The following is a 71,157-nucleotide window of genomic DNA, read 5'->3' as shown; positions in this document are numbered from 1 at the left end:
CCAGAGTTGTATCAAGAGTGCAGATGATTCAAAGAATTACAAATTTGTCAGAGAAGCTTAAAACAAGTGTAAAGAAATGGGCTGATGATCGGGGGGTGGCGGCTCAGTCGTCTGTCTCCAAGGGCACGACCTTTCCATCAACAATGTGGTGAGTGGGATCGCAGCTGGAAATGTCAATCCCCGGATTCGTGCAGACTGCTTGAGCCAAAGCTTCTTGGAACCCCTCCTCGAAAGTACCCGCCATCTCCTGGATGAGGGCCTTTTTGTCCTTCTCTAGCTCCTCGATGGCGGCGTCCCCCGAGGCTACCTGCTTCTCCAAAGCCTCCTTTTCCACGAGAAGCCGACTGACCTCGGCCTGTAGTCTGTCGTAGTCAGCTTGGAGAAGGCCCATAGCCTTGGCTTGGGAGGCCATTTCCCCCTCCATCCGCTCTATCTTGTCAGCCTGCTCACAGCAACGGTCCTTCAGGTAATTTTGAACTTCTGCATCAGCTTTGACCAATTCCTGAAGGCTCGTTATCTGAACTTGGAGGGCGACTTCCCGAGTATAAAAGCCAGCCTGGAGCTCCAATGCCTTTGCCAGTTGCCTCTCAGTTTCTTCTTTGGACTCATGCGCCTGCTTCAGGTAGGTTTCATTCTGGCATCCCAGGGTTTTCTTCTCCTCCTCTAGAGCAGTCACCCTTGTTTCCAAGGCCTGGAGAGTTTGGGTTTGTAAGGCAGCGTTCCTGGCCTGGGCGCGCCATTCAAGGGCCACCGCCAAGAAGGCCCCCAAGTAGAAAGGCATGCCTTCCTTCCTGTCGGTGCCCTTTGGCAGAGTCCCGCCACTGAAGCCCCTCATTAGATGCATGATTGGAAGAGGGATGGCGATGAGATCGGGGGCGACAGCGGCAACGGCGGGAGCAGGGGAAGCAGAGACTTCCACTGGCGGCGGAGGCGGGGCAGATTCGGCACCTTCGCCCCTTTCCTCTTGGAGTGTCGTGGGGGGAAGTGAGGTCGCACATGGGGGGTTGTCCATGAAGGAGTTCCCTCCCTGGGGCGACGCCTCTACCTAAAGAGGAACCCGTGCAGATTTTCTCCTTTTGAAAGGCGCCACACCCTCTGAGTCCTCATCATCTGATAGAATCTCCAAGACCCGTTTCCCTTTGTCAAGGGGGGTTGGAGTCGGTGACGAAGCCGCGGCTAGAGGAACGGCGGCGATTGGCAGAGGAGAGCCAGGAGTCTGAAGTGCTGCAGGGCTATGTGGAGATGACGGAGATGAACTGAGGGGAGCTTCGGCGGTGATCAGAGGAGGCCGCGACAGAGTTGGCGGGGGAACCGGATCGGCGGCAGGGGTGGAGGAGGCGCCCGCCTTGGCGGCGCGAGCCTCCTTCATTGCTTTCGCCGACATCATTCTCTTCGAAGCGCCCATCACCGATCCTACATCAAAACAGACCAAACAGCAAAAATTAGGACCAAAGCAGCTATGCAAAGTAACATGGCACAATATAAAACGAGTAGAATAGTCTGGGGGAACAAACATCCGGTAGCAGGGTGTTCGCAACAAGAAGGATGAGGGGAGAGTCCCCACGATGAGCTTCCAGGTCCTGGAAGGAAGTCAGGCTACTACATTCGCTCAGGAGCTCGTCGGGGGCCCATGGGTAGAAGGCTTTGTAGTTGGACTTGGGGGTCTTGGGGGAGGAATCAGGCTCCGCGTTCGTGCGCGTCATGGTGTAAATAAATAGCTGGAGAAAGAAGAGAGGAAAAAGGGTTTAGCAAGTGTAGACATGGCAGGAAGGGGAGTGAACCCCAGGAAACATCACCCACGCGAGAAAACCCAGAGAAGGAAGGAGAAGCGGAAGAAAAGGGGTTTGAAGACGACGAACAGTGCAGAGACGCAGAGGGGATGAATGTAACAGTAGGGTGAGCGCGGGGTTTGGAGTAACTTAAACGTTACATTTCGTAACTCAAGAGGCGCTAACTAGGGGCCGTGAGATCGTACCACGTGTCAAAGGATCAATCGCCCCAGGGAAACGCAAGGGTCTCTAGAGGCTGGCCATGCGATGGGCCACGTGGCGCGCGATCAAGGGTAGCCCCAAAAGGTGTTATTATCACCATTTCAGAGGAGGTCCAATCAGTCAGAAAGAGCGCTCCTAGGGTTCAGAGAGCGTCACGTCAACAATTCGAGAATTGTTGAGTCAGCAGGGAATGACACGTCATCAGGATGGCACGTGGACGGCGTGGGCGAGGCTTTAGTCTTTGCGCTGAAGACAAGTCTTCGGCTTAAGACTGGGGGGCTTGTGTACCGTCCCGTATCCGGGCGTTGACTAAGTCAAGGTCAAAGTCAACGACTGGAGAGTCAAAGTCAACGCAAGGCGTCGCCTAGGTGGAGAGACGCCAAGTGCCAGCATCGCCAAGAGGAAGCGTCGCCAAGACAAGACGTCGCCTAGGTGAAGGCGTTGCCCAACCAGGGCGTCGCCAGATCAAACAGTGCTAAAACAAGGCAATCACAGTGTGGTTCCCCGATACCCATGGGTAGGAAAGACCATGGAGGGAGCGACGCCGTGGGAAGGCCTCAGGTCCCGATAGCTCGGGGGAGCGATAAAGAGAAGGAAAAGGTGGCTTCAAGGCCATAGTGATAGCATCAGTGTAGGGCAGCCTGACTCGTGAAGTACCCCTGCCGCCCAGAGACGCCTTCGGGACAGATACGACCTAAGAGGAAGGTCACGCCCAGGGTAACCGGGTGCAGGGTACGAGAGGAAGGCAGATACGCTCTCAGAGTAAGTGACTAGATGATTGGAGGCATGAGTTGGCACCCAAAAAGTCACCCCTAACGCAGTAGCACTCCCAAGCAGGAGGACTCACACGTAGAAACGTCCCCAGGTGGGCAGAAACGCCCCCAGATGGGGTCACGGCGTCGTGAGGCACTCCATGTGTACAACAAGCATGTCAGAATGGAAACACCCTTTAGTCAGGTGCCAGGTAATTAAAGTCATTCAATACAGTTTCCCTTTCGAGCATTCAAGTACTATAATGGCTCCCAAGCGTTTCAACGTCTTAAATGCGCTACGTTTTCTAAATTAAATACGCTGATTGAGTGCGTTACATTTGTAATTAAAGGCGCTTTAAGGCGCTTTAATGCTAGGGTAGTTTAAATAGCGCGGAGAATGTTGGAAACAGGGTTGGAACTTTTGGCAAATTTACGAGATCTCTCTAGTTGCTTGCTCGTGCTTCAAGGTTACGTACAAGTGACTGGGGAATATCTTTGCCTGAAGGAGAGAACACACACACAATACACAGTCCATTTTACCACCTTCAGAGTGCCATACGCGGTGCTCAGAGACGTAGGTGAACAGTTTTGGTGTTTCTTGCTGGCTGACTTGAGCGTCGGAGTGCAAACGGCCGCTAGGGCGCCTCTTTGTCCTCTTTTTTGCAGGAATCCACAGGTAACCAGTGGGAAGGAGACCCTAGCTGACGGTTGAGGTCGCGCACGAAGACGTCCCGGTCAACCGAACGGAACAGTAACGTTCCTGGCAGGGTTCTCCTGACCCCTTTCCAAAACTCATTCACTGGGTGGAAGGGCAGGTTCTTCAAGATCTGTTGCTCTGATCTCGTTCCCTCTGCCCTAGATGGTTTTCCACTATACTGGGTGAGGGAGACGAGGGCCCTCAAATCCAAACCCTTCAAGAAGCTAGCCCTCGAATGACCAGGTGGTTTGCCGGATTCTTGCTGAGGCGGGAGGTTTTGACTCCGCCACCTTGATCAGCTTGGAGTTCAACGCTGGAACCCTTGAGAAGTATATATGTATGAGTCACTGCCCTAGAAACTTCCACCTTTGTTGCTTTCTATCTGTGTGCATTTCGCTTCATGGTGTCTCTGACACGTTCATCTCCCTTGGTGCAGGTTCGAAGATAAACCAAGAGCGGAGGTCACGACTTACCCGGGCTCTGCGGACTGAGAGCGGGGCTTCGTCTTCCTCCCGTGCTGACTCCGACGGCCACTGAAGAATGGTTCATTTGTGTTTTTTGCATGGGCACAGGGCTTGTAATGTTTGCCCTATTCGCATTTCCGTAATGCCGCTTTACCTTTGCATACACCTCATATATTGTGCGTTTTTCCTCCGTCATGTTTCTTTGCGGCGCCTGTGCTTGGGCAACGCCTTCCACCCTGGCAACGCTTTCTTCTTGGCGAACGCCTTTCTTTTTTGGCGACGCCTTCTTTCATGGCGACGCCTTCTTTCTTGGCGACGCCTTCTTTCGTGGCGACGCCTTCTTCATTGACGACGCCTATCGCCGCTTCAAACGGGGAAAAGATAAAGACTGAAAACCAAGGCAAGGTTTTTCCTCAAACTTGTTTTTTCTTTTATTTGGGTGACCTCATTAAAAAACCCCGGGAGGGGAAAAAGAGCGTCCCCTTTAACAAGACTGTTACATCACTGTTTACATAAGTCAACTAAAATAAAGCTTCAGGTTGGCTGCATTCCAACTGCGAGGGATGGGACCCCCTTCCAAGGTCTCTAGGTTGTACGAACCGTTGCCCTGAGCCTCGGTAACTCTGAAGGGTCCGTTCCACTTGGGAGACAGCTTATTCTCCAGCTCGTACGGGTGGGCTTTCCTCATAACTAGGTCGCCAATCTGAAACTGTCGCGGCTTTACCTTAGAGCTATATTGCCGCTCTACTCTTCTCTTTACCGCTTGGGCTTTTATTCTGGCTTCCACCCTGGCTTCGTCGAGTAGATCCAGGTTTAGCCGCCTTTCTTCGTTGGATTCTTCAACCACAAAGTTTTGAAAGCGTGGCGAGCTTTCGTGTATTTCTACCGGGATCATCGCATCTGACCCATACACCAAACTGAAAGGCGTCTCCATGGTAGAAGATTGGGGCGTGGTGTGGTATGCCCATACGATCCTTGGTACTTCCTCTGCCCACGCCTCTTTTGCCTTCTCTAACCTCCTCTTTAGCCCCCTCAACAAAACTCTATTTGCTGACTCTACTTGCCCATTGGTCTGGGGGTGTTCGACTGATGCGAACACTTGCTTGATGCCTAACTCAGCGCACAGATTTCTCAACTGCTGACTGGCAAACTGGGTTCCATTATCGAATATTAGCCGCCTGGGTACGCCAAAGCGACACACAATGTTCTTCCACACAAAGTGTTGCACCTTGTGCGCAGTGATCTGTGCCACGGGCTCTGCCTCTATCCACTTGGTGAAGTACTCGATGGCAACGATCAAATACTTCATCTGCCTTATTGCCAGTGGGAACGGACCTAGGATGTCAATCCCCCAGGTATGAAAAGGCCACGGGCTGTATATGGATCGCAGCTCTTCTGGCGGCGCCTTGTGACAGTCGGCGTGCTTTTGACATTGCTTGCAGCGTTAGGCGTGTCGCGCGCAATCCTCTTTTACCGTTGGCCAGAAAAACCCTGCGCATATCACCTTGGAGGCTAATGACCTTCCCCCCACGTGGCTCCCGCAAATGCCCTCGTGGAGCTCCGCCATTATTCTGGTACACTCGTCCCCTTTACACTCGTTAAGATAGGGTGAGTGAAACCGTGCCTGAACAACACTTCGTCCACCAGGGTGTATTTTGCGGCATTTCTCTTAATCTTCTTACCGTCTTCAGGCTCCAATGGGAGAGCCCCATCCGCCAAGTACCGTTTGTATGGCGTCATCCAGGTGTCTCCCTCGGCTAGGGCACACACCTGCATTTGCCTTCCTTCTTCGGGCGTGTCCGCGTATGTGCTGATGCAGGGCGTCTTCAACGTATCTTGGGTCAAAGAGTGATGACTCCTTGGACTCCCTCTTGATGTACAGATCTGGAGGACATCTACCCTGTTATCTTCCACGAATTTACGTGGAGCTTTGAGCGTCTCTTAGATCATTGTCCTCTGTCTACCCCCCTTGCCTGAGCTGGCCAGCTTTGCGAGCAGGTCGGCTCGGGCATTCTGCTCCCTTGGGACATGTATCAGCTCAAGAGCGTTAAATGCTCCCTTCAATAGTTGAACGTATTTCAGATACGCCGCCATCTGCGGGTCTTTCGCCTGGAACTCACCCGTCACCTGCCCTGTAATCAACTGGGAATCGCTTTTCACCAGGAGGTTCTGCGCGCCCATTTCCTTGGCCAGGAGCATTCTTGCGATCAAAGCTTCGTATTCAGCCTGATTATTACTTGCCTTAAAGGCGAAGCGCAGAGCTTGCTAAATCAGCACGCCATTGCGTCCCTCCAAGACTATTCCCGCACCACTCCTTTGTTGGTTGGAAGAGCCATCAACCGAGAGCAACCACTGTGAGCCCACCTCCACCTCTTGTTCGCTTCCAGGCGAGAGTTCTGCTACAAAATCTGCATACACTTGCCCTTTGATGGATCCTCTAGGCTCATACTGGATGTCGAATTCTGACAGCTCCACCGCCCAGCACACCATTCTTCCCGCCACGTCAGGCTTCTCCAGCACCTTCTGTATAGGGAGGTTTGTCATTACTACCACCGTAAAGTTGTGGAAGTAATGACGGAGCCTCCTGGCTGAAAACACCACTGCTAACGCTGCCTTCTCCAATGCCTGGTATCTCGTCTCCGCGCCTTGTAATGCCTTGCTCACGAAATAGATGGGCTTTTGACTCTGGTCATGCTCATGGACCAGCACAGAGCTGATAGCCCGCTCCATTACCGTGAAGTACAGCCGGAGGGGCACGCCTGTTTCCGGTTTGCAGAGGACCGGTGGCGTCGCCAGGTATTCTTTCAACTTAATGAAAGCCGCTTCGCATTCGTCAGTCCATGCAAAGCGACTATTTCTCTTGAGGCACTGAAAATATAGGTGTCCCTTCTCTCCCCCAGCGGAAACAAACCTTGAGAGCGCCGCCATCCGCCCTGTCAGCTGCTGCACTTCCTTTACCGACGTCGGGCTTCGCATGGCAATGATCGCTGCGCATTTGTCGGGGTTCGCCTCTATCCCCCTCTCTGTGAGCATGAAACCCAAGAACTTACCGGCCTCTACCCCGAAGACACACTTCTCAGGGTTTAGTTTGAGGCGATACTTGGATATAGTGACGAACAACTCCTCCAGGTCCGCCATGTGCTATGCCCTATCCTGCGACGCCACTACCATGTCATCCACGTAGGCGTATACATTCCTTCCTAACATGGGCGCCAGGACCTTGTCCTTCAGCCTTTGGTAGGTGGCGCCCGCATTTTTCAGCCCAAAAGGCATCACCTTGTAACTGTAACTGCAAGTCTCTGTCATGAATGCAGTTTTGCTCTCATCTCTCGGGTGCATTTTGATCTGGTTGTATCCCGAGAATGCATCCAGGAAGCTTAGCACCTTGCAGCCGGATGCACTATCTACCAACGCGTCGATGCTGGGTAGTGGGTACGAGTCCTTCGGGCACGCCTTATTTAAGTCCGTGAAGTCCACGCACATCCTCCACTTCCCATTTGCCTTCTTCACCAAAACGACGTTGGCTAGCCACTCAGGGTATTGGATTTCCCTGATGTGGCCAGCCCTCAGCAGCTTCTGCATTTCTTCCCTTACCACCAGCTGCCTCTCTTTGTTAAACTTCCTCCTACTTTGGCGCACGGGACGGACCGTGGCGTCCATGCTGAGGTGATGACATAGGAAATCCGGGTCGATGCCGGGCATATCCGAGGCAGACCATGCGAAAGCATCCAAGTGGCGTGAAATCACCTCTGCCACCCCTTCCTGTTCTTCTTGTCTCAACAAAACGCCCTAACTTAAAAGTTTTCCCACCAATCTCCCTCTCCATGGCGTTAGCCGCCTGTTGGTCCCTACTATCATCCTGAACGGGCGCCACCTCTTCCACAGGCGCCGTATCGTCGGGTCCCTCCTCCATGTGTGTATCTACCTCGGGCGTCGCCCTCACGGGTGTGGCCTCGTCAGGCGTTGTCCCGGCGGGCGTCACCTCAGTTATCGATGTGTCAACACTGGGCGGACGCTCAAACACCATGAACACGCTGTTTTCATAACACTTCCGCGCCTCCTCCTGATCCGACTTGATAGCTATCACCTTACCGCTGAGGTCTGGCAACTTCATCTTCATATGGCGTGTGGAGGCTACTACGTTCAGCCTGTTCAACGCTGGTCTGCCCAACAAAATGTTGTAGGCGGAGTTGGCGTTCACGACCAAGTACCGGATGCTTTTGGTACGCGAGGCTTCTCCATCCATGAACGTAGCCCTCAACTCCAGGTAGCCTCGGACTTCCACCTGGTTATCCGCGAACCCATACAGGCACCCTGTGTAGGGTCTCAAAAGGTCGGGAGACAACCGTAACTTGTTGAATGTCGACCAGAACATGACGTCTGCTGAACTCCCCTGATCGACAAGAACTCTGTGCACCTTTCTTCCAGCTGTGTCGACCGAAATGACCACGGGGTCATTGTCATGCGGCACCATGTCACGAAGATTCCCTCTCGTGAACACGAGGAGCGATTCCCACGGCTCACCCGAGATCCTTTCTTCGATCGAGTTGACCCCCCTCGCGTATTTCTTTCGCTGGGAGGCGGTGGGTCCTCCGCCGGAAAAACCTCCAGCTATGGTATGGACTTCGCCGAGAACCGGCGTCTCGTATGCTTGTTCTTCCGCTGGCGGCGGCAGGGCGGCGGTCGTGGCGGGTTCTGCGACATAATCCTTCAAAAACCCGGTTCTCACCAGCTCATCTAGCTGGTAACCCAGCGACAGGCAGTTATCAATGTGGTGACCGAAAGCCTCATGGAACTCACACCAAGAGTCTTTCCGAGGCCCTAACACCTTATCAGACTTTGCTGGTCGCCTCAACCTCTCAGCTATATTAGGCACGGCGATCAGGTCCTTCAATTCCACCACAAAATTGTATCTCGCCGGCCTCGCCCTCTCTCTGGCCGGGCGATCGCCTCCTGTTGGACCCCGGGGCTGGGGCTTTCTGGCCTCGTAGGGGCGTCTCCCCTCTGGTTTCTTCCTTCCCGTCGTGGTCTCATTGACCCTGGCGGGCTGAGTTCGTGTCGGTCCTCTCGGGCGTGAGGGCACGATGCTGGTGTGCTTCTCACACACCTCTCCCTCAGAAGCGATATGTTCCACCGCCCGACGGCGTATTTCAGCGAAAGTCCTAGGGCGGTTACGAATGATGGATTCGCCAAAAGGGCCGGGGCATACACCTTTCACGAACGCGTACACGATCATCGGCCCTTCTGACGTACCAACCTTTACTACCTGGGCCCCGAAGCGGTTGATGTATTCCTTTAGGGTCTCCCCTTAATACTGTTTCACATCAAACAGATCGTAGGAAACCGGCGGCGGGGCCTTGTTTGCTAGGTATTGTTCCCTGAACAACCGCGACAATTGTCGGAAAGAGGTGATATGGCCGTCCGGGAGGCTGATGAACCAATCCATAGCCATCCCCGTCAGGGTGCTCATAAAGAGCTTACACTTGGCAGCGTCGGAGCCGCCTACCAGGACCATCTGTGCGTGAAATGCAGAGAGATGCGCCTCAGGATCCTCCATCCCGATGAAGATCACCTTGGGCCCTGCGAACGTGTTGGGGATCACTGCATCCAGAATCTCCTGCGAGAAGGGAGTGGAAAACTCCCTTGGCGGGGAGAGGTTCTCCATCTTATCATGTTCGCGTTGCCCCCGATTATTCCGCAAACCCCGCGCAACTCCTCATTTATACAATGGAGCTCTTCGTTCCTCACATGCGAGGCTTCGAGATCCGCTTTCATGCGTTCCTGTTCCAACTTCGACTCCGCCATATCATCTTGCAGCCCCCGCATTATCTCCAGGACCTGCTGCATTGACAGTTCTTCTGGCGCAGCGCGTGCGGTAGCTCGTTTAGTGGTGGCCATTCTTCACTGTTTTCTCGATCGTTATCGTGACCTGATAGATCCTTTCAAACATGCAATGGGACCAATGTTTTATTTCGGGCCCCACGGTGGGCGCCAAATGTTCCGTCCGGTTGAACTGGGACGTCTTCGTGCGCGACCTCAACCGTCAGCTAGGGACTCCTTCCCGCTGGTTACCTTTGAATTCCTGCAAAGAAGGACAAAAGGGCGCCCTAGCGGCCGTTTGCACTCCGACGCTCAAGTCAGCCAGCAAGAAACACCAAAAACTATGCACCTCCGTATCGGAGCACCGCGTATGGCATTCTGAAGGTGGTAAAAAGGAAACTATGTCTAGTGTATATTTTCTTGTTCTGGCAAAGATCTTTCCCAGTCCCTTGTCCATAACCTCAAGGCTCGAGCAAGCAACTAGAGAGTTTCTGGAAAATTTGCCAAAGGTTCGAACCCGTTTCCAACATTCAAAGCGCTATTTAAACTACCCTAACATTTAAAGCGCCTTAAAGCGCTTTTAATCATAAAACGTAGCGCATTGAATTAGCGCATTTAATTAGAAAACGTAGCGCATTTAAGACGTTGAAACGCTTGGGAGCCTTTATAATACCTTAAACGCTCGAAACAGAAACTGTATTAAATGACTTTAATTACCTGGTACCTCGCTAAATGGTGTTTCTATTCTGACCTGCCTGCTGTACACGTGGAGGGCCTCACAGCGCCATGACCCGATCTGGGGACGTTTCTTCATGTGAGTCCTCCTGCTTGGGAGTGCTACTGTGCAAGGGGTGACTTTTTGGGTGCCAACTGATGCCCCCAATTATGTAGTCACTCACTTTGAGAGCGTATCTGCCTTCCTCTCGTACCCTGCGCCTGGCTACCCTGGGCGTGACCCTCCTCTTGAGTCGTATCTGTCCCAAAGGCGTCTCTGGGGCGACAGGGGTACTTCACAAGTCAGGCTGCCCTACACTGGTGCTACCACTATGGCCTTGAAGCCACCTTTCTCTTCTCTTTATCACTACCCCGGATTTATCGGGACCTGAGGCCATCCCAAGGCGTCGCTCCCTCCATGGTCTTTCCTACCCATGGGTATCGGGGAAACACACTGTGATTGCCTTGCCTTAGTGATATTTGATCTTGGCGACGCCCTGGTTGGGCGACGCCTTCACCTAAGCGACGCCTTGCCTTGGCGACGCTTCCTCTTGGCGACGCTGGCACTTGACGTCTCTTCACCTAGGCGAGGCCTTATGTTGACTTTGAGTCCAGATGTTGACTTTGACCTTGACTTTGTCAACGCCCGGATACGGGACAGTACAACTTACAATCGAGTAGTTCACAAGACTACTAATGCTTCTGCTTTTGAAGTAGTATATGGTTTTGATCCGATCGGTCATCGGTAGTCGATGACGTCAGCAACAGAGAACCACGTGGACCACTCGCAGGGTGACACGTGGACCAGGTGGCAGAAAGGTCAGGGGAACGATCGCCAAGAGCGGTGATCGGTGGTCAGTAACCAAGTGACCACCGACAGATCAGGCGGCAGAGAGGTCGGGGGACAGATAATCCAGAATGGTGATCGGTGGTCAGTAGCCAAGTGGCCACCAACAGACCAGTTCTCAGACTAACGCCTGAAGGCAGAACGCGAGAAACAAATAAACACTGATCAGTCATCGGGTGTATTGTCATCGGGGTCTCGTGTTACACGCAGTTAAACTGGGAATGAGGTTCCCAGCGAGAGCGTTACGCATGGATCTCGCATGAGCACACCTTAGGGAATCATGCACGAGAGTGGCCTGAGGGAACTAGTAAACCAGTCAGTGATTGGTTATTCCCTCAACCCATTACGTGCGTGGCATCGTGAAGGGTAAGTCGCCTACTCATAGAGCAACGTTTGGTGAGTGTGCCTAGACCAGCCACACTTGACGTTCTCCCAGGAGTATGCGATCTGCCCAGATAAGAGAAACATCCTAAGTTACTCCGCAAGGGCGTAACTCAGGCACACAAAGAGAAGCACTAGAGCCCTTCCAGTAAATGACACGTGTGTGGTTAGATGTGAGTTGCAGGCCTCCACGTGTCACCATCTGAGAGGGGTGCGGTCCAGACAAAAGAGCACTCCGTACCATTAAGGGTACAGACAGGCGCAGCCCAGCGCAGAGACGCGCAGACATGCACAGACTCTCACGCTCCCACTACTGATTCTGCAGGTACGCTTTCTCTGAAAAGCATAACAGGGTTCTGACACATGCCAGAAAAGCATAACAGAATTCTGTTATGCCCAGAAGCAGGGGAAGAGAGATAAAAGAGAGAATCAGGGTGAGAGTGAGAAAAAGGAAAAAACAGAGAGAAGAGTTTTTCACACACACTACTAGTTTTCTATTCTTTGGTGGTTCTGTGGACTAACTTGATCGTCGGAGTGCAAACGGCCGCTAGAGGCGTCGTCTGTGTGTTTTGCAGGCCACGTTTGGAGAAGCAAGAGAAGGTTCTGAGGGTGATTCTGCAGAAGACGCAGTCGCGTAGACAGGGCAGAGAGTGCTACGAAGCGATTCCTCCACGTTCGAGTTGCGAGCAGGATCATTTGGCGCCCACCGTGGGGCACGAGTGAATCGTTGTCCCATATATACCACAGTTTTAAAGCTTACCAGAGTTTTATCAGTTTCGTTGATAGAGAAAGATGCCTCGAAACAGACAGCCATCGCCTGCGCCATCCTCTGACGAAGGAGTTGTGACAATGGCGCAGGTCCTGGAAATGGTGTGCACGCTGCAGGATAACGCCGCAGCGTCAAAGGTTGAACAAGAGAGGATGCAGACGGAGTTAGCTGCGTCGCAAAGCAGGAACGACGAGCTGAATCGCGTCAATGAGGAGTTGAGAAGGACGCTGCAGGCGCAGAGGGAACACACGGTTGACGAAAGGGTGTCTAGACAGCCCTCACCTCCAAGAGCGTTCCCCATGCCATTCTCCCCTGAGATCATGGGAACCATGGTGCCTCCCAGCCTGGTGGGGGTGAAGGCATCGTTCAAGGGGGTAGAAGACCCGGAGGCGCATCTGACGGCGTTCCACACCTAGATGATGTTGTCTGGGGGTTCAGACGCTGTCTACTGCAAAATGTTTATGAGTACGCTCAGCGGAATCGCCATGGAGTGGTTCGTGAGCCTACCAGAAGGACATATCACATCTTTCTCTCAGTTCTCGAAGCTCTTCACTGAACAATATATCGTCAACAAAGCACCTGCAGTGGTGTCATACGACTTGTTCGACGTGCGCCAGTACCAAGGTGAGTTGCTGAAAGACTACCTCAACCGCTTTGGAGCACAGGTGGTTAGACTGCCCAGCAAAGATGAAGATATACTGGTGCACGCGTTTAAGAAGGGAGTGTTGCCTGGCCCTTTCAGCGAGTCTCTCATCAGGAGCCATCCCAGCACCTTTGCAGAGATTCGACGACGTGCGGTGGCGCACATAGTGGCAGAAACGGAGGTTTCTGAGAAGAGGGGAAGTGCTGCACCACCCAGACCGCGTGGAGGGCAAGGAAAGCCACAGCAAGCAAGGGTGCATGAGGCCAAGGAGGGGAAGAAGGTGCGGGAAAAACCTCGTCCCTATGCACCAGGCAAAGACCAGAGCAGGGGGCGTGCAAGGGAGAATAACGCACCCCCGAGATACAACTTCATGGTGCAATTGGCAGATCTCATCGCCCTTCCTGCTGTAGCAGCAAGACTACGAGTACCAGAGAAGACAGATAAGGTACTTGGAAGGAAGAAGAATGAATGGTGTGAGTTTCATCAGGCTTTCGGCCATACACTTCATTCCTGTTTGGCGTTGGGACACCAACTGGCAGAGTTGGTGAAGTCTGGTTTCCTAGCAGATTACCTGCGTGAGCCGCAGGGTGATCGCGCGTCAGGATCCCAGACTGGAGAACAGCAGCATGAAGTCCCTCTGCATGGGGAAGTGCAGACGATCGCGGGAGGCTTCTCTGGTGGGGGATGCACAGCTTCACAGAGAAGGAGATACGCTCGATCGGTGATGGCGGTAGATGCAGTGAATGAGAGTCATTACCCTGAAGTGGACATTATCTTCAGGAAAGCTGACCTACGGGACGTTGTCCCGCACGACAACGACCCAGTGGTCATTTCTCTCATCACAGCAGGAAGACGAGTGCATAGAGTACTCGTAGATCAAGAATGCTCGGCGGACGTCATGTTCTGGCCAACATTCAACAAACTACAGTTGTCCCCTGATCAGCTAAGACCGTATACAGGGTGTCTCTACGGTTTTGCAGGAGATCAGGTAGAGGTGCGGGGATACATCGAGCTGAGGACAACGTTCACTGACGGGACGACAGCCCGCACTGAGAAGATAAAGTACCTGGTGGTAAACGCCCCTTCTGCGTACAATGTCTTGTTGGGGAGGCCAACACTCAATAGACTGGGCGCAATACCATCGACGAGGCATATGAAGTTGAAGCTGCCGTCGATGGAGGGGACCGTGATAACCATCAGGTCGGATCAGGCTGAGGCAAGACGCTGTTATGAGAACAGTTTGAAGCAAAAGAGAAGTGTGTGCCACGTCACCACAAAACCACCACCAGGCGTGCGCGAAGAGCGATCGGTGGTCAGAGAAACACAGGGCGCTCAGAGGATGGAGGATGCTGCGGTGGGGGGCTCCCAGGTAGCCCAAGTTGAAGAAGAAGAGGAAGGCGCGATCACTCCCCGCGAGTCAGGGATCGCGAGGGCGGTCATCGCCAGTGAGAGAAGGCCCCACCCAGCTGAAGGATGGGTCGAAATGGACATCGGGGGAAGAAGGTTCAAGTTAGGGGGATCCCTCGTTGAAGAAGAGCGAAGGCTGATCGTGGGTGTGATTGAGAAGCACATGAATGCCTTTCCATGGTCAGCATCCGACATGCCGGGAATCGACCCCGATTTCCTCTGCCATCGGCTGTCGATGGACCCTATGGTTCGACCTGTGCGACAGAGGTGAAGGAAATTCAACGAGGAGAAGAGGAAGGTGATCCACGACGAAGAGTAGAAGCTCCTTGCCGCGGGCCACATCAGAGAAATCCAGTACCCCGAGTGGCTAGCGAATGTGGTATTGGTTCAAAAGGCAAGCGACAAGTGGAGGATGTGCGTGGACTTCACTGACCTCAACAAGGCGTGCCCCAAGGATTCTTACCCCTTACCCAGTATAGATGCTCTAGTTGATAGCGCCTCGGGGGGAAAGCTACTCAGCTTCTTGGACGCTTTCTCGGGGTATAACCAGATCAGGATGCACCTAATGGATGAATGCAAGACTACGTTTATGACGGAACGGTCTTGCTATTGCTACAAGGTCATGCCATTTGGGTTAAAGAATGCGGGGGCTACCTACCAGCGGCTCATGGATAGGGTGCTCTCGCCCATGCTGGGAAGGAACGTACACGCCTATGTAGATGACATGGTGGTTACGTCCCAAGAGAAAAAGCATCATGCAGCTGATCTGGAAGAGCTATTCACCACCATTGCCAAGTACAGGCTGAAGCTCAACCCTGAGAAATGCATTTTTGGTGTAGAGGCTGGGAAGTTCTTAGGTTTCCTCTTAACAGAGCGGGGAATCGAAGCCAACCCAGAGAAGTGTGCGGCGATCGTGGCAATGAGGAGCCCAACGACGGTGAAGGAAGTGCAGCAGCTCACCGGTCGCTTGGCAGCCTTGTCCCGGTTTATGTCCGCTGGAGGGGAGAAAGGTCACCCATACTTCCAATGTCTCAAACGCAACAGCAGATTTCTCTGGACACAGGAGTGCGAGGAGGCCTTCATCAAGTTAAAGGGGTATCTGGCGAGCCCACCAGTCTTGCGAAAACCTCAGGTAGGCATCCCTCTTCGTCTATATTTTGCTGTGACAGAGAGAGCAGTCAGCTCAGTCCTGGTGCAAGAGCAGAACCAGGCCCAGAGGCCTATTTACTTCGTGAGTAAAGTGCTGCAAGGCCCTGAAATGAGGTACCAAGCCCTCGAGAAGGCTGCTCTGGCGGTGGTGTTTTCAGCCAGAAGACTCAGGCATTACTTCCACAGCTTCACGGTGGTGGTGATGACTGATCTGCCTATCCAGAACGTATTGAAGAAACCTGATGTAGCAGGCAGGATGGTCAAATGGGCAGTAGAATTGTCAGAATTTGATATTCAGTACGAGCCCCGAGGACCGATCAAGGGGCAGGTGCTCGCGGATTTTGTAGTCGAGCTGTCATCGATCGCGACACCTGCAGAAGGGCTAGATTTCCGATGGGTGTTATCGGTAGATGGCTCCTCTAATCAGCAGGGAAGCGGCGCCGGAGTCATCCTGAAAGGACCAAATGGGGTACTGATTGAGCAGTCCCTCCGCTTTTCCTTCAAAGCTAGCAACAATCAGGCGGAGTATGAAGCCCTGATCGCAGGAATGTTGCTAGCAAGAGAAATGGGAGCAAGAAATCTGCTAGCCAAGAGCGACTCTTTACTGGTCACCGGGCAGGTTACGGGGGAGTTCCAAGCAAAGGATCCCCAGATGGCAGCCTACTTGGAGTATGTGCAGCTCCTGAAGACGTCCTTCGCCGAGTTTGAGTTAGTGCACGTGCCAAGAGAGCAAAATGCCCGAGCAGACCTGCTTGCCAAGCTGGCCAGCTCAGGCAAGGGGGGAAGCAGAGGACCGTCATTCAGGAGACCCTGAAGGTGCGGCGCGCGTTCGTATCAGACAACCAGGTGCTTCATGTATACAAGTCAATGGAGCGTCTAACGATCGGTCATCGGTCGTTGACCCAAGAAACGCTAAGAGCACCGAGGGTGAGATCGCGACCGTCAAAGACCGATGAGTCGATGGAGATCCATGCAGAGAAGGAACCCGACACCTGGATGACGCCATACCAGCTATACTTAGAAGATGGTGTACTCCCACTCGATCTGGCAGAGGCAAAAAGAATAAAGAGGGGTTCAAGTAAGTTTACTCTTATAGATGGAAGCCTATTTAGATTTGGATTTTCTCACCCTGTGCAGATCTGTGTACACGGCGAGCAATGCACCAGACTCATGTCTGAGCTGCACGAGGGGGTGTGCGGAAGCCACGTAGGTGGTCGCGCTTTGGCAAGTAGAGTACTCCGCGCGGGGTACTACTGGCCAAAGCTGAAGGAAGATTGCATAAGGTTTGCTCAGCGATGCAAACAATGTCAACTGCATGCAGACTGGCACAAGGCACCCCCTGAGGAGTTGAGGTCCATCCATAGCCCGTGGCCATTCCATACATGGGGGATTGACATCCTAGGACCCTTTCCCCTGGCGACAAGGCAGATGAAGTTCCTCATTGTGGCCATCGAATATTTCACCAAATGGGTGGAGGCAGAGCCAGTTGCACACATCACCGCACAGAAAGTCAAACACTTCGTCTGGAAGAACATTGTCTGCCGCTTCGGAATACCCAAGAGGCTGGTTTCCGACAATGGCACCCAGTTCACAAGTCATCAGCTGAGGAAGATGTGTGAAGAGTTAAAGATACAACAGGTTTTCGCTTCAGTGGAGCACCCACAAACAAATGGGCAGGTGGAGTCAGCAAATCGAGTGCTGCTCAGGGGGCTGAAGCGAAGACTAGACAAGGCCAAAGGACGCTGGGCAGAGGAGGTCCCCAGAATTGTATGGTCTTATCACACCACCCCACAGTCCAGCACCCATGAGACACCCTTCAGCCTTGTCTATGGGACAGACGCCATGATTCCTGTGGAGATACAGGAGAGCTCCCCCAGATTCTTGAACTTCGTTGCTGAAGAGTCCAATGAAGAGCGTAAGGTGAATCTGGATCTGCTAGACGAAGTGCGTGAAGAGGCCAGAGTCAGTGCTCAAGCCGTGAAGAGAAGAGTAGAGTGGAGGCACAACTCTAAAGTGAGGCCCAGGCGTTTCCAGGAAGGTGATCTGGTGATGAGAAAGGCGCATCAGAATGACATGCAGAACAAGTTATCCCCAAAGTGGACAGGCCCGTACAGAGTGGTGGAGACATTGGAGAACGGAGCCTATCGCCTAGAGACTTGGAGGGAGGAGCAATCCCCAGAACGTGGAACGCCACCCATTTAAAATTTTATTTCAGTTAAAGTTGTACAGTAATGGCGTTCTCGCGCTAAAAGATACATGCTTTGTATGTGGTGGAAACAGTTGAACAGACAAGGGGGCACTCTTTTCCCTAAGGAGGGTTTTTAACGAGGCCACCCAATTAAAGAAAAAATTCCAGCATATAAAGCGTGCTCAAGTATTAAAGTTAAAATCCTCCTTGCCCCAGGTGCAAGTGCAGGTGATTGGTTAGGCCCTACTTGCCCTAGGCGCAAGTACTGGCACCGGTCTAAGTCTTCCTCACCCCAGGTGTGAGCGCAAGCAGTTAAAGGTTTGAAAAGCCAGGGGTGCTAGTAAGACCAAGGGAGGGAAAGGAAAGGTTTTGACAAAACGTCCTTACCCACTTGGCATACACCAATATTGGCCCAGTAAGACTCTTAGTCCGAAACCCTTCTCACCCCAGGAGTGAGGCAGGGAATGAGCGACTCAACCCGCCAAAGGGTGATGACCTTGGGGAAAGTAAGAGGGGTTAGCGAGAAACACTTTTCTTTCCCCAAGACGAGGCATCACCTTGAGCGATCGATGTCGAAGTCCTCTATGCACTTAGCGCTAGAGCGACAGAGAAGCTAAGTAAAGACTAAAGAACGATCACCGATGAGTCGTCAGTAATTGGCTAGTGGTGCAAAGCAGCGCACGAGGACTGTTAAACACTAAGCTGAGGGAATAGCCAGTCGTGATCAAGTAGAAGTGAAAGAATAAGGGAAGCAGATCACGCTAAGCCTAAGCTGGTTAACACTTAGTCGTGCGCAAAGTGAAAGACAAAGCTCAAGATCGCGCTAAGCCTAAGCTGGTTAACACTTAGTCGTGTGCGAAAGGAAAGGTAAAGCCCAAGATCGCGCTGAACCTAAGCTAGCTAACAGTTAGTCGCGCACATAAAGATAAGTGAAGCCCAAAGAAAATACAAGGGAAGAAACTTATGCAAGAAAAGAAGCATTGAGATATTATATTCACAGTCAAGTCTTATACAATTTTAAAGTACAAAGAAAAATTGTGAAGAAGATAAATAAACAGAGAAGAGAAAAGTTTAAGGGGCAGGAGGGATGAGCTTTCCATCCACCACTTCATGATAGATGCTGAACTGCGAGAGGTCCAGGTCTGGGAGAATGCATCTGATTTGCTCGAGTGCTAGCTCGAATCCGTCTGTAAGGGCATCAGCACCCACATTCACCAAATCAGCCTTCTCCACCTCCAGTTCTTGCTTTGAAGCCTCCGCAGCATCTCTCTCAATGGTGACGGCAGCAAGGGAGGAGGCAACTTCAGACAGTTTGCCCACCACCTCCTCAAGTCTTTTCTCCCCAGCAGCAGCTGCTTCTTTGGCGGACTCGAGCTCCCCCACTAGCTGAGTGTTCAGTTGGCGCAGGGAGGAAGTCTCGGCCCTAAGCTCCACCACCGCGCAGTCCAAAGAGCTCACCGCCTGCCCCATCAAGATCTCCGTCTTGATGGTCTCTTGGACCTGCGCTAGGTATTCCCTCCTAGCCTTCTCCACCATGCCTCGCATCAGTTCAACGGACCCTTGAGCGGCTTCGAAGTCACTTCGCAGTGACTCCTTGTCGTGCTCAAGCTCCTTCACCCTCTTCTCCAGGGCTATTTGCTTGCGATGCTGGGTGGAGAACTCCAGTGAGAGCACTACCTGCCTTGCCAGGTGCATGTCCACCTCATCACTATTCCACTCGACAAGCTCCCGGTTGCTTATGAGCTGTCGAACCAGGGTGATGACCCTGCTGAAATTCTCGTGGGTGGCCCAAGAAGCGCTTGGGCGCGAGCTAGACCCACCACATTCAGCAGTGGTGGTAGGGATTGGCAGCAGTGGTGGTGGTGCACCCCCAGTTTGGGCAGAAGCGCCCCCAGCAGGATGAGCGGATGGACCAGGTGATTAGCCTGCTGGGGGGGAAGATGGCAGTTTGGTAGTTGGAGGCAACTGCTGGCCTGGAGAAGGAAGGTTGGTGGGCTCTGGGGCCGTTTGAGCGCAGGGGGGAGGGGAAGACCCTTCCTCTACTTCCACCACCTCAATCTCTCCAGGCTGGAGAGATGAGGCCCCCTCAACCGCTGCTCTCTTCCTTTGGCGGTGAATAAGAGGAGAGCCTGAGCTCTCCTCTTCAGTTGAGGCAGCAGCAGCAGAAGAAGTGGAAGCCTTCACCAGCCTTTTCCTTTTCTTCCCTTGCTCGGGGCCTTCAGCTGGCGCGACCGAGAGTGGAGGGGCCGCAATGGGCTCAGTTGTAGAGAAGAGGAATCAGTGCCCTTGGCTCCCCTACGTTTGGCAAGCTCCAGCAAGGCCAGCTTCCTGTCTTTCCCCGTCATTGAGTCTACATAGACGAGAAAAGGAGGGGTTAGTTGACCAAGGTACGCAAGTAAGTTAAAAAACACATAAAAGCATGCATGAAAAGGTGCAGGTATCCTAAGAGAGGAAAAAAGAGCTACCTATGTACTTTTTTAAGGCCACCACATCGAACTCGTCTTTGATGAGACGAGCAGAATTGTACTTGGCCCCCAGGAGCAGCCCGCACAGCTCGCGCTCATAGGGGGCCATAGCTTCGAGGCCCCTGGACTTCTTGAATTCAACTCCAGGAACCCAGTAGAGGGGGTACCCCTCGAGCAGATTTGGACTTTGAGGGGTAGCAGATATCATGTAGAATCTGCCCTTCCAATCTTTGAAGGATTGCTGGTACAGGCCTAGGAGCACCCGTCCAGCAACCCCGTTCAGGCTGACCCAGGACCTGTCCCCAGGGTTCTTCGCTTCGAAGAAGTAGAGGAACACGTCCACGGAGGCGTTGTGCCCGAAATAGCTGCAGAGGATCTGAAATACCCGGATGAAGGCCCAGGCATTTGGATGGAGTTGGCAAGGCGCGACGTTTAACTCCATCATCAGCTCCTTTTCGAAGAAAGTGAAAGGGAGGCGCAACTTCAACCTCTTGAAAATAGCGGAGTAGATGAAGACGAAGGGCACCCCATTGGTGGCCCTATCATCCGCGCAGATAGGCATTCCTCGAGGAGGAATGCGGATTTGGATGTTGAAGTCATTCTCCCTGTCGATGGAGCAGGAAGGCTCATCGGGGTTGCGACTTAGCAGGGACGTGAGATGACCCTTGGGCAGCAGGGTGGAGGTTTCAGCGAGCAATGCCAAGGGAGCCCATTCGTAGACTCTGGCATTGTCGTGGTAGGAGGTAGCCACGGGCGATGGTGGAGCTGGCGCACTCGCGGAAGGCTGTGCACCAGAGGATGGGGCAATGATGCGCGCAGTTTGTTTCAAGCGAGCCATCGTGAGATAACTGCAAATGGAGAAAAAACGAAAAAGTCAGAATGAATGGAAGAAGAAGGAATGATGAATGTTTCGGTGAAAACAGAGAGGGGAAAGGAGAAGGAGATGCCCAGGTGAAAAGAGAAAGAAGAAGAAGCAGAAGTCAGAGTGAGGGCATGAAAAAACCCTAGCGCGGGTTCGAGAGAGGGAAATAGAGAAGATGAATGCATGATAACCAGAATGATAAATGCGATCGGTAAAGATGACCAAAAAGGGGCCAGGGAGAAGAAAAACCATACCTTTGGATGATCGCAAGAGTTGGGGAAGCAGAGAATTTGAAGAAAGATGGGTGCGCAGAGGAGAAGTTCGCAGAGAGTCTGGGAGTCGAATGAAGAAGATGAAGGAACAGTGAAAGGGCGTGCCAATTTGAATAAGAGAAGCGCTAGCGAGGGACAACGCTGGCCGTTGATGGGGCCGCGTGTCGCGAGATTAAGAGAGTAAGTCCAAACGTTAAAGAAGCAGCACGTGAGGTGGCACGTGAGGCGACCCCACTTGCCACGTGGACTGAGGGCACGACCACTTAGTCTCTTCGCTGAGAACAAGTTCTCGACTCGAGACTGGGGGGCTTGTGATCCGATCGGTCATCGGTAGTCGATGACGTCAGCAACAGAGAACCACGTGGACCACTCGCAGGGTGACACGTGGACCAGGTGGCAGAAAGGTCAGGGGAACGATCGCCAAGAGCGGTGATCGGTGGTCAGTAACCAAGTGGCCACCGACAGATCAGGCGGCAGAGAGGTCGGGGGACAGATCATCCAAAATGGTGATCGGTGGTCAGTAGCCAAGTGGCCACCAACAGACCAGTTCTCAGACTAACGCCTGAAGGCAGAACGCGAGAAACAAATAAACACTGATCAGTCATCGGGTGTATTGTCATCGGGGTCTCGTGTTACACGCAGTTAAACTGGGAATGAGGTTCCCAGCGAGAGCGTTACGCATGGATCTCGCATGAGCACACCTCAGGGAATCATGCACGAGAGTGGCCTGAGGGAACTAGTAAACCAGTCAGTGATTGGTTATTCCCTCAACCCATTACGTGCGTGGCATCGTGAAGGGTAAGTCGCCTACTCAGAGAGCAACGTTTGGTGAGTGTGCCTAGACCAGCCACACCTGACGTTCTCCCAGGAGTATGCGATCTGCCCAGATAAGAGAAACATCCTAAGTTACTCCGCAAGGGCGTAACTGAGGCACACAAAGAGAAGCGCTAGAGCCCTTCCAGTAAATGTCATGTGTGTGGTTAGATGTGAGTTGCAGGCCTCCACGTGTCACCATCTGAGAGGGGTGCGGTCCAGACAAAAGATCACTCCGTACCATTAAGGGTACAGACAGGCGCAGCCCAGCGCAGAGACGCGCAGACATGCACAGACTCTCACGCTCCCACTACTGATTCTGCAGGTACGCTTTCTCTGAAAAGCATAACAGGGTTCTGACACATGCCAGAAAAGCATAACAAAATTCTGTTATGCCCAGAAGCAGGGGAAGAGAGATAAAAGAGAGAATCAGGGTGAGAGTGAGAAAAAGGAAAAAACAGAGAGAAGAGTTTTTCACACACACTACTAGTTTTCTATTCTTTGGTGGTTCTGTGGACTAACTTGATCGTCGGAGTGCAAACGGCCGCTAGAGGCGCCGTCTGTGTGTTTTGCAGGCCACGTTTGGAGAAGCAAGAGAAGGTTCTGAGGGTGATTCTGCAGAAGACGCAGTCGCGTAGACAGGGCAGAGAGTGCTACGAAGCGATTCCTCCACGTTCGAGTTGCCAGCAGGATCAGGTTTTAATCCTCTCACACCCATGGATTTGTTACCTCTTCCTAATCCACAAGAATTTGTGCATAAGGAAGGAGTAATCAAAGTCGACTTTGTAAAGAAAATGCATGAGAAGTGATCCGGTCGATCATCGGTAGTTGATGACATCAGCAGAAGATAATCACGTGGGCCACTAGTAGGGTGACACGTGGACCGGGTGACAGAGAGATCAGGGAAAAGATCACCTAGAACGGTGATCAGTAGTCAAGTGGCCACCGACAGATCAGTCGGCAGGGAAGTCAGGGGACAGATCACCCAGGACGGTGATCGGTGGTCAGTAACCAAGCGGTCACCGATAGATCAGTTCCCAGATGAAAACCTGGGGGCAGAATGCGAGAAGCAATAGAGCACCGATCAGTCATCAAGTGCATGGTCATCGGGGTCTCATGTTACACGCAGTTAAGCTGGGACGGAGGTTCCCAGCGAGAGTGTTACGCACGGACCTTGCATGAACGTATCTCAGAGAATCGCGCATGAGAGTGGCCTGAGGGAGCTAGCAATCCGGTCAGTGATTGGCGACTTCCTCAACCCATTGCGTGCATGACATCGTGAAGGGGAAATCGTTTGCGCAGAAAGCAATGCTTGGTGAGTGTGCCTAGACCAGCCACACCTGGCGTTCTCCTGAGAGTATGCGACTTACCCAGGTAAAAGGAATGTGCTAAGTTACTCCGCAAGGGAATAACTTAGACACACACAGAGAAGCGCTAGAGCCCTTCAAGTAGTGACACGTGTGTGGTTAGTTGCATGCCTCCACGTGTCATCATCTGAGAGGGGCGCGGTTTAGACAAAGGTGCACTCCGTGCCGTTAAAGGTACAGACAAGTGCAGACACTCACGTTTTACTGATTCTGGAGGTACGTTGCCACAGAAAAAGAGTAACAGGGTTCTGACACGTGCTAGAGAGGCATAACAGAATTCTATTAGGCGCAGATACAGGAAGAGGCATAAAAGAGAATCAAAGTGAGATTCAAGAGGGAGGTTTTTTACACACACACATTACTACACAGTTTTTCTTATTGGTGGTTCTGTGCCCTAACTTGATCGTCGGAGTGCAAACGGCCGCTAGAGGCACCGTCTGTGTGTTTTGTAGGTCGCGTTTGGAGATCCTAGAGAAGGTTCTGAGGGTGATTTTGCAGATAACACAATCGCGTAGATGGGGTAGGTAGAGAGCTACGAAGCGATTCCTCCACGCTCGAGTTGTCGGCAGGATCATTTGGCGCCCACCGTGGGGCACGCATAAAACGTGATTCCCAACCATAGTCTGTGTTTGTGGTGCTTCGAGTGTTTTCCGTTCAACTGCTCGCTATCGCAGTTGACTCCTGGAGTTTTCACCGTTTATTTGGAGTTCTTTGAGCTGCTGAGTTTGCTGAGGAAGGATGAGGACAACGTGCTCCAGTTCAGTTGCGCCATCAACCGACGAAGATGCTGTGTCCATGACGCAAGTGATGGACATGATGAGGACGCTGCAGGAGAACGTGGCTGCATCACGTTCTGAGCAGGAAAGGATGCACGAGGCGCTAGTGGCCTCGCAAGCAAGGAACGAGGAGCTCAACAGGATCAACGAAGAGCTGCGCAAAGCACTTCAAGAGCGGGAGGAGCGTGCGGCAGGGGGCAGGTCTGCACCCCCATCCCCACCACGCAGCTTTCCTATGCCATTTTCCCACGAGATCATGGACTCGGTGGTCCCGGCTAGCACGGTGGCAGTGACAGCGTCTTTCACTGGGGTGGAGGACCCCGAAGCCCATCTTACGGCGTTTCATACTCAGATGATGCTCTCAGGGGGCTCAGACGCGGTGTATTGTAAGGTGTTCATGAGCACTTTGAGTGGAACGGCGTTGGACTGGTTCGTCAGTATACCCACTGGCCACATTACCACATTCCAACAGTTTTCCAAGATGTTTGTTGAACAGTACATAGTGAACAAGGCGCCACCTTTGGTGTCTTACGACTTGCTTGATATAAGGCAGTACTAAGGGGAGTCCTTGAAGAATTTCCTGAACAGATTCGGGGCTCGGATAGTCCGTTTGCCAGGAAAGGACGAAGAGATGTTCGTGCATGCCTTCAAAAAGGGCGTGTTGCCTGGGCCTCTTAGTGAGTCGCTCATCAGGAGCCACCCCGCCATGTTCGCCGAAATTCGGTGACGTGCTGTGGCTCATATCGCCGCCGAGAGCGAGGTCACCGAGAAGAGAGGAAATGTGGCCCCGGCCAAACCGAGCACCCAAGCAAGGGTACAGCCTCAGAGGGTAATGGAGGCGGCGGCGGGAAAGAGGGATCAAAGGGCGCGTCACCCTTACGACCCTAAGAAAAATAAAAGCAAGGGACCAGGGCGCCCCAGGGAGAGTAATTGCCCCCCCAGGTATGAGTTTGTGATGGGTTTGGCTGATTTGACCGCCATCCCAAACATAGCAGCCAGGCTCAAAGTGCTTGAGAAAACGATGGAGAAGATCTTGGGGGCAAAACCAGACGCATGGTGCGAGTTGCACAAGAGTTTTGGCCACTCTATCAATTCGTGTTTGGCTTTGGGCACCAGCTCGCCGAGCTGGTCAAATGTGGTTTCCTGAAGGATTACTTGCTAGAGAAGCAAGCGGACCAAGCATCAGGGTCTCAACCAGCGAGCAGCGGAGGGCAACAGCACGAGGTGCCTATCCACGGCGAGATCCACACCATAGCTGGCGGATTCTCCGGCGGGGGGTGCACAGCGTCGCAACGAAAGAGGTATGCGAGGTCGATAATGTCAGTAGAAGTCTTTGAAGATCACTCGCCCGACGTGGACATCACGTTCACCAAGGAGGACCGCAGGGACGTGATGCCTATTGTGATCTCGCTTGTCACGGTGGGAAGGACCGTCCACCGGGTGCTGGTCAACCAAGGAAGCTCAGCAGACGTGATGTTTTGGCCAACCTTTGAGAAGTTGCAGCTGTCCCCTGATCAGCTAAGACCATATGGGGGCTGTTTGTACGGTTTTGTCGGCGACCAAGTGGAGGTGAGGGGGTATATCGAACTGAGGACGACCTTCACTGACGGTTTGGCCTCACGAACGGAGAAGGTCAGGTACCTTGTTGTAAACGCCCCATCAGCATACAACATACTGCTGGGGAGGCCAACGCTCAACAGAACAGGAGTTGTGCCTTCGACAAGGCACATGAAGGTCAAGCTGCCGTCTATGGAGGGTATGATCATCACTATTTGCTCCGACCAGAAGGAGGCAAAGAAGTGTTATGAAAATAGCCTTAAGAACAAGAGGTCTGTGTGCCACGTAACCACAACGCCTTCCCCCGGCGTGAAGCCGGAGCGCGAACACCGACGAGCTTCGGATTCGGTGTTGGAGGTGGTCACCGAGGACGATGTGCCTATGGGGAATGTAGAGGCAAGGTCGGAGAGAAACTGCTCGGAGACCGCCAGAGAAACCGGTATCGCGAGGGCGCTGATCGCCAGCGAGAGGAAACCTCAGCCAGTAGAGGAATGGCTCGAGAAGGAGATCAGTGGTAAGGTGTTTAAGTTGGGAAGAACCCTGGATAGCAAGACGCAAGACCAGATCGCCGAAGTAATTAGTAGACATTTGGATGCGTTTGCGTGGGCTACTTCAGATATGCCGGGGATCGACCCCGATTTCTTGTGCCATCGTCTGGCAATGGACCCCCAAGTCAGACCCATCCGCCAGAGAAGAAGAAAATTCAATGAGGAGAAGAGACAGGCGATCAAAGAAGAGACACGGAAACTACTTGCAGCGGGCCACATCAGGGAAATCCAATATCCAAAAAGGCTCGCTCACGTCGTCCTGGTCAAGAAGAGCAGCGGGAAATGGCGGATGTGCGTTGACTTTACAGACTTGAACAAGGCCTGCCCGAAGGACTCTTACCCTTTGCCAAGCATTGACGCCCTAGTAGACAGTGCATCAGGGTGCAAGCTGCTCAGTTTCATGGACGCCTTCTCGGGGTACAACCAAATCAAAATGCACCCCATGGACGAAGAAAAAACGGCCTTCATGATGGAAAGGTCATGTTATTGCTACAGGGTGATGCCCTTCGGGTTGAAGAATGCAGGGACCACGTACCAAAGGCTGATGGACAAGGTGCTCGCGCCCATGCTCGGAAGGAGTGTGCAGGCATACGTCGACGACATGGTCGTGACGTCCCTGGAGAAAGACAAGCACGTCGCAGACTTGGAAGAGTTGTTCACCACAATAGCCAGGTACAAGCTAAAACTGAATCCTGAAAAGTGCGGTTTTGGTGTAGAAGCAGGGAAATTTCTGGGGTTTCTTCTATCAGAGAGGGGAATTGAGGCTAACCTCGAGAAGTGCGCCGCCATTTTGGCAATGAGGAGCCCCGCCAATGTGAAGGAGGTACAGCAACTCACGGGGCGGATGGCCGCCCTGTCCCGATTCGTATCGGCATGCGGAGAGAAGGGCCACCCATACTTCCAATGTTTGAAGAGAAACAACAGATTCATTTGGACAAAGGAGTGCGAGGAGGCCTTTGTAAAGCTCAAGGAATATTTGGCGAGCCCTCCAGTTCTGTGCAAGCCCCAAGACATAACACCCCTCAAGCTGTACTTTGCCATAACTGAGAGGGCGATCAGCGCAGTGCTAGTGCAGGATCAAGACCAGACCCAAAGGCCTATATATTTCGTTAGCAAGGTGCTGCAAGGCCCGGAGGTAAGGTACCAGGCCCTAGAAAAGGCAGCATTAGTGGTTGTATTCTCGGCGAGGAGATTGCGCCATTACTTCCAGAGCTTCACGGTACTGGTGATGACTGATCTGCCGATCCAGAAGGTTTTGAAGAAGCCCGATGTGGCTGGAAGGATGGTGAAGTGGGCGGTTGAGCTTTCGGAGTTCGACATCAAGTATAAACCCCGGGGACCGATCAAAGGGCAAGTCTTCGCCGATTTCTTGGTCGAGTTGTCCTCCGAGGTGGCACAAAACGCCGAGGGTGACTTTCGCTGGGTACTCTCTGTTGATGGGTCGTCCAACCAGCTGGGCAGCAGGGCTGGGGTCATCTTGGAAGGGCCCAACGGAGTGTTGATAGAGCAGTCATTGAGGTTCGCTTTCAAAGCAAGCAACAACCAAGCAGAATATGAGCCTTTGATCGCTGGAATCTTGCTGGCTAAGGAAATGGGGGCGAGAGTGCTGATGGCCAAGAGCGACTCGCTATTGGTCACGGGACAAGTAACTGGCGAGTTCCAAGCCAAGGATCCGCAAATGGCAGCCTACTTGGAGTACGTGCAGGAGCTAAGAAGATCTTTCGCTTCGTTTGAAGTGGTGCACGTGCCAAGAGAACAGAATGCCCGAGCTAACTTGCTAGCCAAGCTCGCCAGTTCGGGCAAGGGGGGTAGGCAGAGGACTGTCATTCAAGAAACTTTGAAAGCGCCTCGAGCATTCGTGGCAGACCACCAAGTTCTCCATGTTTGTAGATCAATGGGAAGACCGGCGAGAAGTCATAGGTCCCTAACGCAAGAAACTCTGAGGGCGCTGAGGGTCAGAGCGCGCCCAGCAGAAGAAGGGGCAAGATCGATGCAGATTTGCGCTGTCCACGAGCCAGACACGTGGATAACGCCTTACCAACGTTATTTAGCGGATGGTGTGCTTCCAGTGGACCTAGCTGAGGCCAGAAAAATAAAGAAGAGCTCCAGCAAGTTTACCCTTATTGACGGCGAGCTGTACAGGTTTGGATTCACGCACCCCCTTTTTGTATGCATACACGGAGAAAAGTGCACGAGGATTATGGCTGAGCTCCATGAGGGAATTTGCGGGAGCCACATTGGAGGTCGATAGCTGGCGACAAGGACTATCCGTACAGGCTATTACTGGCCCACGATGAGAGAAGACTGCAAGAGATACGCCCAGCGTTGCAAGTAATGCCAGCAGCACGCCGATTGGCACAAGGCACCCCAGAAGAGCTGAAGTCGATTTACAGCCCCTGGCCGTTCCATACTTGGGGAATTGACATTCTGGGACCTTTCCCATTGGCGATCAGGCAGATGAGGTACTTGGTGGTGGCGATTGAATACTTCACCAAATGGATCGAAGCGGAGCCAGTGGCCCAGATCACCGCACACAAGATCGAGAGCTTTGTATGGAAGAACATAGTGTGCCGGTTTGGTGTGCCTAAACGCCTGGTGTCAGATAATGGGACTCAGTTTGCAAGTCACCTCTTGAAAAAGCTGTGCGAAGAGGTGGGGATACAACAGGTGTTTGCATCTGTCGAGCACCCACAGACGAATGGCCAAGTGGAGTCTGCCAATCGGGTGTTGCTGAGAGGTTTGAAGAGAAGATTAGAGAAAGCTAAGGGATTGTGGGCTGAAGAGGTACCCCGCATAATCTGGGCATACCATACCACTGAGCAGTCAGGAACCCACGAGACCCCCTTTAGTTTGGTTTATGGATGTGATGCGATGATTCCAGTCGAAATCCAGGAAAGCTCGCCGAGATTCCAAAACTTCGTGGCGGAGGACTCGAACGAAGAAAGAAGACTGAATCTGGATTTGCTGGATGAGGTCAGGGAGGAGGCGAGAGTGAAAGCCGAAGCGGTAAAGAGAAGAGTCGAGCGAAGGTACAACTCTAAGGTAACGTCAAGGCAGTTTAGAAGTGGCGATCTGGTGATGAGGAAGGCCCATCAGTATGAGATGCAGAACAAGTTATCGCCCAAGTGGACGGGACCGTTCAGAATAACCGAGGCGCTCGGGAATGGCGCCTACCATTTGGAGACGTTAGAAGGAGGGGCGATTCCTCGCACTTGGAACGCAACACATCTCAAGTCGTATTATAGTTAAAGCCTTGTAAGTAAAGACGAATATGAAGAGATTCGAATAGTTTCTGTTAAAACAATTTCAAGGGGGCACTCTTTTTTCCCTAAGGAGGGTTTTTAATGAGGCCACCCAATAAAGAAGGGTTTTTCAAAGTTTAAAGCTTCTATGTTTGCATGCTTATGGCTTCGAGAGTTTTAGGAAAAAGGCCTTAGTACTCGTATGTGATCTAGGGCAACAGTAAAATCGTATTGCATGCTCTCAGTTAAAAGTTTTAAAGTCCCCATCGTTTTTCGGCGATCGGCGGCATCAATTAAAAGTTTTAAAGTCCCCATCGCTTTTCGGGGATCGGCGGCACAGTTAAAGTTTTAAAGTCCTCATCGTCTTTCGGCGATCGGAGGCACCAGCAATGATTGAAGACCTCAACGCCCTCGCGCGTCTTGAGGCGAGAAAGAGATAAAATTCCTCCTCGACTTTGTGCGAGTGCAGGCGAGAACAGATTAAAGTCCTCAGTGCGCCCAGGGAAGAGGAGATGTAACCCCTGGGCAAAGTGGAGGCACCAGATAAAGTCCTCCTCGACTTTGTGCGAGTGCAGGCGAGAACAGATTAAAGGACCTCTTTGCACCAGTAGATAGAGGCAAGATTAGAAGTCCTCAGTGCATCCAGGGGGGTGGAGATGTACACCCTGGGCAAGTTGAGGCACCAGATAAAGTCCTTCTCACCTTAGAGTGAGTTCAGGCAAGAAAAAGTCCTTCTCACCTTAGAGTGAGTTCAGGCAAGATAAAGTCCTTCTCACCGAGTGAGTTCAGGCAAGATGAGCTGAAAAGTTAGGGGTGTTTGTGACCTTAAGTGGTGGGAAGGGAATGAAAATGCCTTTCCCCCTTTAAGTGAAACATCAATATTGACCCAGTAAGACCAGATCGTTGGTCCGAAACTCAGGGAGACAGAGGAGGATCCGAAAGGCGCCTCTACCCCCAGATGAGGGAACAATGATCGGGTCATGAAAAGAAGAAAGGTAACATCGCCAGAACCTTATGGCGGGAAAGTTGAGACAGTGAAGGGGTTGTGCGGTGAATGCCAGATCAGAAGAGTTCCGGGCGATGACAGAAGTAGGGGGGATTTCACTTGGCAGATCAGGTTAAACAACTTGCTCGAGTTAAAAGCGGTACATGGAGGGTCAAGATTCAAGTATCGCTGAGTTCACGCAGTTGAGCAAGTTTCGCCAAACAAGGTATCACCTCTGACGATCGATGTCCTCTATGCACTTAGAGCCAGAGCGATAGATAAGCAAAGTGAAGTACAAAGAACGATGACTGATGAGTTGTCGGTGGGTACGCTGCCTGAAGGGCGATGACTGATGAGTTGTTGGTGGGTACGCTGCTTAAATTCCAAACGAATTCCTACACAACAAGCTAGCAGACAGGCTATGCCTTTGTCAGTCATCCAGTACAAAGCAGTGCACAAGAACTGTTAAGGACGAAGCTAAGGGAGTTGTTAGTTGTGATCAAGGTAGAGGCCAAGATCAAAGAAGGCAGATCGCGCTAAGCCTAAGCTGGTTAACAGTTAGTCGTGTTCAAAGAGAAAGACAAAGCTTAAGAAAAAGCGGAGAGAAAGATATGCGTCTGAAACTAGTACATATTAAGCGGCAAAGTTTATACAAGTTCAAGTACAACAAATTGTGCAGAAGTGTAAAATTACAAAGAAAAAAGAAAGAAAGAGCTAAAGGAGGAGGGATGAGTTTTCCATCTACCACTTCGTGATAAATGCTGAACTGGGAGAGGTCCAGATCCGGGAGAATGCATTTGATCTGCTCGAGTGCCAGCTCGAACCCATCAGCAAGGGCTTCAGCGCCCACGCCCATAAGGCCAGTGATGAGAATCAACTAAAGGTGGCTTTTTATAATGAAGAAAAAGATCATTCGCCTTCACATTTAAAGTTTTTCTTATTAATCTTTGCAAAAGATAAAGCCCAAGCCCAAGCCCAAGAAGGCCAAAGCCCACAAAAGCCCAAAGTCCATCCCATGAAGGGCAAGGCCAAGTATTAAATAAATATTGTTTAGAAAGGTGCTTAGAGGGAAACATTAGAAACCTCTATTGTTAAAGCATCTTTTAGTCTTTAGTTAGGAGTCTTAGGGGGGGGGGGGGTGTTAGTAGATAGGTGTAGGAGTAAATAAGGAGGTGCCAAAGTGAGAGAAGGGATCACATCTTCCTCATGTCTTGGTGTAGGTGCCACTTGCATTTGAATTTGGGGGGGAATTTTGAAATTGTGTAGCTTGCATTTCAGCACCTTAGGACTATAAATATAGGTGCTCCCTTTGTATTTTTCAGATTGGAATTAATCTAAGAAAACTCTACTCAAATTTTGAGTGATCATTGGAGAGCTTTTGAGCCTTCTTCTCTAGTCTTATCTTGATGGATCCATGGAGTCCTCAAGTGGCGGCAGCACTCTCATCTAGGAGCATTCCACACTTCTAGTGGCGAGATCATCCAACATCCTTCCATCTTCATGAGCAATTCTTCTCTCCTTCCTTTCTCCTCTTTCTATTGTTTTTGTTAGCTTGTGTTCTTGAGTTTTGGTTTGGTGTTCTTGCTGTTTTTATGAGTTTTTGGTTCGGCAGTTTTATAATTCTGTCCATTCATCTTGTTCCTTTGTTTTTCTTCCATTTTAATCGGTTCAATTTGACTATATTTGGAACATCCAAATGAGTTTGGGATTTGGTACTAGTTTTTAGTGAGTTCTTGTCTTAGAACAATGTTCCAACTCTAAGAAAAGTGCCTCTGTAATGTCCAACTCAAGGTGATTCCTAAGAAGGTCAAGAACCTTTCTGTATGAGGCTATTGGAATCACATCAGTCAGCATTCTCCACTTCGAGCTTTTGCTTGGAGGCCTTCGCAGCATTCTTCTCGGTGGTAAGGGAAGCAATGGAAGAAGCAGCCTCTTCCAATTGGCCCTTTGCCTGCTCACTACCTTCTCGAGCTTCTTCTCCCTAGTAACGGCCGCTTCTCTGGCAGACTCGAGATCCCCCGCCTGTTGTGAGTTCAGTTGGCGTAGGGAGGAAGTCTCGGCCTCCAGGTGGGTCACCTTGCCCCGCAACTCCACCACCTCGCAGTCCAAGACATTGATGGCTTGCCCCATCAAGATCTCAGTCTTGATGGTCTCCTGGACCTGCGCTAGGTACTCTCCCCTGGTTTTCTCCACCATACCCCTCATCAGCTCTACGGATCCTTGGGCAGCCTCAAAGTCACTTTGCAGTGACTCCTTGTCATGCTCAAGCTCCTTGATCTTTTTCTCCATGATTAGCTGCTTGCGGTGTTGGGTGGAGAACTCCAGGGAAAGCACTATCTGCTTCGCCAGGTGCATGTCCACCTCCTCCCGTTCCACTCGATGAGCTCCCGGCTGCGAATGAGCTGTTGAACCAGAGCAATGACTCGGCTGAAGTTCTCATTGGTTGCTCCAGAGCCGCTGGGTCGAGAACTGGCCCCCCCACTTTCAGCGGTAGCGGCGGAGGTTGGCAGTGGTAGTGGCGTCACGAGAGGTCCCGGGAGATCCCCCGAGCGAGCAGAATCGCCCCCAGCAGGTGGAGTGGATTGACCAAGTGGTTGGCCTGCTGGGAAGGAGATGGTGATCGAGGAGTTGGGGATGGCAGTTGTTGAGGAGAGGGAAAGCTTGTTGGCACTGGGGTAGGTTGAATGGAAGGAAGCGAGGGTGAACCTTCCTCTGTCTCCACTACCTCAACCTCCCCAGGCTGAAGAGATGAAGCCCCCCCAACCGCTGGAAGTTTCCTCTTGCGGTGTACGAGAGGAGAGCCTGAGCTCTCCTCTTCGGTTGAGGGAGCAGGAGCAACAGCAGCAGCAGATGAAGGAAAGGCCTTTTCCATCTTTCTTCTCTTCCTTCCTGGCTCGGGGCCTTCAGCTGGCGCGACCGAGAGAGGAGGAGCGGCGATAGGATCGGTGGTGGAAGAAGAGGAGCCAGTCCTTTTGGCCCCTTTGAGTCTGGAAAGCTCCAGCAAAGCTTTCCTCCTTTCCTTCCCTGACATCGTATCTACATCAAAGGGAAAAGGGAGAGTTAAATGGCATAGTTATGCAAGTGAGTCAAAATGTATGCAAGCAAGCATGAGAATGTGCAAGTATCCTAAAAGGTGAAAGAGGAAGAGCCTACCTATGTATTTTTCAAAGCCAACACATCAAACTCATGTTTGATGAGAAGAGCAGAATTGTACTTGGCCCCCAGGAACAACCCACATAGCTCGCGCTCGTAGGGGGCCGTGGCTTCAAGATCCCGGGGTTTCTTGAACTCAACCCCAGGAACCCAGTAGAGGGGGTACCCCTCGAGCAAGGTTGGACTTTGTGGGGTGGCAGATATCATGTAGAACCTGCCTTTCCAATCTTTGAAGGATTGCTGATACAGGCCCAAGAGCACCCGTCCAGCAACCCCATTCAGACTAACCCAGGACCTGTCCCCAGGGTTCTTCGCCTCGAAGAAGTAGAGGAACACATCCTCGGAGGCGTTATGCCCGAAGTAATTGCAGAGGATTTCAAATGCCCGGATGAAAGCCCAGGCATTTGGATGGAGTTGGCAAGGTGCGAAGTTCAACTCCATCATCACCTCCTTCTCGAAAAAGGTGAAGGGCAGGTGCAACTTCAACCTCTTGAAGATGGCAGAGTAGACGAAGGTGAAGGGCACCCCATTGGTGGCCCTATCGTCCGCGCAGATGGGCATCCCTCGAGGAGGAATGCAGACGCGGATGTTGAAGTCATTTTGCCGATCGATGGCGCAAGAGGGCTCATCCGGGTCGCTGCTCAGGAGGGATTTTAGGTGCCCCTACGGCAATAAGGTAGAGGTTTCGGCGAGCAATGCCAGGGGAGCCCAGTGATAGACCCTGGCATTGTCGTGGTAGGAGGTGGCAACGGGTGGTGGTGGAGCTGGAGCACTTGCGGAAGGCTGTGCACCAGAAGACGAGGCGATGATTCAAGCGGTTTGTTTCAAGCGAGCCATTGATAGATAGCTGCAATGGAGGAAAAGTGAAAAGTCAGAATGAATGGAAGGAGAGGGAATGATGAATAGTTCGGTGAAAAACAGAGGAGGGGAAGGAGAAAGAAAGGTCCAGGTGGGAAGAGGAAGAGGGAGAAGCAGAGAGCGGAGTGAAGAATGCGAAAACCCTAGCGTGGGTCGAGAAGAGGAAAAATGGAGAAGATGGATGCATGATGATGAAAGGGACAAATGCAATCGATGAAAAGAGCCTGAATGGACAAAGAAAGAAGAAAAACCATACCTTTGAATGATCGCGAATGTTCTGAAGGTAGAAAGCTGGAAGAAAGGTGGAAGCGCAGAGAGGGAATTCGCAGAGAATTTGGGAGTTGATTGAAGAAGATGAAGAAACAGTAAAGGCGCGCGCCTATTTGAAAAGAAGGGAAGCGCTAGCGACACTCCACGCTGACCGTTGATGCGTCCACGTGTCGCGAGATTAAGGGAGGTAGTCGTAACGTTAAAGGGCAGCACGTGAGAGAGCACGTGATGTGGCCCACTCGCCACGTAGACCGGGGGCACGACCACTTAGTCTCTTAGCTGAGAATGAGTTCACAGCTCGAGACTGAGGGGCTTGTGATCTGGTCGATCATCGGTAGTTGATGACGTCAGCAGAAGATAATCACGTGGGCCATTCGTAGGGTGACACGTGGACCGGGTGACAGAGAGATCAGGGAGCAGATCACCTAGAACGGTGATCAGTAGTCAAGTGGCCACCGACAGATCAGTCGGCAGGGAATTCAGGGGACAGATCACCCAGGACGGTGATCGGTGGTCAGTAACCAAGCGGTCACCGATAGATCAGTTCCCAGATGAACACCTGGGGGCAGAACGCGAGACGCAATAGAGCACCGATCAGTCATCGAGTGCATGGTCATCGGGGTCTCATGTTACACGCAGTTAAGCTGGCACTGAGGTTCCCAACGAGAGCGTTACGCACTGACCTCGCATGAACGTATCTAAGAGAATCGCGCATGAGAGTGGCCTGAGGGAGCTAGCAAACTGGTCAGTGATTGGCGACTCCCTCAACCCATTGCGTGCATGACATCGTGAAGGGGAAATCGTTTGCGCAGAAAGCAATGCTTGGTGAGTGTGCCTAGACCAGCCACACCTGGCGTTCTCCTGAGAGTATGCGACTTACCCAGATAAAAGGAATGCGCTAAGTTACTCCGCAAGGGAATAACTTAGACACACACAGAGAAGCGCTAGAGCCCTTCAAGTAGTGACACGTGTGTGGTTAGTTGCGTGCCTCCACGTGTCATCATCTGAGAGGGGCGTGGTCCAGATAAAGGTGCACTTCGTGCCGTTAAAGGTACAGACAAGCGCAGACACGCGCAGACACTCACGTTTTACTGATTCTGGAGGTACGTTGCCACAGAAAAAGCGTAACAGGGTTCTGACACGTGCCAGAGAGGCATAACAGAATTCTGTTAGGCGCAGATACAGGAAGAGGCATAAAAGAGAATCAAAGTGAGATTCAAGAGGGAGATTTTTTACACACACACATTACTACACAGTTTTTCTTATTGGTGGTTCTGTGCCCTAACTTGATCGTCGGAGTGCAAACGGCCGTTAGAGGCGCCGTCTGTGTGTTTTGCAGGTCGCGTTTGGAGATCCTAGAGAAGGTTCTGAGGGTGATTTTGCAGATAACACAGTCGCGTAGACGGGGTAGGGAGAAAGCTACGAAGCGATTCCTCCACGCTCGAGTTGTCGGCAGGATCAAGAAGATTAAACTCCAAATACAACAACAAAATGAGAAGTACACAAACTACAACAATAAAGGGAAGAAGGAAATAATTTTTGAGGAAGGAGAGTTAGTTTGGCTTCACCTTCGCAAAGATGGATTTCCAACTCAAAGGAAGTCCAAACTAAGTCCCTGAGGTGATGGACCCTTCAAGTCCTCAAGCGAGTCAATAACAATGCATATAAATTGGACCTACCTCTTGAATATGGAGTTCATGACACTTTTAATGTAATTGATCTTTCTCCATTTGTAGGTACCAATGACGATGACGAGCTGGATTTGAGGACAAATCCTTTCGAAGGGGGAGGGGATGATGGAGGAGGGCCATGCACATCTCACAATGGAAGCCAAGACCCAAAGCTAGACCGTGATGAGCGTCTAGACTCAAGGAAGGAGCGTCTAGGACGTGATGAGGGAAGGCTACACATGGAGTGTCTAGGCCTTATTACAAGGTCAATGGCTAAGGACATTCACGCCCAATTGGATGAAGCCACGGATGGAAGAGAGAAAGCCTTGTACATGTTACATGGAGGCCCATTAGGGGTGCCTAGTAATTAGAGTAGTGTTAGAAAGCACAAATGAGTGAACATTCTAGAACTTGTTACTTGGCTGGTCATGAGCATGTGCCTTGTCATTGTGCATTTCATTTGGCTCTCATTTCATTAGGAATTAGCTTAATTTTTACGGCCCTATAGTCTATAAATAGGGAGGCCATCTCTTGTATTTTGCAAGATTATTGTGAATAAAGTTATGCTGCCATTTTTGTGCCAAGCTTTGCTTCTACCTAGATTCTAGGCTCTAATCTTCACATCCTTCACCTTTCCTTGGGCTGGCCGAACCTCCCAACTTCCATACATACCATGCACCTTCAAGATCACCATAGCTCTTAGGAGGATCTTGCACACACACATCCATGGCTTCCGCACCATCCTTTACATGATTCAAGAAGAACTTCATGAATTTACCATCATAAAGGGTATAATAAAGAAGAGGGAATAGACTATAATGAAACATATGCACTAGTGGCTTGGTGATAGAGATCAAATAAGGGAGGATTTTACTAATGGAGGAAGAGGTCATTCACCCAAAAATTTGAAGTTCTTCCTTCTAGTCTTCTCAAAAATTAAAGAAGAATTAAAATAAAGAGATGACCAAACCTAAAGCCAAAAGAAGACTCAAGAAAGGGCTTCAATAAATATCTCTCTTTATAGTTTCTTTTGTATAAATTTGTAAATAATATAGAATAGTGTTTAGGTAGGTGCTAAGAGGGAAACCTAAAGATACCTCTTGTGTAAAGCATCTTTAGATATTAGCTTTAGAAAATTCTAGTAAGATATCCTTTCCTCCTTCACTTTAGGCGCTAGAAGTGGAAGAGTTACAAGGGAACTTTAGTTAGCTTCTTTTGTAAGCCTCTTGTACTTTCATGACCGGTCCTTCTCCTATATAAGGAGGGCTTGAGTCTTTCTAATACAGATTTGATATTTTGAGTAAAGAAATTCTCCCAAATTGGTGAGTGATTCAGAGACTTGTGTCTTCTCTTCTTCAACTCTCATCTTGAGTACATCTTGGAACCTCAAGTGGCGGCATCTAAACTCATCTTGGAGCCTTACATCCTTCAAGTGCCGTGTTCATCTCCAAGAACTCCAACCACATAAGTTCCCTATTTCATTTCATCTTCTTCATCCATTTTCCCTTCATTCCAAATTACCCATTTTTGTTCTACTTGTTTGTTGTCACTTTCAATCGGTGCAATGTCTTCCTTATGATGTCCTCTTTCATTTGCTTCACTTATATTCAATTTTAATCGGTGCAAATTGGTTGTTCTTGCTGTTTTTGTCACGTCCTCCATGGGTATATTTGCTATATGTTTTGTTCTTGAGTTTCTATCCATGGGTTTGTTGTTCAAAATGGGTTTCTATATGAGTTTGGCTTGGTTACTTGTGTTTTCCTGAGTTCTTGAATGTTAAGAACATTGATCCAATTCTTAAAAAGTGCCTAATCATATTCCAACTCAAGTTGAATCCATAACATGTCCATGAAACATCTCTATATTGTTATTGGAATCATATCATGTGGTATCAGAGCCTTAGGTTTGTTCTTGTTTGTTTTTTAGTTGTTTTGGCACTTTTAAGTCAAGAACTTTACATTCTTGTTGTTATCTTTCTGTTTTAGGTTTATTTTGGGTATTTCTTGTTGTTTTCTTGTTGTTATTTCATTGTGTTTGTGTCATTTTATTTTTGAATTCTTATAAGTTTTGTCAAAGTCATGTTTCTCCAAAAATGTTATCAATTCTTTGTGGTCCTTTTGTTATAATTTTTGTTTCTTGATTTTGTGTTCAGTACTGTTTTATGTGTTTTTTTCTTGATCCTTTGGTGCATTTTCTTTTTAGTATTGAGTTCATACTTGTGTAATAGACCTATAAAAGTTCTTAAACATCATTTATATTATGTCTTTGCTAGTTCTTAATTATGTTTTTCATTCCTGTTAGGTTTCCCCTGTTCTCTTGAAAACGTGCTGACTGTTTCGATTTATTGCAATTGATTTGCTTACTGGATATTTCTGAAATTCTGGATTTGAGTTCTTCAAAAGTGTTATAAAAAAAATAGAAAAAAGAAGTACATCAAAATTCCAAGTACAAAAAAATGATAAATGAAATACGTTCAGTGTAATTCTACCGAAAAAAAATACAGTAATCTGGCAGTGGTTTTACAAATTTTATCAAAATTAATTGGCTTACTGTTTTTGTGTAATTCCAGTGCCATTATTGACCGCCTAAGACATCGCCCAAGAGAGGCATCGCCCAAGAAAGGTATTGCCCGAGAGAGGCATCGCTAAGCGGAGATATCGATGGTGTTACCCCCCGATGCCCATAGGTAGGAAAGACTGTGGAGGGGGCGACACCGTGAGGAGGCCTTGGACCTTGATAGCTCAGAACAGTAACAAAGAAAGGTGGCTTCAAGGCCATAAGTTCTAGTCCCAGTAGGGGGTAAACCTGACTCGTGAAGTATCCACGCCACTGCTGGGAGACCCTGGTACAGATACGACCCACGAGAGGGCCATGATTAGGGGAGAACCACGTGTATGATACGAGAGAAAGGTAGATGCAGCCCCAGGGCAAGTGACTAGTGATTGGGACACATGAGTTGGCACCTAGAAAGTCAACCCACGCACCAAAAGCACTTCGAAGGGAGGAGGGCCCACGCAATGGACTAACCCTAAGATTGGGTTACGGCGCTATGGGACCCTCTGCGCAGAATATCGATCAAGTCAGAAGGGCACGTGGCAATGCACACGTGCTCATTAAAGGTTTCAGTGAAAGTTTGTCAAGGTACACGATAATTTGGTTTACGTATCAAATGTTTCAAGGCACATTTTTATACGTCTTCAATGCGCTTCAACGCGCTTTAAATGCAGATTGTATATAAAAAAGGGCCTTGGGTCATTTGAAGGGGGGTCTTTTTGACCTAATTTTGATAAGTTACACAGAGCACAAACCCAAGTTGTTTTCGCTCCGCACCCACTATGAGCACAAGGCAATTAGGGCAACAGAGTGCTAGCTATTCAGTATTTCGACCACCTTCAGAGCATCCTCTCACGGTGTTCCAATACGGAGGTACGTCACCTTTGATGTTTCTCACTAGCTGACTTGATCGTCAGACTACAAACGGCCGCGAGGGCGCCCCTTTGTTCACTTCTTTTCAGGTATTCACAGACGGAGCGGAACGAAGGTGCCCTAGCTTATGAAGACAAGCCACGCACGAAGACGACCCTGGTCAACCGCCAGGAACATTGGCGCCCACCGTGGGGCCGATTTAAACATCAGTCCCGCCACACACGTTTTTCAGTTCCAGTTCTCAAAACCCAGATAAGTTAAGAGGGTTTCCAGAAAGCCATGACCACCAGACCTGCACGCGCCAGGAGTGAAGAGATGACCATGCAAAAACTCATGGGCATGATGTAAGGGCTGCAGGAAGCAAGGGCAGCGTCGAAATCGGAGCAAGAGCGCATGTAGGCAGATCTCGCAGCTTCTCAGGCGAGAAACGATGAGCTCCACCGTGCCAACGAGGAGTTACGCCGTGGATGGCGCGGTGTAGACGAGCCTGAGGCTGCCTCCCCACCTAGGGAATTCACAACACCATTCTCATAGGCGATCCTATAGACAACGATCCCCAACACATTCACGGGGCCCAAGGTAACCTTCACAGGGATGGAGGATCCAGAGGCATGTTGAACCAAGTGGTGTTCAATGTTTTGAAGAATCCAAATCCTTTGAAGGATGTTGAAGCCTCTGCTTTGCTTGGTGTTGCTGTGCTGGTTTAAGCTTTGTTCTGGGGTAGTTTAATGTTGTAATCCACCCTTAGATTAAATCTCAAGCAATTAGCATCTCAATTATCAAAGTAAAATGTTTTTCAAACTAAGTTGAAACAACCGATTGTTTTGTCGAAACAACCGATTGTTTTGTCGAAACAACCGATTGTTTTGTCAAAACAACCGATTGTTTCTTCGAAACAACCGACTGTTTTGAGTCTGACAGCACTGTGAAGAAATTGATTTAATTGCTTTTTGAAATTCTATCCGTTGGAGATCAATTTCAAAGGGAGAATCTTGGTCAAAAGATCTGTGTTGAAAGCTGAGCATGATCAGAAAGAAGTTACAACAGTCATAAAGGAATATATTCCAAAATCATGGAAATTCAAGAGCCTTAATGACTAGTCAAAGATCACATGTGAAGACCATGTGATTTTCAGCTTTTTCTGACATTTTCTGTGCAGAACAGAGTCAAGTCCTCTCTCTGAAAATCAGGTACCCATTGAATGAAATTAAATTCAATTTTATTCTCTTACTGCTATAAAATCAGGTCCAGATTTCTTCCAACAAGAACAACCAATTACAACATCTCTTGCAATATCTCTTGCACCATCTCTTGCAAAAATTCTGTGAAGTGAGTTTTCGTCTCTGCTGTCATGGAATCAACCACTCCCACCTCTAAAAGAGTCAAAACCAGAGCTGTAAGGTCTGGAGGAAGGCTTGAAAGCTGGTTTTCTGGTGACACCGATCTCATTGAGAAGTATAGATATGAAACAAGTGTCAAAAAGATAAACAACCCCAAGGTTGTGTGCTTTGATTGGCTGAAAAGTCAAAAGCTTGACAAAGTGAGGAGGCTTCTCAAGGACCAATCACTCAGAAAATTTCTGGAGCTAAAAGGGAACATCTATCCAAATTTGGTGAGGGTATTCTACAGCAGCTTGAAGTTTGAGGGAAACAATCTAGTTTCTCATGTGAAAGGTGTGGAAATGGAGATAACTCATGAGGTTTGGGCTGCTGTTGCTGGGCTTAAGTTCTCTGGTCTAAGAATCAACAAGGGAAACCTTGGTGTGGTGGAAGATTTCAACAAAATCCAGTTCTACAAAGGTTGCTTGAAGAACAATCAATCTCAAGTTAGCACATGCTCGATTGGAGGTTTGAAGCATGATGAGAGGTTGCTTGCTCTCATTGTAACTTGGATTCTAACTCCAAGGGAGAGTAATCACTCTGTGTTGACTGAAGAAGATCTGGTTTACATCTTCTGCATCACCAAGAAAGTGAAGATCAATTGGATTCACATAATCAAAGAACATATGCCAAAAGCCATGAGGTTAGGCGATTACCATTATCCCTATGCTGTTTTAATATCTAAGTTTCTACTCTATTTTGAAGTTAATCTTGAAGATGAAACTTCTGAGTTGGTCAAGTCAACTCAAGAGTTAAACAATGGATCACTCAGCAAGATGGGTTTTACAAAAGTAGGTGGAAAATGGATAAGTAAGGATGGTGATCATGGTGCCTCATCAAGTGGTGCTGCTCATCTTGAACAAGATGAACCTGCCGATATGGATGTTCAACATGAAGATCCAGCTGGAGATTTTCAAGATGCAGGGCCTAGTGCTGCTGATGGATATCAAAGAGAAAGAATGTCAACCATGTCATCTTTTGAAAGACAAATGATGGATAGTCTAGATAGCTTTGCTGAAAATCAAAGAAGCCTTCATGATCTGTGTGTTAGTAATTTTCAGAGGATTGACACAAGGTTTGACAACATGGATGCAAGGTTTATGACTCTAGATGAACAGATTGAAGCTGTCCAAAATCAAATCTTTGATCTTCAGTTTGCTGATGAAGAAGAATGAAGGAAAAGCAACCGATTGGTCAACAAAACAATCGATTGTTTTTGGGCTGTTCTTTTCTGGTTTTAAAATTTCTTTCCTTCTGCTGTTGCAGGTTTATTCTGATGTAATGGAAACAATATCTTGTTTTACCTCTTATCTTTGTCTATTTGTGAAGACAAATATGGGGAGATATATGCTGTGTTTTCAGTTTGTTTAAATTTTTCTGTTTTTCATGTTGTTAAAAACAGTTTGGGTAACATGTATTTTGTTTCTGATATTAACTGTTTTAAGCTTTAAATGTTTATCTGTATGCTAACAGAATATCAGAAGTTCAATGTATTGCTCAATGTTCTATTGCAGGAACTGCTTCAGATTTAATACGGTACAACACAAGCATCAGGGATTTGTCTTCATCAAATAGGGGGAGATTGTTGAACCAAGTGGTGTTCAATGTTTTGAAGAATCCAAATCCTTTGAAGGATGTTGAAGCCTCTGCTTTGCTTGGTGTTGCTGTGCTGGTTTAAGCTTTGTTCTGGGTAGTTTAATGTTGTAATCCACCCTTAGATTAAATCTCAAGCAATTAGCAACTCAATCTTTATCAAAGTAAAATGTTTTTCAAACTAAGTTGAAACAACCGATTGTTTTGTCGAAACAACCGATTGTTTTGTCGAAACAACCGATTGTTTTGTCGAAACAACCGATTGTTTACACTTAGGTGTTTTGAGAAAGTTTGAAAACTGTTTTTGAATGGTGAAATCTGTTAAGTAACAAAACAACCGATTGATTCGAGGAAACAACCGATTGTTTGTTTTGGAACCATAACAGAAAAACTGTTTTCTTTGACTGAGCTTTAAATGCTTTAACTGAATACGCTTCAGTCATTAAATGCTTTGACCAATCTTTTTAAATGCAATTAAGAGTTTGTTAAGATTTGATAACAAACTATATCCTTGAATATATTCTGAAAAATTGTTTTTTAAGGATTAAGAATCTTGAGACAAAGTTTTTAACAAAGAGTTTTTCAGAGAGTTCTGAGATTGCTTAAGAGTTGAGAGATTGATCAAGGTGCTGGAATAGGATTCTACTTGTATTGATTTCAGATATTCTTCTGTAACAAGTGTAATCTTTGTAAACTGTTGAACAATTCGTTTGTGTGTTTTGCTGAGATTGGCTGTGTGTTCTTGAGGTGTTCAAGATCAGCAATCTTAGTGTTGGCCAAGGAGACTGTGTTTCTTGAGGTTTTCAAGGTCATTCTCTTGGTTGTTGTGTAAGTGATCAAGGTGTGGTTGCTTGGTGGATTTCCTCAGGGTTCTGAGAAGACTGGATGTAGCTCTAGGTTTGGAGTGAACCAGTATAAACAACTGTGTACAATCTCTCTATCCTTAACCCTTTAATTTCAGTTTGTTTGTGTGTCGTCCCGTATCCGGGCGTTGACAAAGTCAAGGTCAAAGTCAACGTCGGGGGTCAAAGTCAACATAAGGCATTGCCTAGGTGAAGAGACGCCAAGTGCTAACGTCGCCAAGAGGAAGCGTCGCCAAGGTAAGGCGTCGCCCAGGTGAAGGCATCGCCCAGTTAAGGCGTCGCCCTAAAGGCAAGGCAACCACAGTGTGGCTCCCCGATACCCATGGGTAGGAAAGACCATGGAGGGAGCGACGCCGTGGGAAGGCCTCAAATCCCGATAATCCGGGGTAGTAATAAAGAGAAGAAAAAGGTGGCTTCAAGGCCATAATAACAGCGCCAGTGTAGAGCAACCTGACTCGTGAAGTGCCCCTGCCGCCCCCGAGACGCCCTTGGGATAGATACGACTCATGAGGAGGGTCACGCCCAGGGTAGCCAGGTGCGGGGTACGAGAGGAAGGTAGATACACTCTCGTAGTGAGTGACTAGATGTTGGGGCATGAGTTGGCACCCAAAGAGTCACCCCTAGTGCAGACGCACTCCCGGGTAGGAGGACTCACACCCTCAGATGGGTCACGGCGTTGTGAGGCCCTCCACGTGTACAGCAGCCAGGTCAGATTAGAAACGCCATTTTGTCAGGTACAAGGTAATTAAGGTTATTTAATACAGTTTCCGTTTCAAGCGTTTAAGGTACTATAAATGCTCCCAATCGGTTTAAACATCTTAAATGCGCTACGTTTTATAATTAAATGCGCTTTAAGGCGCTTTGAATGCGGGAGTAGCTTAAATAGCGCTTTGAATGTTGGAAACGGGGTTGGGACTTTTGGCAAATCTTCCAGAAACACTCTAGTTGCTTGCTCGAGCCTTGAGGTTACGCACAAGGGACTAGGGAAAGATCTTTGCGAAAAGGAGAAAATAGACACTAGACACAGTTCCTTTTTACCACCTTCAGAGTGCCATACTCGGTGTTCCGATACGGCGATGCAGAATTTTTGGTGTTTCTTGCTGGCTGACTTGAGCGTCGGAGTGCAAACGGCCGCTAGGGCGCCCTTTTTTCCTTCTTTGCACGAATCCACAGGTGACCAGTGGGAAGGAGTCCCTAGCTGACGGTTGAGGTCACGCACGAAGACGTCCCAGGTCAACCGGACGGAACATTTGGCGCCCACCATGGGGCCGATATAAAACATCAGTCTCACCGCAAGTTTGAGAAGACCTATCAAGTCACAGTAACGTTGGAGGAAGTTTGAGGAAACAGTGAAGAATGGCCAACACTAGACGAGGTACTGCACGCGCTGCGGGTGAAGAAATGTCCATGCAGCAGGTCCTGGAAATAATGCGGGGGCTGCAGGATGATATGGCGGAGTCGAAGATAGAACAAGAACGCATGCAGGCGGATCTCGAAGCCTCGCATGTGAGGAACGAAGAGCTCCACTGCGTTAATGAGGAGTTGCGTCGGGGTCTGAGGAATAACCAGGGGCAACGCGAACAAGAGGAGATGGAGCATCTCACCCCACCAAGGGAGTTTTCCACTCCCTTCTCGCAGGAGATTCTGGATGCGGCGATCCCCAACACGTTCGCGGGGCCCAAAGCGATTTTCACTGGGATGGAGGATCCCGAGGCACATCTCACTGCGTTCAACACGCAGATGGTATTAGTAGGCGGCTCCGATGCCGCGAGGTGCAAGCTCTTTATGAGCACATTGACAGGGATGGCAATGGACTGGTACATCTGCCTTCCAAATGGCCATATCACTTCCTTTCGGCAGTTGTCGCAGTTGTTTAGGGAGCAATATTTGGCAAACAAAGGCCCCGCCGCTGGTTTCCTACGATCTGTTTGATGTGAAACAGTATCAAGGGGAGACCTTAAAGGAATACATCAGCCGCTTCGGGGCCTAGGTGGTAAAATTTGGTACGTCGGAGGAGCCTATAATTGTGTATGCCTTCAGGAAAGGCGTGTGTCCCGGCCCTTTTTGCGAATCTATTATTCGCAATCGCCCAAGGACTTTTGCTGAAATACGGAGTCGGGCAGTGGAACATATCGCCTCCGAAGGAGAACTGTGTGAGAAGCGAACCAGCCTTGTGCCCTCCCGCCCGAGGGCGCAGACGCGGATTCAGCCTGTCAAGGTCAACGAGACCACGATGGGAAGGAAGAAGCCGGAGGGGAGGCGCCCCTACGAAACCAGAAAACCCCAGCCCCGAAGTCCAGCAGGAGGCGATCACCCGGCCAGGGAGAGGGCAAGGCCGGCGAGATACAACTTTGTAGTGGAGTTGAAGGTCCTGATCCCCGTGCCTAATATAGCTGAGAGGTTGAGGCGACCAGCGAAGACTGACAAGGTGTTAGGGCCACGGAAAGACTCTTGGTGTGAGTTCCACGAGGCTTTTGATCATCACATTGACAACTGCCTGTCGTTGGGTTACCAGCTTGATGAGCTGGCGAGAAGCGGGTTTTTGAAGGATTACGTCGCAGAACCCGCCACGACCGCCGCCCTGCCGGCGCCAACGGAAGAACAAGCGCACGAGATGCCCGTTCTCGGCGAGGTTCACACCATTGCTGGAGGTTTTTCCGGCAGAGGACCCACCGCCTCCCAGCGAAAGAAATACGCGAGGGGGGTCAACTCGATTGAAGAAAGGATCTTGGGTGAACCGTGGGAATCGGACCTCGTGTTCACGAGAGGGGATCTCCGAGACGTGGTGTCGCACGACAACGATCCTGTGGTCGTTTCAGTTGTCACGGCGGGTCGAAAGGTGCATAGGGTTCTTGTCGACCAAGGAAGCTCTGCAGATGTCATGTTTTGGTCGACATTCAACAAGTTGCGGCTGTCTCCTGACCTTTTGAGGCCCTACACAGGGTGCTTATATGGTTTCGCAGATCACCAGGTGGAAGTCCGAGGCTACTTGGAGCTGAGGACAACGTTCACAGATGGAGAGGCCTCGCGTACCGAAAGCATACGGTACTTGGTCGTAAACGCCAACTCCGCCTTCAACATATTGTTGGGCAGGCCGACTTTGAATCGGCTGAACGAAGTGGCCTCCACGCGCCATATGAAGATGAAGCTGCCAGATCTCAGTGGCAAGGTGATTGTCATCAAGTCGGACCAGGAGGAGGCGCGAAAATGTTATGAGAACAACCTGAAAACGAAGAGAGGCGTGTTCATGGTGTATGAGCGCCCGCCAAGCGCAGACACGACGATGATTGAGGCGACGCCCGCTGGGTCAACGCCTAACAAGGCCATACCCATGAGGGCGACGCCCGAGGCGGATACACTCATGGAAGAAGGCCCCAACGACACGGCGCCTGTGGAAGAGGCGGCGCCCGTTGAGGATAATAGCAGGGATCAGCAGGCGGCAAGCGTGGTGAAACGAGAGATTGGCGGAAAAACGTTTAAGGTAGGGCGTTTGCTAAGCCAAGAGGAACAAGAGGAGGTGGCAGGAGTGATTTCACGACATTTGAATGCTTTCGCATGGTCCGCCTCGGATATGCCCGGCATCGACCCTGATTTCCTATGTCACCACCTTAGCATGGACGCCACGGTCCGCCCCGTGTGCCAAAGAAGGAGAAAGTTTAATGAAGAGAGGCAACTGGTGGTAAGGGAGGAAACGCAGAAGCTGCTGAGTGCTGGCCACATCAGGGAAATCCAATAACTTGAGTGGCTAGCCAACGTCGTCCTGGTGAAGAAGGCGAATAGGAAGTGGAGGATGTGCGTGGACTTCACGGACTTAAATAAGGCGTGCCCGAAGGACTCGTACCCACTGCCCAGCATCGACGCGTTGGTGGATAGTGCATCCGGCTGCAAGGTGCTAAGCTTCTTGGATGCATTCTCGGGATACAACCAGATAAAAATGCAATCGAGAGATGAGAGCAAAACTGTATTCATGACGGAGACCAGCAGTTGCTGTTACAAGGTGATGCCTTTTGGGCTGAAAAACGCAGGCGCCACCTACCAAAGGCTGATGGACAAGGTCCTAGCGCCCATGTTAGGAAGGAATGTATACGCCTACGTGGATGATATGGTAGTGGTGTCGAAGGATAGAGCACAGCACGTGGCGGACCTAGAAGAGTTGTTCGTCACTATATCCAAGTACCGCCTCAAGCTAAACCCCGAGAAGTGTGTCTTCGGGGTAGAGGCCGGTAAGTTTCTAGGTTTCATGCTCACGGAGAGGGGAATAGAGGCGAACCCCGACAAATGCCCAGCAATCATCACCATGCGAAGCCCGGCGTCAGTAAAGGAAGTGCAGCAGCTGACGGGGCGGATGGCGGCGCTCTCAAGGTTCGTTTCTGCCGGAGGGGAGAAGGGGCACCCATATTTCCAGTGCCTCAAGAGAAATAGTCGTTTTGCATGGACTGACGAATGCGAAGCGGCTTTCATCAAGTTGAAAGAATACCTGGCGACGCCCCCGGTCCTCTACAAACCGGTAACGGGCGTGCCCCTCCGGCTGTACTTCACGGTGACAGAGCGAGCTATCGGCTCTGTGCTGGTCCAGGAGCAGGACCAGATTCATAAGCCCATCTATTTCGTAAGCAAGGCCTTACAAGGCGCGAAGACGAGATACCAGGCGTTGGAGAAGGCAGCGTTGGCGGTGGTGTTTTCGGCCAGGAGGCTCCGTCATTACTTCCACAACTTTACGGTGGTAGTGATGACAAACCTCCCTATACAGAAGGTGCTGCAGAAGCCTGACGTAGCTGGAAGAATGGTGCGCTGGGTGGTGGAGTTGTCAGAATTGGACATCCAGTATGAGCCCAGAGGATCAATCAAAGGGCAAGTATACGCGGATTTTGTGGCAGAACTCTCGCCCGGAGGTGAACAAGAGGTGGAGGCGGGCTTGCGGTGGTTGCTCTCAGTTGATGGCTCCCCCAACCATCAAGGAAGTGGTGCGGGAATAGTCTAGGAGGGACCCAATGGCGTGCTGATCGAGCAAGCTCTGTGCTTCGCCTTCAGGGCAAGTAATAATCAGGCCGAATACGAAGCCCTGATTGCAGGAATGCTCCTAGCTAAAGAAATGGGCGCGTAGAACCTCTTGGTAAAAAGTGATTCCCAACTGATTACAGGGCTAGTGTCGGGTGAGTTCCAGGCGAAAGACCCACAGATGGCGGCATATCTGCAATACGTTCAACTGTTGAGGGGAGCATTTAGTGCTCTTGAGCTAGTACATGTCCCAAGGGAACAAAATACCAGAGCTGACCTGCTTGCCAAGCTGGCCAGCTCAGGCAAGGGGGGTAGACAGAGGACGGTGATCCAAGAGACGCTCAAAGCTCCGCGTAAATTCGTGGAAGATAACAGGGTGGACGTCCTCCAGATCTGTACAGCAAGAGGGAGGCCAATGAGTCATCGTTCTTTGACCCAAGATACGCTGAAGACGCCTTGCATCAGCACATACGCGGACACGCCCGAAGAAGGAAGGCAGACGCAGATATGTGCCTTAGCCGAAGGAGACACCTGGATGACGCCATACAGACGGTACCTGGCGGATGGGGCCCTCCCAGTGGAGCCTGAAGAAAGTAAGAAGGTTAAGAGAAATGCCGCAAGGTACACTCTGGTGGACGGAGTGTTGTTCAGGCACGGGTTCACTCACCCTATCTTAACGTGCGTAAGCGGCGACGAGTGTACTAGAATAATGGCGGAGCTCCACGAAGGCATTTGTCGGAGCCACGTAGGGGGAAGGTCCTTAGCCTCTAAGGTGGTACGCGCAGGTTTTTATTGGCCAACAGTAAAGGAAGATTGCTTGCGACACGCCCAGCGTTGTAAGTGATCCGGTCGATCATCGGTAGTTGATAACGTCAGCAGAAGATAATCACGTGGACCACTCGCAGGGTGACACGTGGACCAGGTGACAGATAGATCAGGAATGAACGTGATCGGTTGTCAGTAACCAAGTGACCACCGACAGATCAGGCGACAGAAAAGTCAGGGGACAGATCACCCAGAACGGTGATCGGTGGTCAGTAACCAAGTGGCCACCAACAGACCAGTCCCCAGATGAACACCTGGGGGCAGAATGCGAGAAGCAATAGAGCACTGATCAGTCATCGGGTGCATGGTCATCGGGGTCTCGTGTTACACGCAGTTAAACTGGGACTGAGGTTCCCAGCGAGAGCGTTACGCATGGACCTCGCATAAGCACATCTCAGGGAATCGTGCACGAGAGTGGCCTGAGGGAGCTAGTAAACCGGTCAGTGATTGGTGATTCCCTCAACCCATTACGTGCGTGACACCGTGAAGGGTAAGCCGTTTACGCAGAGAGCAACGCTTGGTGAGTGTGCCTAGACCAGCCACACCTGGCGTTCTCCTGAGAGTATGCGATTTACCCAGATGGAAGAAATATGCTAAGTTACTCCGCAAGGGAATAACTTAGGCGCACAAAGATAAGCGCTAGAGCCCTTCAAGTAGTGACACGTGTATGGTTAGATGTGAGTTGCATGCCTCCACGTGTCATCATCTGAGAAGGGCGCGGTCCAGATAAAGGTGCACTCCGTACCGCTAAGGGTACAGACAAGCGCAGCCAAGGGCAGAGACGCGCAGACACGCACAGACACTCACGCTCTACTGATTCTGGAGGTCGCAGAAAAGCATAACAGGGTTCTGGCACATGCCAGAGAGGCATAACAGAATTCTGTTAGGCCCAGATACGGGGAGAGGCATAAAAGAGAATCAGGGTGAGATTCAGAGGATAGGAAAAAAAAAAAGAGCAAGAGTTTTCACACACACACTACTAGTCTTTCTCATTGGTGGTTCTGTGATCTAACTTGATCGTCGGAGTGCAAACGGCCGCTAGAGGCGCCGTCTATGTGTTTTGCAGGTCGCGTTTGGAGATCCTAGAGAAGGTTCTGAGGGTGATTTTGCAGATAACACAGTCGCGTAGACGGGGCAGAGAGAGCTACGAAGCGATTCCTCCACGCTCGAGTTGTCGGCAGAATCAGTAAGCAATGTCAAAAACACACCGACTGGCACAAGGCGCCGCCAGAAGAGCTGCGATCCATATACAGCCCGTGGCCTTTCCATACCTGGGGGATTGACATCCTAGGTCCGTTCCCACTGGCGATAAGGCAGATGAAGTACTTGATCGTTGCCATCGAGTACTACACCAAGTGGATAGAGGCGGAGCCCGTGGCCCAGATCACTACGCACAAGGTGCAACACTTTGTGTGGAAGAACATTGTGTGTCGTTTTGGCGTACCTAGGCGGCTGATATCCGATAATGGAACCCAGTTCGCCAGTCAGCAGTTGAGAAACCTGTATGCTGAGGTAGGCATCAAGCAAGTGTTCGCATCAGTCGAACACCCCCAGACTAACGGGCAAGTAGAGTCAGCAAACAGAGTTTTGCTGAGGGGGCTAAAAAGAAGGCTAGAGAAGGCCAAAGGGGCGTAGGCGGAGGAAGTACCAAGGATCGTATGGGCATACCACACCACGCCCCAATCTTCTACCTTGGAGACGCCTTTCAGCTTAGTGTATGGGTCGGATGCGATGATCCCGGTAGAGATACACGAAAGCTCGCCACGTTTCCAAAACTTTGTGGTTGAGGAATCCAACGAAGAAAGGCAGGTGAACCTGGACCTACTAGAAGAAGCCAGGGAGGAGGCCAGAATAAAGGCTGAAGCAGTAAAGAGAAGAGTAGAGCCACAATATAGCTCTAAGGTAAAGCCACGACAGTTTCAGATTGGCGACCTAGTTATGAGGAAGGCTCATCCATACGAGCTGGAGAATAAGTTGTCTCCCAAGTGGACCGAACCCTTCAGAATCAACGAGGCTAAGGGCAACGGTTCGTACAACCTAGAGACCTTGGAGGGGGGTCCCATTCCGCGTAGCTGGAATGCAGCCAACATGAAGTTTTATTTTAGTTGACTTATGTAAGCAGCCATGTAACAATCTTGTTGAAGGGGACACTCTTTTTCCCTTTCGGGGGGTTTTTTAATGAGGTCACCCGAATAAAAGAAAAAAGAAGTTCGAGAAAAACCTTGCCTTGGATTTTAGTCTTTATCTTTTTTTCGTTCGAAGCGGCGACAGGCGTCGCCAAGAAAGGAGGCGTCCCCAAGAAAGAAGGCGTCGCCAAGAGAAAGCGTCGCCAAGAAGAAGGCGTCACCAAGAAAGGAAGCGTCACCAAGGTAGAAGGCGTCACCCAAGCGCAGGCGCCGCCAAGAAACATGACGGAGGAAAAATGCACAGTATATGAAGTGTGTGCAAAAGTAAAGCGACGTTACAGAAACCAAGCATGGTACAGTACAGTTAAATTTACAAGAAGTGTTCGAGATAAATGGGAGTAAGGCGAATAGGGCAAACATTACATGCCCTGTGCTCATACAAAAAACACAAAAGAACCACTCTTCAGTGGCCTCCGGAGTCGGCACGGGAGGAAGACGAAGCCCCGCTCTCAGCCCGCAGAGCCCGGGTGAGTTGTGACCTCCGCTGCTGGTTTATCTTCAAACCTACACCAAGGGAAAGGAACATGTTAAAGACACCATGAGGAAAAACATGCAAAGATTTAGAAAGCACAAAGGGTGGAAGTTTCTAGGGCAGCCACTCGTACATATATACTTCTTTAGGGTTTCGACGTTGAAGTCCAAGCTGATCAAGGTGGCGGAGTCGAAACCCCCCGCCTCAGCTACGATCCGGCACGCCACCTGGTCGTTCGGGGTTAGTTTCTTGAAGGGTTTGGACTTGAGGGCTCTTGTCTCCCTCACCCTGTACAGTGGAAAACCATCTAGGGCGGAGGGCACGAGATCAGAGCAACAGATTTTGAAAAACCTGCCCTTCCACCCAGTGAAGGAGTTTTGGAAGGGGGTCAGGAGAACCTTGCCAGGAACATTACTGAGGGTCACCCAGAGTTGTTCTTTTGCCTCTTCACCTCAAAGAAGTGAAGAAAGATATCAACCGAAGGTGCACACCCCAGAAAACCAAAAAGTATGTCGAAAGCCTTGACGAAAGCCCAGCTATTAGGATACAACTAGGCCGGAGCAGCATTAATCTCCGTCAATAGTTCCCTCTCAAACCTGGAGAAGGGCAGGCGCACGCCGATGGTCTTGAAAACCACTTGATAGAAATAAAAGAAGGGGACCCCGTCGTTGGCCCGTTCGTCTCCGCACACTGGCTCCCCTAAAGTGCAAGGGAGCACAGCGATATCGTTGTCGTGCCACTTCGCGAAGGCACGGTGATCATAGGAGCACAAATCCCCTTTGTGTTCCCTTATGGCCCTGGTAGAAAGCAGGCACGAGCACTCGTCAAGGAGCTCGCTCGAGGCCCAAGTATACAGGTCCTTGGGGTTAACCTTGGGGGGAGGAGCATGGGAAGACATGTCGGAACAGTATCTGGGAAGGTTGAAGAAGAGTGACCTGCTGGAAACGCGGGGGTAAAACGTTGGTTAGAGAAGAAAGATGGTGCAAGTAGGTTACGAAAGCACAGAGATGATGAGGGCAGGTTCAAGATTTTGAAGAACTAAATATTGCGGTTAGAGCGCCAAACGACGCAAATGGAAGTATTGCAGTTAGAGCACCAAACGACGCAAATGGATGCACTGTGTGATCAAGCCACGTGGCAGAGGATGGGAGGATGACCCTGGCACCACTGGTTAACACTCAGAAAACGTCGTATCGACAGAATGCCCGAGGGTACGATGCGCCGTCGAGAATGGGTCAGACACTCAGAAAATGTCAGGACCAAGTCAAGTGAGGGAACGTCCCATCAACCATACGTGGGACGCCACGTGGATGGCACGGGCGAGACCTTGAGCTCCTCGCTACCCCCAGGCGTCGACGAGGGTCAAAGTAAAAGTCAATGCCAAGATGAAGTCAACGCCTTAACCGCATCGGGCGTTGCCAGCAAAAGACGCCAAAGGCGTCGCCAATAGAAGGCGTCGTCAGCATTAGACGTCGAGGACATCACCATTGCAAGTTATTAGCGGCGTCGCCTCCCCGATATCCACGGGTAGGAAAGACTGTGGAGGGAGATAAAGTAGAAGAAGTCAAAACTAGTCACTAGCGGCGTCGCCTCCCCGATACCCACAAGTAGGAAAGACTGTGGAGGGAGACGAGGTCGCCAAATGCTGTGTGAACCACTGGCAGGGTTGTTCCCCGATACCCATGGGAAGGAAAGACCATGGAGGGAACGACCCCCTGGAGGGCTTCGAGCCCTCCCAGTGTTTGGCGTTTCTAGACACCTTGAGGGCGATACGACGCTGCTGTAGCAGGCCTCTCCAAGAATCAAGGGACAAATCGCTTTGGTGCTTGAGACACCCCATGCACGATACGGCGCCGTTAGGCAAGCCTCTCCCTGGGCGTGGGCATTGATGCGTGACCTTGTCCCAAGTGTTTAAGACCCAGAGTACGTCTCAACTTTTGCGTTGCGGCAACGGTAAGCCCACCGACGCCTTCACTGGGCAGAGGCCTCAAAGATACGAAGGCAGAACAGTTTCCGAGGTCCTCGATAGGAGTAAGGCACCAGGTATACAGGGTCGCCCAACGTAGTGAAAGAAACGGGCAGAGTACGGGCAAAGCAATCGAAGTACGTGAAGGTGGAAAATGAGGGTAAAATCATACAGACGGAATGCGATAACTCAAAGGTACAAAAATTGTCATGCAAAACCCATAGTTGTGACGAAAGTGCAAATAGTTCAAAGAAGTTACAAGTTCACCAAAAGGGGGCAAAAACAAACATAAAGTGCAAAGGAGTAAAGGTGGCGATTGAGGGTGGCGGTTCAGTCATCCAGCTCAAAGGGCACGACCTTCCCGTCGACGATGTGATGAGTGGAATCGCAGTTAGAAACGTCGATCCCCGGGTTCTCACAGATGGCTTGGGCCAGAGCCTCTTTGAACCCCTCCTCGAAGGTGCCCGCCATGTCGTTGATAAGGGTTTTCTTGTCCTTCTCCAACTCCTCGATGGTGGCGTCCTCAGAAGATACCTGTTTCTCCAGAGCCTCTTTCTCCACACGGAGTCGGCTGACCTCGATCTGCAATTTGTCGTGGTCAACCTGGAGAAGGCCCAAAGCCTTGGCCTGAGTAGTCATCTCCCCCTCCATCCGCTCCAGTTCTTCAGCCTGCTCGCAGCATCGGTCCTTCAAGTCCTTTTGAACCTCTTCGAAAGCTTCGACCATGCCCTGGAGGCCCGTTATTTGAACTTGGAGAGTGACTTCCCGAGCGTAGAAGTCGGCCTGAAGCTCCATCGCCTCACCCAGCTGCTTTTCAGCCTCCTCCTTGGCCTCTTGCGCCAACTTCAGAGAGGCTTGGTGGGTTTTGTTCTGGCGTCCCAGAGCTTCCTTTTCCTCCTCCAGCGTGGCGACCCTTGTTTCCAGGGCATGGAGGGTTTGTGTCTGCAAAGCAGCATTTCTAGCTTGGGCACGCCAGTCAAGGGCCACGGCCAAGAAGGCTCCCAAGTAGAAGGGCATTCCCTCCCTCCTGTCGGAGCCTTCTGGCATTGATCCCCCGTTGAAGCCCCTCATCGGGTGCATAATTGGAGGAGGGATGGCAATAAGGTCTGGGGCGGCGGCGGCGGCGACGGAAGCAGGGGCAACAAAGACCTCTGCCGGTGGTGGGGGTGGAGCAGATTCGGCCCCTTCGCCTGTTTCTTCTTGGACCATTGTGGGAGGAAGAGAGGTAGCACTTGGGGGGTTGTCCCTGAAGGAATCCCCTCCCTGGGGCGATGCCGCTTGTAGGATGGGAACCCCTCGCAGCCTTCCTCCTCTTGAACGGTGCCACGCCATCAGAGTCCTCATCATCGGATATGATCTCCAAAACTCGTTTTCCTTTGTCAAGGGGGGTTGGAGCCGGTGATGAAGCCATAGCCAGGGGGACGGCGGCGATGGGCAGAGGAGAGCCGGGTGTTTGAAGCGCCTGGGGGCTATGTGAGGGTGGTGAAGATGAGCCTAGTGGGTGATGGCATTTCATGTGTTCTTCTTGAATCAAAGTAGTAAAATGGATGCGGAAGCAATGGGTGAGTGAAACAAAGCCCTCCTAGGAGTTGTGATGGCTTTGAAGGTGCATGATGAGTATGAATTTAGAGAGGTTCGGCCAGCTCTATGAAGAAAGGTGAAGGGAGTGAAGTTTATAGCCTAGATTTCTAGGAGAAGTATAGTTAGTGCACAAAATGGGCAGCATAACAATACTCAAATAAACTTGTTTAATACAATGAAATAGCCTCCCTATTTATAGGCTTGGTGGACATAAATGTTAAGCCACCTTTCTAAAAGAAATAAAACCAAAAATTAAATCTAAATCTAAGGTGCCATGACCGGCCATTCTACCCTAGATTCTAGAAGGTTTCTATCAAAAGTGCTTCCTACACTATCCTATCTACTAAGTACCCCCAATGGGCCTTTATGCAAACATATACAAAGCCTTCTCTCTTCCATCCGTGGCCTCATTTGCTTGTGTTTGAATATGTTTGGCCATTGATCTTGTAAGGGGTCCTAGACGGTCTAGCTCCATGGATAGCCGCCCTCCTTCACGGTCTAGACGCTCACCTTCACGTCCTAGACGCTTACTTTCACGTCCTAGACGCTCACCTTGGTCTTGGTCTTGGTCTAGACGCTCTCCTTGGCTTGTGCCTTGGCTTCTTTGGGTAGGTGTGCTTGGCCCTCCTCCATCATCCCCTCCCCCTTGGAAAGGATTTGTCCTCAAATCCAGCTCGTCATCGTCATTGGTTCCTACAAATGGAGAAAGATCAATTACATTAAAAGTGTCATGTACTCCATATTCAAGAGGTAGGTCCAATTTATAAGCATTGTTGTTGACTCGCTTGAGAACTTGGAAAGGTCCATCTCCTCGGGGACTTAGTTTGGACTTCCTTTGAGTTGGAAATCTATCTTTGCGAAGGTGAAGCCAAACTAAGTCTCCTTCCTCAAAAATTATTTCTCTCTTCCCTTTGTTGTTGTATTTTGTGTACTTCTCATTTTGTTGTTGTATTTGAATTTTAATCTTCTCATGCATTTTCTTGATAAAATCAGCTTTGATTACTCCTTCCTTATGCACAAAATCTTGTGGATTAGGAAGGGGTATCAAATCCATGGGCGTGAGAGGATTAAAACCATATACTACCTCAAAAGGAGAAGCATTAGTAGTCTTGTGAACTACTCTATTGTAAGCAAATTCAATGTGGGGAAGGTACTCATCCCAAGATTTGTGGCTTCCCTTCATGATAGCCCTAAGCATAGTTCCAAGAGATCTATTGACTACTTCGGTTTGACCATCCGTTTGAGGATGACAAGAAGTTGAAAATTGTAGTCTTGTTCCAAGTTTACCCCAAAGAGTTTTCCAAAAGTGGCTTATAAACTTGGGATCTCGATCGGACACTATACTTCTCGGGAGACCATGGAGTCTCACCACTTCTCTAAAGAAGAGTTTAGAAATATTTTGAGCATCATCCACTTTGTGGCATGGAATAAAGTGGGACATTTTGCTAAAACGGTCCACTACCACAAAGATAGAGTCATGGCCTCTTGCAGTCCTAGGAAGTCCTAAAATGAAATCCATGCTAATGTCTTCCCAAGGAGCATTTGCAATCGGCAAAGGGGTGTAGAGTCCATGCGGCATTGTTCTAGACTTTGCTTTTAAACATGAGATACATCTAGAACAATGTCGTTGGACATCTTTCCTCATGTGTGGCCAACAAAATTTTGCTTTTAAAAGATCAAGAGTTTTATCAACTCCAAAATGGCCCATGAGTCCCCCTTCATGTGATTCTTTGACAAGGAGTTTTCTATGTGTGCCTTGGGGAATGCAAAGTTTTCCTTCTTTAAAAAGATATCCCTCGGACACATAGTAACCTCCTTGCGCTCTATGTAGACATTGGGCATAGATGGATGAGAGTTCTTGATCTTCTTGGTAAAGCTCTCTTATGTGGTCAAATCCAAGAATTTGGGCACCTAGTTTTGAAAAGAGAGTGTGCCGTCTTGAAAGAGCATCGGCCACTATATTGGTGCTTCCTTTCTTGTATTTGATTACATAAGGAAATTGTTCAAGAAATTCCATCCATTTAGCATGTCTCTTGTTGAGCTTGTGTTGGCCCTTTAAATATTTTAAAGACTCGTGATCACTATGGATAACAAATTCTTTGGACACAAGGTAGTGTTCCCAAGTCTTTAGGGCTCGCACAAGAGCATAGAGCTCTTTGTCATAGGTGGGGTAGTTGAGGGTGGCACCATGGAGTTTTTCACTAAAATAAGCAATGGGGTGTCCTCCTTGCAACAAAACCGCACCTATGCCTACCCCCGATGCATCACACTCTATCTCAAAAGTTTTGGAAAAATTTGGAAGAGATAGAATGGGTGCATTGGTGAGTTGAGCTTTGAGCCTTTGAAAGGCTTGCTCATGCTTTTCATTCCAACAAAATGCAACATCTTTTTTTACAAGTTCATTCAATGGAGAAGCTAGACTAGAAAAATTAGGGACAAACCTTCTATAGAAGCTAGCTAACCCATGAAAACTTCTTACGTCACTTACATTTTGTGGAGTTGGCCACTCGCGGATGGCTTTGATTTTCTCGGGATCTACATGCACCCCCTTTTTGTTAACTATGAAACCTAAGAAAACTACACTATCTACACAAAAGGTACACTTATCCCTATTGGCAAAAAGACTATTTTTCCTAAGAACTAGAAGAACTTCCCTAAGGTGACTTAGATGGTCTTCTAGGCTTTTACTATAGACTAAGATATCATCAAAGTAAACTACTACATATTTACCTATACAATCCCTCAAGGTGTGATTCATAAGCCTCATGAATGTGCTTGGAGCATTAGTAAGCCCAAAGGGCATCACCAACCACTCGTATAGTCCAAATTTGGTCTTAAAAGCGGTTTTCCACTCATCACCCTCCTTGATTCGAATTTGGTGATATCCACTTTTAAGGTCAATTTTGGAGAATAGAGTTGACCCATGCAATTCATCAAGCATATCATCAAGCCTTGGGATTGGATGCCTATACTTGATGGTGATGTTGTTGATTGCTCTACAATCACAACACATACGCCATTTTCCATCTTTTTTTGGCACCAACAAGACAGGTACAGCACAAGGGCTTAGGCTTTTTTGAACCCAACCCTTCTCCAACAAGTCTTGAACTTGTGATTCTATCTCCTTTGTTTCCTCGGGGTTGGTTCTATAAGCAGGCCTATTTGGTAGGCTTGCCCCCGGTATAAAGTCAATTTGATGTTCTATCCCCCTAAGAGGAGGAAGCCCAATGGGTCCTTCTTGGGAGAATAGATCTTCAAATTCACTCAAAAGGTTTTCTACTTGAGGAGGTAAAACCATGAGTTCACTACTTGTGGCAGTGCATGTAAGTGCTCCTTTACAAAAGATAAGGCTTGGTTGTTCAACAAGAAGCAAGTTTTCAAAAACATTTTCAAGAGGTTTTTCTTGTTGATCAACCTTGTGGGAAGGAACACTCTTCTCCCACGCCTTTCTATCCCTAAGGATTTTCTCTTTTTCTAGCTCTCTTTTTTTTTTGTTTTCCTCATCCCTCTTTTGTTTCATTTGTATTTGGTCTTTCACCACTTGAGAATGTGGTAAAGGACTAAGTACAAACTTCTTATATTTATGGGTGAAGGAAATCTCGTTAGTGAGACCATCATGCAAGGTTTTCTTGTCAAATTGCCATGGTCTCCCTAATAAGATATGGCAAGCTTCCATAGGCACTACATCACATAAAACTTTGTCTTTGTAGTTCCCTATGGAAAACTTGATTTCCACTTGCTTGTCTACATGTAGTTCCCCATTTTCATTAAGCCATTGAAGTTTGTAAGGTTTTGGGTGAGGAACTACTTGTAGCTTAAGCTTTTCAACCATCCTAGCACTACAACAATTACAACTAGATCCACTATCCACAATGAGAGAACATATATTTTCTAAAACATTGCATCTTGTATGAAAGATGTTCTCCCTTTGTGTTTCCATGGATGTGCTAGGGTGATTGTTGAGGGTTCTCCTAATCATAAGCAATTCTCCCTCTAGTGGAGCTACCCTCTCATCCTCTCCCCCTTCCTCTTTCTCACTAGGCTCATCCTCGCCACTAGTGTACTCGTCTACACCTTTTAAAAACAAAGTCCTTTGGTTTGGACATTGTGCTTGCACATGCCCCCTACCATAGCACTTAAAACACTTGACATCTCTAGCTCGGATGGGTGGGGTTGAGGTTTCTTTGGTGAAGGGTTTGGTAGGCTCTTTTGGTTTTTCCTTGGATGTACTACCCTCCCTTCTAAACTCTTTCTTGGGATAAAAGCTAGAATAGGGGCTCACCTTTTGACTTGAAGTTTTGCGCAAGTTTTGTTGCTCAACTTTAATGCAAAGTTGAACCAAATCATTCAAGTCTTGATAAGGTAAGAGCTCTACTCTATCTCTTATCTCAAGTGATAGGCCACTAAGGAACCTAGCAATGGTGGTTTCCTCTTCCTCTCTAATAGAGGCTCTCATCATATAGAGCTCCATCTTTTGTCTATACTCCTCTACGCTTATATTTCTTTGTTGGAGTCTTTGGAGCTTGTCCATTAACTCCCTATGGTAGTAAGAGGGTATATGTCGACGTCTTAGGGCTCCCCTAAGGTCATTCCAATATGTAATGGAAGGTTCCCTATGAAGACGTCTATCTCTTTCGAGAGAGGTCCACCAATACATGGCATTTCCTTGGAAACTAAGGGTGGCTAGGGGTACTTTTCGTTCCTCACTTACCCTATGGCAAGCAAAAAGTTGCTCTACCTTCATCTCCCAATCTAGATATACTTCTACATTTTCCTTACCATGTTAATGAGGTAGGTCTACTCTTGTTTCCCTTGGCACCTCTTGTTCCCTTTGCCTAGTTCTTCTAGGGGGTGGTTGGTAATAATCATTGATTCTACGGCTTCCCTCCCCTAGAGATTCAATACTTTGTGATGCATGAGTTTTTTTTTATTTTTGTGATTTTTGTGACTTCTCTTCTTGAGCTTTAGCCAACTCATTGATTTTGTTTTCATTCTCCAATTGTCTAAAAGAGATTAATTGTACCGCTTGGGATACTTCTTTTAAAAGAGTTTTCAAAGATTTTACTTCACTTTCTATAGACTTTGGAGAGTGAGAAGAAGAAGACATGGCTAAAACTTTGTGTATATAGGTGTTTTACTTGGAGAAAGTTTAGGAAAGTTAGAGAAGGGAGTTTTCCAGGTAAGGGAGGTGAGTCACAATGGACTACTTAAGTACCAAGCCTTTTCCTTGCCAAAAACTTTTCCTCCAATGACTTCACACAAAATTTTCTCTTAGTAGAACACTTAGAACACAAGAAGTTGAGAAATCAAAAAGCAAGAAAACTATGTAAGCTAGATATGCAGCAAACTAGTCGGTATAGCACAAAATTAAACAATACTAAACATGCAAAACGTTTCTACCAAAACAAAAGAAATACAAGTTCAAACAAGCAACAAATTACTAAACAAAATAACTATGCTATTCGGCCCTAGGTGAGGCTTCTTGGACACTTTGAGCCCTTGAAGACACACTCACCGTCTAAAACGTAAATTAAAAGAGGTAATTAACAATAAACCAAGTTGTAAAGGAGATAAGAAAACCCCCTTTGTTGTTCCTCTTTTTGGTTAGTGCACTTTCTTTGTTGTCTTGATTGTTGATCTTCTAGGTGTTTGTAGTGTTTGTTTCAAGAAGCTTGTTTCGGCCTTAGCTTGACTCCTCCTTAGAAAGTTGGCTTTAATTCTCCAATTTCCAGCACCTATTCACAAAGGCTTAACCTTAAACCAAGTCAATTTCCATGCACATAAGCACCAAGAGAGAATTAATTTCCAGCACCCACAAAAGAGAGGTCAAGAAACAAAAGCAAGAAACAAATTTAATTGAAAGAAAACAGTACCAACAAAAGGATTTATAATATGACAACTTAGAAAGAGATTCAAGGAATTAAAGCAAACAATTAAAGGTACTCAATAAAAGTTGGCACACAAAAGGAATTCCTAAAGAAAAGCACTAGATTAGATGACCAAATAAAAAAAACAGCACCACTGGAAAATATTGTGGGCCAGAAACAGTTTTGTTCCCCGATTTATGCTGAGCTGTAATTGTAAAATTTGTTTCTGAAATTTGGATACAAGAAAATTCAGGATCTTAGCTAAATTTTGGCTTTGGAATCACCTAAAACGCATGCACCATTTTGTTTTAATAATTTTTGCAAATTTGGTGTGCAGTTAGGTCAGCTGTAACGCTCAAGATTCGCACTCTGATTTTGTGAGATTTATCATTTTTTTTCTGTTGCTCCTTTTGACCTCATTCTTTTTTTGTCTTTTCTATAACACCTTAAACTTTCATTTTCCAGAAATTCAGAATTTTCCTATGGGTGGAAAAATTTTGGTAAACAAAACAGCCCAGAACAGAGAGGTGTTACAGGGGAAATCTGGAAAACTGGAAGAAAACAGCAAGATAACCAAAATTAACACAATGGAAATGTGAGAATGGAAATTGTGTATGAACTAAGACACAATTAGGAACTCAAACTAAAAATAAAAAGCACCAAAGGATCAAAATAACAGCAGATTAAAGCAATATAAAGAGACCCAAAACAAGAAACAATCAAGCCAAAAAATAGGACTACTAAGAATTGATGACAATATGGATGAACATAACTTGACAAAACAAGTATAGATTCAAAAAATTAAAGACTCAAAGCATAATATGAAGCAAAATAATGAAAGCAATAAAGACTCAAAGCCTAAAACAAAATAGCAACACAAAGGTGTGTGGAATCCTATCACAAATTGCACAAGAACTTGTTCAAGATCAAATAAACAAGAGTGCTTGGGTTGGATCTTCCACAAAGCACACCAAGAACAAATTAAAATATAAAAACAGCAAGACAAGTAAGGAATTGAAATGACAAATATGAAAATAAAGAAGAACTGAAATTAAAAAGACAAGCTACTCATCTTGAAGAACCAATAGCTCATGATACCAAATGATGGCATTTCATGTGTTCTTCTTGAATCAAAGTAGTAAAATGGATGCGGAAGCAATGGGTGAGTGAAACAAAGCCCTCCTAGGAGTTGTGATGGCTTTGAAGGTGCATGATGAGTATGAATTTAGAGAGGTTCGACCAGCTCTATGAAGAAAGGTGAAGGGAGTGAAGTTTATAGCATAGATTTCTAGGAGAAGTATAGCTAGTGCACAAAATGGGCAGCATAACAATACTCAAATAAACTTGTTTAATACAATGAAATAGCCTCCCTATTTATAGGCTTGGTGGACGTAAATGTTAAGCCACCTTTCTAAAAGAAATAAAACCAAAAATTAAATCTAAATCTAAGGTGCCATGACCGGCCATTCTACCCTAGATTCTAGAAGGTTTCTATCAAAAGTGCTTCCTACACTATCCTATCTACTAAGTACCCCCAATGGGCCTTTATGCAAACATATACAAAGCCTTCTCTCTTCCATCCGTGGCCTCATTTGCTTGTGTTTGAATATGTTTGGCCATTAATCTTGTAAGGGGTCCTAGACGGTCTAGCTCCATGGATAGCCGCCCTCCTTCACGGTCTAGACGCTCACCTTCACGTCCTAGATGCTTACTTTCACGTCCTAGACGCTCACCTTGGTCTTGGTCTTGGTCTAGACGCTCTCCTTGCCTTGTGCCTTGGCTTCTTTGGGTAGGTGTGCTTGGCCCTCCTCCATCAGTGGGGCTTCCGTAGTGGTTGGTGGTGGTAAGGGCAAGGTTAATGAGGGGTTTGGGTCAGCAGCAGGGGCGGAGGAGGCACCAGCCTTGGCGGCACGAGCAGCCTTCATCGGTTTCGCCAAAACCATCCTCTTGGAAGCATCCATCACCGATCCTACATTCAGAGAAACCAAATATCAGAAGTTAAGGCCAAAGTAGTTATACAAGCCATTTAGCACAGAGGGAAACAGGTGGAGGAGGCCAACAGGACAAACACGATGCAGTAAAACACAGATAACAGAGGGCAACAAGAGAGGAGCCTCCCTACCAAAGTAAGTGGACAGGGAGTGAGCGTTGTACTCGCACGCGATGAGTTTCATAGTGTCGAAAACGATTACCAGGCCAGCCAAGGCCTTGCACACCTCCCAATCAGCAGGGGACAGCTCATCCAAGGCCTTGGCCTTGAGCAGCTTGGGATGCTCTGTCCAATATAGAGGGAAGCCGTCCAAGGCTGTGGGGTCATGCTTGGCGCAGCATACCCTGAAGAATTTTCCCTTCCAACTCTTGTACGAGTTCTGGAAAAGGGAAAGAAGGATCCTGCCAGCGATCCCGGAAAAGCTCACCCAGTAGCTTTTCCCCTGCTTCTTCACCTCGAAGAAGTGTAAAAAGACGTCCACAGAAGGGAGGATGCCTAGATACCCGCAAAGAATCTGGAAGGCCCGAACGAATGCCCAACTGTTGGGATGTAACTGGGCAGGGGCCGTATTGATCTCGGTAAGGAGTTCCCTCTCGAAGGGTGTGAACGGAAGGCGCACCCCAATGCGTTTAAATACGGTTTGATACATGAAGAAGAAGGGGTTCCCTTTCCTGGGTTTGTCATCCACGCAAACAGGTTCCCCTGGCCTGCCGGAACGAACAGAAATGTGGGCATCATGGGTGCGGCAGAAGGCATTAAAATTGTACAAATGGGGATCACCGCGATGGTTCTCCAAGTCCTGAATGGTCGTCAGAGTGGTGCATTCATTTAAAAGCTCGTCAGGGGCCCATGTATAGAAGGCTTTATAGTCGGTCTTGGGGGGGAGAACCGGACCTTGATTTCGGGCGCACCATGATGCGGATAAATAACTGGAGAAAGAAGAAAGGAAAAGGGTTTTAACAAGCGATGCCAAGGCAGAAAAGGGAACAAAACCCTAGAAAAATGCCACCCACGCGAGGAAACCCAAAAAGGAGGAGAAGAGAACGAAGAAGAACGGAGGAGCGGAAGAACACAGAAATGCAGAAACATAAACAGTCCCAGGCAGTTCAATACACAGCGATGCAATGCGACGAAGAAGAAGAGTCATGGAGATGGAAAAATCATACCTTTGATGTCGAAGTGTGGAAGGAAGGAAAGCGTGAAGGAAATAGCAGAGGCTGCAGAGAAAGGGCTCGAAGGCGATGAACAGTGCAGAAATGCAGAAAGAATGGATGAAATAGTGGTTTGAGCGCGGGGTTTTGGGTAACTTGAACGTTACATTTGCAACCCGAGAGGCGCTAATTGGGGACCGTGTGATCGTGCCGCGTGTCAAAGGATTAAGCGCTCAAGGGGAGCGCAAGGGACTTTAGAGGCTGGTCGTGTGATGAGCCACGTGGCACGCGATTAAGCGTGGCCCCAAAAGGTGTTACTTTCCCCGCTTCAGAGGATGTCCAATCAGCCATTAAGGGCACCCCCATGGTTCAGAGAGTGTCACGTCAATAATTCGAGAAGTGTTAAGTCAACAAGGAATGACACGTCACCAGGGTGACACGTGGACGACGTGGGCGAGACCTTAGTCTCTGCGCTGAAGACAAGTCTTCAGCTTAAGACTGGGGGGCCTGTGTGCCGTCCCGTATCCGGGCGTTGACAAAGTCAACGTCAAAGTCAACGTCGGGGGTCAAAGTCAACATAAGGCGTTGCCTAGGTGCAGAGACGACAAGTGCCAACGTCGCCAAGAGGAAGCGTCACCAAGGTAAGGCGTCGCCCAGGTGAAGGCATCGCCCAAGATAGATACGACTCATGAGGAGGGTCACGCCCAGGGTAGCCAGGTGCGGGGTACGAGAGGAAGGTAGATACATTCTCGTAGTGAGTGACTAGATGTTGGGGCATAAGTTGGCACCCAAAGAGTCACCCCTAGCCCAGACGCACTCCCAGGTAGGAGGACTCACACGAGGAGATACCCTCAGATGGGGTCACAGCGCTGTGAGGCCCTCTACGTGTACAGCAGCCATGTCAGATTAGAAACGCCATTTTGTCAGATACAAGGTAATTAAGGTTATTTAATACAGTTTCCGTTTCGAGCGTTTAAGGTACTATAAATGCTCCCAATCGGTTTAAACGTCTTAAATGCGCTACGTTTTATAATTAAATGCGCTTTAAGGCGCTTTGAATGCGGGAGTAGCTTAAATAGTGCTTTGAATGTTGGAAACGGGGTTGGGACTTTTGGCAAATCTTCCAGAAACACTCTAGTTGCTTGCTCGAGCCTTGAGGTTACGCACAAGGGACTAGGGAAAGATCTTTTCCAGAAGGAGAAAATAGACACTAGACACAGTTCCTTTTTACCACCTTCAGAGTGCCACACACGGTGCTCCGATACGGGGGTGCAGAATTTTTGGTGTTTCGTGCTGGCTGACTTGAGCGTCGGAGTGCAAACGGCCGCTAGGGCGCCCTTTTGTCCTTCTTTGCAGGAATCCACAGGTGACCAGTGGGAAGGAGTCCCTAGCTGATGGTTGAGGTCGCGCACGAAGACGTCCCAGGTCAACCGGACGGAACATTTGGCGCCCACCGTGGGGCCGATATAAAACATCAGTCCCACCGAAGTTTGAGAAGACCTATCAAGTCACAGTAACGTTGGAGGAAGTTTGAGGAAACAGTGAAGAATGACCACCACTAGACGAGGTACTGCACGCACTGCGGGTGAAGAAATGTCCATGCAGCAGGTCCTGGAAATAATGCGGGGGCTGTAGGATGATATGGCGGAGTCGAAGATAGAACAAGAACGCATGCAGGTGGCTCTCGAAGCCTCGCATGTGAGGAACGAAAAGCTCCACCGCGTTAATGAGGAGTTGTGCCGGGGTCTGAGGAATAACCAGGGGCAACGCAAACAAGAGGAGATGGAGCATCTCACCTCACCAAGGGAGTTTTCCACTCTCTTCTCGCAGGAGATTCTGGATGCGCCGATCCCCAACACGTTCGCGGGGCCCAAAGCGATTTTCACTCGGATGGAGGATCCCGAGGCGCATCTCACTGCGTTCCACACGCAGATGGTGTTAGTAGGCGGCTCTGATGCCACGAGGTGCAAGCTCTTTATGAGCACGTTGACAGGGATGGCAATGGACTGGTTCATCAGCCTTCCAAATGGCCATATCACCTCCTTTCGGCAGTTGTCGCAGGGGGAGACCCTAAAGGAATACATCAACCGCTTCGGGGCCCAGGTGGTAAAAGTTGGTACGTCGGAGGAGCCTATGATTCTGTATGCCTTCAGGAAAGGCGTGTGTCCCAGCCCTTTTTGCGAATCTATTATTCGCAATCGCCCAAGGACTTTTGCTGAAATACGGTGTCGGGCAATGGAACATATCACCCCCGAAGGAGAACTGTGTGAGAAGCGAACCAGCGTTGTGCCCTCCCGCCCGAGGGCGCAGACGCGGATTCAACCCGTTAGGGTCAACGAGACCACGACGGGAAGGAAGAAGCCGGAGGGGAGGCGCCCCTACGAAACCAGAAAACCCCAGCCCCGGGGTCCAGCAGGAGGCGATCGCCCGGCCAGGGAGAGGGCAAGGCCGGGGAGATACAATTTTGTAGTGGAGTTGAAGGACCTGATCGCCAACGGAAGTACAAGCGCAAGGGATGCCCGTTCTCGGCGAGTGATCCTGCCTGTTGACCAAAACGCTGGAGCCTTGCCTCGTCAAACCTGGATCGACTTCTGCGCCGTGTGAGCCTCCGTCCTTCATCGCGATCCACCTCAAGAACCTGCAAAAAACAGAACGGCGCTGCTGCGGCCGATCACGCTTCGATGCCCAAGTCAGCGACTGAACCACCAATTACTAAGAGAAAACTCAAGAACTCTAAGGAACCGTGCAAAGTTCTCTCTCAGCGTACTCTCGTTCTCACAGTTGTAAAGAAGTAATCTAAATGCGTGCGTACCTCAAAGTTCGTTGGAAACTCTTATATACCTGGGCACTTTCTCTCTCCTGACAGTTACACATCTGGACACGTGGCTCGCATCCAGTTGTACACGTGTCATCATCTGGAGCATCCTTGACTTGGGCGCCACTTCTTACTCTTCAGGCTTTTGGCTAAGTTACTTACGCATGGAGTACAAAGCTGCCTTGGAGCGTGATCTCTTCTGAGTGGCGAGTTCGGGTGCCTTCATATACACCTTCCCTGTGGTCTCGCCGGCCGCCTTCATGATCTGCTCTACCTGCTTCACCGTGTATGTTCAAGTAAGCTGTCTCTCGACCTCACCCTCTGGTTAGCTAGGAAATGACTATCTGACAACTTTATCCTTTGCTTCGAGGGCCTATAACAAGCTTCCCTGATCCTTCGGCGATGTCCTTCTCTCGGCAATCCCTAACCATCAGGTCGCCTGGGTTCGCATCCGGCGATTTCATCTCAAACTCGGTGACCGCCGGTTTAGGTACGATAGAGATCGGAGCACGCCAACTTAATACCTGGCGACCGCTCGAGCCCCCCGACTTCCTTCCCTTCTGCCAGCCATGGGCCCTGCTCAACACGCCTTCATAATAGCTTGCTGCGACGTCATCACTTCCGACTACCAGGGCGGTACACAAGCCCCCCAGTCTTAAGCGAAGACTTTTCCAGCGAAAAGACTAAAGAAGTCACGTCACTACCGATCTACGTGGCACTGGCGCAGAATTCCAAACGCTCGTACTTTCTGCATCCCTGACGCTCCACCAAACACCTTTCCAATCGCTCGACACGTGGCTTCATCAACGGTCATCTTTAGCTATCGTTTACGCTTCCAAAAAACCGTTTGAAAAACCCTTAAACCCATTTCATTTCTACTGTTCCATCATCTCTTTGCCTTCTCAAACGCTCTGAGTTTCCTCTGCAAACCCACGACGCTCTTCAACCCTCTCAATCCCCAACTCCCTTCAGCGTTTAACCGATCATCGAAAGGTACCTCTTTTACTTCCTCTATTGATTTTTGCTGCATTTTAATCGATTCGCATCATCCATTAACTGTCTGGTGCATACGCTGTGGGTTGTTTCTTCTTCTTCCCCCTTTTCGCAACTTAGGGCTTCGCCTTCCATTTCTTCCATCACAACGAACTTTCGTTCGTTCGTTTTTCATCCTTCATTCACAATCAAATCATCCTCTGCAACCTTCGCTCACCTCTCTTTTCCTTTTTCCTTTGTAGTTCCCGCGATGGTTCGTACAAAGATCACCGCGAATCCTCCCCCTTCGTCACAAAACCCTCCATCACAAGCGCATAACCCATCGCGAGCACCTGGTGCTCCCTCTTCCCAGGCTGAGAGGCTTGCAACCTCTCGCCCCGACCTGGCTCAGGCTACTCCACCGGTCGCCGGAGGAGCCTCCATCCCCACTCCAGACTATAAGAAGCTTTACCCCTGGGCCAGCTCGGCTCTGCTGAAAGAAACTTCTTCAATAAACTCTGCGCTGGCGGTGCTCCGACTAAGGAAAGGGGACCAGTCGGATCTTTCATTTCACAAGGAGCACGACAGTAAAATGGCTGTTGCTGCCTTGCCACCCTGATGAGCCAATCTGTGCTGACGACAAAGCGAGCAACGGCGAGTCGTTCTGCTTTCTCTATGCGACGCTTTTCAAGAAGGTGAAGCTCTGACTTCCCTTTACTCGTTTCGAGCGAGAACTGCTAACTGAGCTCGATATCGCCCCTGCCCAGCTTCACCCTAACAGCTGGGCGTTCGTAAGGGCATTCCAGATTATGTGTGCACACCTGGGACTGCCAGCGTCAGTGTACATTTCCCTCTTCCTTTTTGAAGCTAAGCATCCAGGAGATCGCCTTTGGGTGAGCCTGAATGGAATTGCTGGGAGGTCGATCCTTTCTATCTTCCAGCAATCTTACAAGGATTGGAAAGGAAAATTCATCCAAGTACGCCAAAACAACTAGGACGCTTCGCTGCTCGACGGCTTTCCCTTGTACTGGGTAAACAAGGGAAATAAAGACTCCAAGGGAAGCTTCAGAAAGCCAAGGAGCCCCGACAACATGGGCGCTTTGGACAAGGACCTGTGCCTCTTCTGGAAGAGCGTGGCAGACGCCAACATCACCTTCCTCACCTCTGCGATCATCTCCTTCGAGTTCATGTGCTTACCTTAACATCTAAGTTATCGCCTCGTGCTGCACCTCTGTTATCTGTTACTGGGTGTCTTGTCTGTTGCGCAATAGACTTGGTCTTTATTTTCTGCACCACTTGTTTGTCTCATTTGCATATTTACCCATGTGTTTATCTTCGTCTTTGAGCTAACCTGTATACTTTCTCATTGTGCAGATCTCATGCTGGGTAAAGGCAAACTAGCCGAATTGAGGGCGCTCGCCCGAGCTCATGGGTTGGCGTCGGGCTCCCAGACTGTGCCCAACTCAGTGGTGGAGATCGCCGTTGCTCAGGGCAGATCGCCCCCTCAAGGTCCAGCCCCTTCAAAAGCCTTGCCCGCCCAACAACGCAAGAAACTCATCCTCAGGAAGCCAAAGAGGAAAACCCCTCAGATGGTCCATGAGGATGAAGAAGAAGACGATGAGGCAACTGAGGATGGCCTCATCACCAAAAGAAGAAGGGTGGCGCCTTCTTCACCACCTGCTCCACCTCCTCTTCCAACATCAACACCGTCCTTCCCACCAGCTCCCATTCCAACACCGCCTTCTCCCCAAGCTGCAACACCGCCGGTTCAAGCAGTTCCTTTGGCGGCTGCATTTCCCGTGGTTGAGGCTACTGAGCCCAACTTCATGGAGAACCCTCCGAGCGCCTCCACGCCATTTGTATTTGCTGGAGGGGGTCCTCCTTCAACCGCCTCAATCGCCGAAGCTGCGGCAAGTGGGGATGAAGGTGCTCACAACTCGCCCATCATCATCACCGAGTCCCCCTCGTCACCACCACGCCAAGAAGCTCCAATTCACCAACCAATTCAAGAAGGTGGTGGCGAGAACCAGCACCAGGCTCCTCCAGCGCTTCCACAAGGAAACCTTCCCCTTGCGGTCAAAGGGATGTGGGAACCCTTCTCAGCAAAACTCAAAATGATGGCAGAGGACCTCCCCTCCATCATATCAAAAGTTGTGGAGAGTTCCAGCAAGAAACTCCAGGACGACATCTCCGTGCTCCAAGAGGAGAATCGCCTAATAAGGATCGAGGCGGAGAAGTTGTCCTGCAACCTTATGCTGGCGGAGATCGACCATTCGCGAGTGGAGGATGCTATGAGCACTGAGCTGCGGGTGGCGCGCAAGGAGGCCACTGATCTACGCCATAGGGTGCACCTCTTGGCTCAAGAGAAGATTGAGCTGGAGAGCAAACTAGTCCCCTACCGTCTCAAGGTGGC

General features: G+C 49.5%; 1 protein-coding gene across 1 annotated transcript; it reads right to left on the bottom strand.

Moving 5' to 3' along the window:
- Positions 1-18,512: 18,512 nt before the first annotated feature.
- LOC137839290 (uncharacterized) lies at positions 18,513-33,740 on the bottom strand. The gene is made up of 4 exons (XM_068648410.1): positions 33,416-33,740; positions 32,525-33,111; positions 19,146-19,499; positions 18,513-18,524 (listed from the first exon to the last, which is right to left on the bottom strand). The coding sequence occupies exons 1-4, from the start codon at positions 33,738-33,740 to the stop codon at positions 18,513-18,515; spliced, it is 1,278 nt and encodes a 425-aa protein (XP_068504511.1).
- Between the last annotated feature and the right edge of the window lie 37,417 nt (positions 33,741-71,157).

This window comes from Phaseolus vulgaris, chromosome 3 (assembly GCF_000499845.2).
Source record: "Phaseolus vulgaris cultivar G19833 chromosome 3, P. vulgaris v2.0, whole genome shotgun sequence".
NCBI classification, from domain to species: Eukaryota; Viridiplantae; Streptophyta; class Magnoliopsida; order Fabales; family Fabaceae; genus Phaseolus; species Phaseolus vulgaris.
This window is presented reverse-complemented; position numbering and strand designations above follow the sequence as displayed.

Coding starts and splice junctions, on each gene's coding strand:
- LOC137839290 (XM_068648410.1), bottom strand. CDS start 33,740: ATGTCAGGGAAGGAAAGGAGGAAAGCTTTGCTGGAGCTTTCCAGACTC. Junction 33,112..33,415: donor GGTAGTGGAGACAGAGGAAG/GTTCACCCTCGC, acceptor CTGGTTCAACAG/CTCATTCGCAGCCGGGAGCT. Junction 19,500..32,524: donor CAATAGCCTCATACAGAAAG/GTTCTTGACCTT, acceptor CTGGCAAGGCAG/GTAGTGCTCTCACTGGAGTT.